This window comes from Salmo salar, chromosome ssa14 (genome assembly GCF_905237065.1).
Source record: "Salmo salar chromosome ssa14, Ssal_v3.1, whole genome shotgun sequence".
Lineage (NCBI taxonomy): Eukaryota > Metazoa > Chordata > Actinopteri > Salmoniformes > Salmonidae > Salmo > Salmo salar.
The window spans coordinates 11967415-12039503 of NC_059455.1; the positions used below are offsets into that span (position 1 = coordinate 11967415).

At 42.8% G+C, this 72089-nt stretch overlaps 1 protein-coding gene and 2 long non-coding RNA genes across 5 annotated transcripts; 1 reads left to right on the top strand and 2 right to left on the bottom strand.

Moving 5' to 3' along the window:
- Nucleotides 1-8958: 8958 nt before the first annotated feature.
- nsun4 (NOP2/Sun RNA methyltransferase 4) lies at nucleotides 8959-28780 on the bottom strand. Its single transcript, NM_001141126.1, has 6 exons — nucleotides 28660-28780; nucleotides 14915-15300; nucleotides 14595-14749; nucleotides 14290-14450; nucleotides 9588-9712; nucleotides 8959-9373 (listed from the first exon to the last, which is right to left on the bottom strand). The coding sequence occupies exons 1-6, from the start codon at nucleotides 28750-28752 to the stop codon at nucleotides 9097-9099; spliced, it is 1197 nt and encodes a 398-aa protein (NP_001134598.1). The 5' UTR covers nucleotides 28753-28780; the 3' UTR covers nucleotides 8959-9096.
- Nucleotides 28781-30372: 1592 nt separating this feature from the next.
- On the top strand, nucleotides 30373-39555 carry LOC106568972 (uncharacterized). Of its 3 annotated transcripts, none has more exons than XR_001320425.2 (3): nucleotides 30373-30430; nucleotides 30592-30760; nucleotides 36395-39555. It is a non-coding gene; the product is annotated as an uncharacterized lncRNA (long non-coding RNA). The 3 variants fall into 3 exon arrangements; XR_006758741.1 differs by lacking the exon at nucleotides 36395-39555 and adding an exon at nucleotides 35132-35332; XR_001320424.2 differs by lacking the exon at nucleotides 36395-39555 and adding an exon at nucleotides 30862-30973.
- Nucleotides 34945-36580, bottom strand: LOC123726654 (uncharacterized). The gene is made up of 3 exons (XR_006758742.1): nucleotides 36358-36580; nucleotides 35105-35151; nucleotides 34945-35008 (listed from the first exon to the last, which is right to left on the bottom strand). It is a non-coding gene; the product is annotated as an uncharacterized lncRNA (long non-coding RNA).
- Nucleotides 39556-72089: the final 32534 nt, after the last annotated feature.

Here is a 72089-nt window from a genome sequence, read left to right on the forward strand (position 1 = left end):
CAGCATGACAATGCCCCCGTGCACAAAGCAAGGTCCATACACAAATGGTTTATTGAGTTTGGTGTGGAAGAACTTGACTGGCCTGCACAGAGTCCTGACCTCTACCCCATCGAACATCTTTGGGATGAATTGGAACGCCAACTGCGAGCCAGGCCTAATCGCCCAACATAATGCTCGTGGCTGAATGGAAGCAAGACCCCACAGCAATGTTCCAACATCTAGTGGAAAGCCTTCCCAGGAGAGTGGAGGCTCTTTTTGTAATGGGTCCTAAGTGTAGCTGGTGTAGAGAGTCAGGCGCAGGACTGCAGATATGAGTAATCAAAGTACTTTTACTCAAAATGTTAAATATACAAAGACACGCACACCATGACAGACCAAAAATACAACAAACAATCACTCACAAAAAAACATGGGGGAACAGAGGGTTAAATAATGAACCAGTAATTGTGGGATTGAAGTCAGGTGTGTAAAACAAATACAAAACAAATGGAAAATGAAAAGTGGATCGGCGGTGGCGTCGACTGCTGCCCGAACAAGGAGAGAGACCGACTTGGGCGGAAGTCGTGACAGTACCCCCCCTTGACGCGAGGCTGGCACCGACCTCGGGGACGACCCGGAGGACGAGGCGCAGGGCGATCCAGATGGAGACGGGGGAAATCCCACAGCAACGAAGGGTCCAGGACGTCCTCCACAGGCACCCAGCATCTCTCCTCCGGACCGTACCCCTCCCAATCCACGAGGTACTGAAGGCCCCTCGCCCGACGCCTCGAGTCCAGGATAGCTAGAACAGCATACGCCGGGGCCCCCTCGATGTCCAGAGGGGGCGGAGGAACATCCCCGCACCTCAGCTTCCTGGAGTGGAAGCTTCCACCACCGGCCTGAGGAGAGAGACATGGAACGAGGGATTAATACGATAATCTGGGGGAAGCTGTAACCTGTAGCATACCTCGTTCAGTCTCCTCAGGACTTTAAATGGCCCCACAAACCGCAGGCCCAGCTTTCGGCAGGGCAGGCGGAGGGGCAGGTTTCGGGTCGAACACCGGGGCCTCGCCCGCTGCGAAGACCGGGGCCTCGCTGCGGTGGCGGTCAGCACCCTCTTTTTGCCGCCTCACGGCCCGTTGCAGGTGCACATGGGCGGCGTCCCAGGTCTCCTCCGAGCACTTGAACCATTCGTCCACCGCAGGAGCTTCGATCTAGCTCTGATGCCAGGGTGCCAGAACCGGCTGATACCCCAGTACGCACTGGAAAGGAGAGAGGTTAGTGGAGGAGTGGCGGAGTGAGTTTTGGGCCATCTCTGCCCAGGGGATGAACGCCGCTCACTCCCCCGGCCCGTCCTGGCAATATGACTGCAGAAACCTACCCACATCCTGTTTACTCTCTCCCCCTGCCCATTACTCTTGGGGTGAAAACCTGAGGTCAGGCTGACCGAGACCCCCAGACATTCCATGAACGCTCTCCAGACCCTGGACGTGAGCTGGGGACCTCGATCAGAAACTATGTCCTCAGGCACCCCATAGTACCAGAAGACATGAGTGAACAGGGCCTCCGCAGTCTGTAGGGCCGTAGGGAGACCGGGCAAAGGGAGGAGACAGCAAGACTTAGAAAACCGATCCACAACGACCAGGATCATGGTGTTGCCCTGTGAGTGAGGAATATCCGTCAGGAAGTCCACCGACAGGTGCGACCACGGCCGTTGTGGAACGGGTAGGGGTTGTAATTTCCGTCTGGGCAGGTGCCTGGGAGCCTTGCACTGGGCGCACACCGAGCAGGAGGAAACATAAACCCTCACGTCCTTTGCCAAGGTGGGCCAGCAGTACTTCCCACTAAGCCAACGCACCATCCGACCGATGCCAGGATGACCAGAGGAGGGTGACGTATGGGCCCAATAGATCAAATGGTCGCGGACAGCAGACGGAATGTACAGGCGCCCAGCTGGACACTGGGGGGAGTGGGCTTGTGCATAACACCCGCTCGATGTCCGCGTCCATCTCCCACACCCCCAGTGCCACCAGGCAAGAGGCCGGAAGTATGGGAGTTTGATCCATGGACCGCTCCTCTGTGTCATACATCCGGGACAGTGCGTCTGTCTTAGCGTTCTGGGAACCTGGTCTGTAGGATAGAGTGAAAACAAAACGGGTAAAGAACATAGCCCACCTTGCCTGGCAAGGGTTCAGTCTCCTCGCCACCCGGATGTACTCCAGATTGCGCTGGTCAGTCCAGATGAAAAAAGGGTGTTTAGCCCCCCTCAAGCCAATGTCTCCACGCCTTCAGAGCCTTGACAACAGCTTCCTGTCGCCCACATCATAGTTTCGCTCCGCCAAAGAGGGATCCGGATGAGCCAGCACGGGGGCTGAGGTAAACAGAGCCTTCAGGTGACCAAAAGCCCTGTCCGCCTCACCCGACCACTGCAGCCGCACCGTTCCCCCCTTCAGCAGTGAGGTAATGGGAGCTGCTACCTGACCAAAACCCCGGATAAACCTCCGGTAGTAGTTGGCAAACCCTAGAACCGCTGCACTTCCTTTACCGTGGTGGGAGTCAGCCAATTACGCACGGCTGAAATGCGGTCACTCTCCATCTCCACCCCGTACCTGGAAATGCGGTACCCTAGGAAGAAGACGGACTGTTGGAAGAACAGACATTTCTCAGCCTTGACGTACAGGTCATGCTCCAACAGTCGACCAAGCACCCTGCGCACCAGGGACACATGCTCGGTGCGTGTAGAGGAGTATATCAGAATTTCGTTGATATACACAACTACACCCTGCCCGTGCAGGGCCCGGAAAATCTCGTCAACAAAGGCCTGGAAGACTGATGGAGCATTCATCAACACGTACGGCATGACGAGGTACTCATAGTGGCCTGAGGTGGTACTAAATGCCGTCTTCCACTCGTCCCCCTCCCGGATATGCACCAGGTTATAAGCACTCCTGAGATCCAATTTTGTGAAGAAGCACGCCCCGTGCATTGACTCGATCACACTGGATGAAGAAACGCAGCGGGTAGGTATATCTCACTGTGATCTGATTGATCCCTCGATAGTCAATACACTGGCACAGACCCCCATCCTTCTTCACAAAAAAGAAACTTGAGGAGGCAGGTGAAGTGAAGTGCCGAATGTATCTCTGCCCCAGAGATTCAGAGACATATGTTAGGATAGCCTCCTAAGACAGAGGATACACGTGACTCCTGGGAATTGCTGCGTCTACCAGGAGATTTATTGCACAATCCCCCCATCGATGGGGTGGTAATTTAGTCGCACTCTTCTTACAGAAGGCGAGAGCCAAATCGGCATATTCTGAGGGGATGCGCACGGTGGAGACCTGGTCTGGACTTTCCACCGTAGTCGCACCGTTGGAAACCCCCACACACCCCCTGAGCACTCTCGTGACCACCCCTTGAGAGCCCTCTGTTGTCACAAAATAGTGGGTTTATGACAGGCCAACCAGGGTAGGCCCAGCACCACGGGAAACACAGGAGAATCAATAAGGAAGAGACTGATTCTCTCCTTGTGACCCTCCTGCACAACCATGCTTAGTGGAGCGGTGGCCTCCCTAATCAGCCCTGACCCTAATGGTCGACTATCTAGGGCGTGCACAGGGAAGGGTATATCCGCAGGAACAAGGGGAATCCCTAAACTATGAGCAAATGAATGGGCATATACAATTCCCAGCTGCGCCTGAATCTGCTAGCGCCTTATGCTGGGAATGCGGGGAAAACTCAGGAAATGAAATAAACACATACATGTGAGCAACAGGGGGCTCTGGGTGAGCCTGGTGCCGACTCACCTGGGGTGACACGATAGTGCCCTGCTTGCTGCCTCAACTCCCTGAGGAACCCCCCAGCACCGACCAGCAGTGTGCCCTCTGCGGCCACAGATGGTGCAGGAAATGGCCCCTCCTCCGGTCGCCCTAAGTGCAGCACCTCCCAGCTCCATGGGCGTCGGAGCGGAGGTGCTGGGGGATGGAACTGACATGTCCCGATCCAGACGTCCGCGGGCAGTCAGCAGGTTGTCCAGCCGGATGGACATGTCCACCAGCTGGTCCAATGTGAGGGTAGTGTCTCGGCAGGCCAGCTCCCGACGGACGTCTTCGCGCAGACTGCACCTGTAGTGATCGATCAGGACCCTGTTGTTCCATCCCGCGGTGGCGGCCAGGGTCCGGAAGTCCAAGGCGAAATCCTGCGCGCTCCTCGTCCCCTGCCTCAGGTGGAACAGACGTTCACCCGCCGCTCTACCTTCAGGCGGGTGGTCGAACACTGCCCGAAAGCGGCGGGTGAACTCTTTGTAATGATCCAACGCCGCATCTCCCTCACACCATACGGCGTTGGCCCACTCCAGGGCTTTGCCTGAGAGGCAGGAGACGAGGGCGGACACACGCTCACGCCCCGAAGGAGCCGGGTGGACGGTCGCCAGGTAGAGCTCCAGTTGTGTAGAAAACCCTGGCATTCGGCAGCCGTCCCATCATACTCCCTCGGGAGCGCGAGTCGAATCCTGCTGGGACCAGGGGAAAGAGGGGTGGACAGTGGGACCTGTTGTAGTGGGGCTGATGGAGGCACTGAAAAACCTCCCTCTCTCCAAACGATCCATAGTCTGCAGCACGCGATCCATGGCAGTGCCCAGACGTTGCAACATGGTCGCGTGCTGCTGAACGCGCTCCTCCACTGGAACAGGGAGGGCGTCTGCTCCTGCTGACTCCATTCTTCGGGTGAGTGATTCTGTAATGGGTCCTAGGTGTAGCTGGTGTAGAGAGTCAGGCACAGGACTGCAGATATGAGTAATCAAAGTACTTTTACTCAAAATGTCAAATATACAAAGTAACAAAGACACGCACACCATGACAGACCGAAAATACAACAAACAATCACTCACAAAAAAAGATGGGGGAACAGAGGGTTAAATAATGAACTGGTAATTGTGGGATTGAAATCAGGTGTGTAAAACAAAGACAAAACAAATGGAAAATGAAAAGTGGATCGGCGGTGGCTAGAAGGCCGGTGACGTCGACCGCCGCCCGAACAAGGAGAGGGACCGACTTCGGCGGAAGTCGTGACAGTTATAGCAGCAAAGGGGGACCAACTCTATATCAATGCCCATGATTTTGGAATGAGATGTTTGATGAGCTGGTGTCCACATACTTTTGGTCATGTAGTGTATCTCTATCAATTACCTCATACCTCTGCACATAGACATGGTAATGGTACCTCATGTATATAGCCAAGTTCTCGTTACTCATTGTGTATTTAATATTACTTTTATTATTAAGGGTTATTACTTTCCTATTATTTCTCTATTTTCTTTCTCTCTGCATTGTTGGTAAGGGCCCGTAAGTATGTCCACAAATGTTGTTTACAAAGCATGTGAAAAATAACATTTGATTTGTGTACTTACATATTTACCAAATAGCTACATATTGCTTTCTTTGCTACTCTATGAAATAATTTAAGCTGTTGATATCAAACCTGAAACATTTAAGGGCCGACAACGTCCAAGAGTAATGTAACTAATAGCCGATAGTGGGAATACTGTCGATGCAGCTGAACTTGCAGATTGCTGATTCTGCAGAAAAAAAGGATGTTTGTCAGAAACGTTATTTCGAGAAGAAAAATGCACCCTGGCTCTTTAATTTTTCTGACACGACCACGGCCTCAGCAGCGAGCCCTCCTGCACAAAATTCACAGTGTATTCAATCAGTGTCTTTTCTCTCCCGCCTCCATGGTTCTCTTAAAGGTTTTAACCATGCGGAGAATGAAAAGTGCGACCGTAAGAAACCCAGGCCCATTGAGGTGACAGGCTCTGCCAGAATATGATCCTAATCCTGTTTCCAGCATTCTTTTAGCCCGCTGGCATCGCAATTTAGCCACATATTCTCTGAGCTGTCAACCCAGGGAAATCCCTCTAATAGCACATTGCCCAGATACACATCAAAGTGCTCCTAGAAACCACCGGGAGCTTAGTGACACACACACACACACACACACACACAACTCTGATGTTCAACAGGCCTTCAAACATTGAAGCATTAAAAGTTTGAAGACTACCAATCCTTCTACTATTTGAATTTTTCAAGCATGACCATGCTCAGAATAAATGCATCGTCTTTCCACATGTTTGTTGAGGAGAAAGTTCCTGATAAAGAAAAGAGGGGGAGAGACAAGATCTAGAAACAGAGGACAAAGAGAAAGAGTGATGGCCAGAAGAAGACAACAGGTGGTTGAACTCTGCAGCCCAGGACACGCTTCTTTAGTTCCACTTGATCTCCCTTTCTATTCTTGCCCCCTTTTTATTTTTTTAAACACTCTCCCTGCAATCTCGTCCCAGGCTAATCCTTTTAGAGAGAGAAAACCCCCTTTTTTCTAGTGGCCTGGCCAAGGCCAATGGACGCAGTGCATCGCCTGTCCCTGAGATGCTATCAGTCAGGAACACTTGCACGTCACATAGTCCCAAAAGTATCACACACTACACAATCATTTTGATATTGCTCTGATTTTCCATCGAATCCTTGCATAGCCTACCGTAATGTACGAATTTGTATCGTCAGTTGACAGCTAACTTGACAGCTTTTTCGACGACATAAAAAGACAAGGTAGTGTTGGGAAGATACCTTATCTTGCCTCAAGAAGGTAAGTGTTGGGATAGTTTTGGCAATTTATCCAACATTTACCATAGAGCCTGAGAGAGATCTGTCAAGTCAGTTGATACCTAATAAAGCTTTTTGAAAGCCGTTGCAAAAAGTGGAATGACAAAGTAGTGCGAAGGGGAGGCCATGAGTAGTGTTTGAGCCCTGTGGCGTGTTGGTTTCCTGCTGGGCCCACTATTCACGGTGCATCTGGAACAAAGACCCCCACTGGTGAGATCCTCTCACTCACAGCGGACAGGGCTGGACGTCTGATCCTCGCCTGTGGTCCTAGACACCCAGCAGAAGCTTCTACATGAACACATAGATATGTGATCCTGCGACCAAGGCCTATCATAACCTTTTAGGGGGGGGGGGGGGTGCGTTTGCCCTGACGTCCATTCGGAGGGTTATATAAACTACATAGCTGAATAACGAGTCATCAGGCCTATATCCCAAAGGTTTCTGCTCCACTCTAAACCGCAATCGTTCACCCCAAACTGTTATTACATCGTGTGCTGATATCATACCACATCATATACTGTCTTCTGTGGACACAAAACTCCAACACTCATTCACTTATCTTGGTTTTACTCTAAATCTTCCCCTCGGTCTCTCTTACTCACTCCCCCTCTCTCATAAACAGAAACACACACAACCTCATGATATAGACCAGTGTTTCCCAACCCTGGTCCTCCAGTACCCCCAACAGTACACATTTACATTGTGGCCCTGGCCAAACACACCTCATTCAGCTCATTGAGGGCTTGATGATTAGTTGACAAGTTGAATCATGTGTGCTTGTCCAGGGCTACGATAAAAATGTGTACTGTTAGGGGGTACTGGAGTACCAGCGTTGGGAACCACTGATGTAGTCTACCTCTCCCGACACATAGGCCTACAGCAAAGGAACACCATTGGCTAATTCAATAATGAACGGCCCAGTAGAAAGAGAAGGGGGAGAAGAGAGGAGTAACTCATCCCTAATAGTCTTTCATCCCCTGAGTGTTAAAACATGTAAATTTATGTAAAAACCCATAGGAAACACATATTTACAATACGTTTAGGTAATCACAAGATGCGGGAGCGGCGTCCTGGGCCGCCGACGAAAGCAGTCAATACAGAAATAGTTTTTATGTCTCATTAATTCCCTTCGCATTCGCCGATACATCCTCTGTTACCGCGGTAATACAGTAATCACTCACAATCGGCCAGTGAAATTATCTGCACTCATCTGTGGAATAAAAAGGCGAAGGGGAAAAGGAGGTGAGAGATCCCATTTTGGCATCGCTCTTGCGTCCTTAATGTTCATCTGGCAGCCGCCGAGCAAACAGCCTCTCCTCTCCCTCGGTGGCGCCGCTCGCGAGCCGCTTAATGGCAGCAGGAAGTCGATGACACTCGGCGGCGCTCGCTCGTTAGCCGTGCGCACACCTCTTTCATGCTACATTGCACGGCCAACGCAACAACAGAGAAGGTCATCGGCGGTGTGATGTGAGGAGGTACAATACCTTTGCATTCATGTTAGATAATAAGAAAGACATTGCAGGCTGCATTTAAGGGACATCAAATAGGAAATTGAGAGAATTCAACCGTTGTAACTGGCCTAGAGATTCTCAGAGCCAATGATTATTTGAGTGTTCGTTACGAAAATGTTTAGAATCTGAATGAAAATGTTCATGATGGTATTAAATGTAATTTTTTTTAAAAGTTTAAACAATATGATAAAATGGTAAAGGTCACTATGGGACCACATCGAACAGACTTGAATTGGTTTATTGTTCTACCTCAGTGATTGGGCATAATGACCTAGAACAGGGCTCTCCAACCCTGTTCCTGTAGCGATACCGTCCTGTAGGTGTTCGGTCAAACCCTTACCTAGCACACCCGATTGTAATAATCAGCTGGTTGATAAAATGTATCAGGTTAGTTAAAACTGGGGTTGGAGAGAAAACCTACAGGATGGTAGCTCTCTGGGAACAGGGTTCGGAGCCCTGTGCTTCCGCAAAGGCATTGCTTGCTCTTTGAGGTTTAAGGCTGTGTTTCTTGTATAGCACTTTGTGACAACTGCTGATGTAAAAATGGCTTTATAAAATCTATTTGATTGCTCTAGAACCAAATAAGCTTTCTGCTTTTCACCCATTCTATAACAGTTGGACAGAGCAATATTTTGAGTGAAGGTTGAGTTTATCCTCATGGGTCCAGTAACTTCGACCCTTCTGTTTTCGATACAAAGAGAGCACCGACTTGTATAACTGTCTAATACTGACAACTAGAGGCCAAAAGCAGCACTGCATAAAAATGTTGAAGTCCACTGAAAATTGAATGTTGAAACAGTTATACATTTTTTAGTCCATTAATCAATGTATTTATTTGCGGTGCTTCACATTAATACATAAATACTAAGTCAGACGTTATGACCAATTAAATCAGGTTGCCCCTGAAGGGATAAATAAAGTTGTATTGAAGGGAATTAAATTCATCAGTTCTAGTTTAACCTCTGCAGCTTGCACATGTAGATGGGCCCAAAGTTAGCGGTGAGGTGAGGAAGGACCAGCTGTCCCAAGTGGGGGTCGGGGGCGAAGTGGAAGGTGTCCTTAAAGAGGCGTGTGATGGGTCGAAGGTCGACTACTTGCAGGCTGATGCCGTGTTCCTCCCGGGCCAGGTGCATGGCCCGCTCCACCACATACTCGTTCTGCAGCTGGGACAGGGAGCAGGTGGAGTAGAGCACCTGTCCACCTGGACGAACCGCCTCAATACCAGCACTGGTGGAAGAGGAACAGGGAGAGATATTAACTGAAATTATTATCAGATATCATATGATCAAAATAGGACCGCCAAGATACAAAACTACCATACATAGATGCAATGAATAGATACAATCAAAGATGCACAATAAACTAACTTCGGGAAAAAAAAGATTTATTTTATGTGATTTTATTGCTTTAACAGTAACATGATAAGTTACTGAACACTTACAGGAGGAGTTCTGTCTGCAGCTGGGGCAGCCTCTGTCTCTCCTTTGTCCTGGCCCTCTTGAAAATGTTGTTTTCATCCTCCATGGCAGAGTGTCTGTCTGTGGTGCAGGGAACATCAACAAGGACCTGGAGAGAAAACGGACATCAGTCTAACAAACCTTAGAACCCTGTAGAATTGGGATAAGCTAATAGCAGTAGGGCAATTCCATGGTAACGGAGACTCCGATTTTTCCTTAAACTCTTAAATGTCAGCTCCGAATTAAAATTCAACGTTCTCTGCAGAAAGAATGGGGTGTCAGCTATGACATGACACCTTGACTGGAACTACAGTAAGTGAAGTGGATCAACAACCAGTAACAGAATTGCGGTAACAGAATTTCATCATATGTCCCTGATCTGGTCTTCGGTGTCCCTGATCTGGTCTTCTGGTCTTCGGTGTGGCTCAGTTGGTAGAGCATGGTGTTTGCAACGCCAGCATGGTGTGTGCAACGCCAGAGTTGTGGGTTTGATTCCCACGGGGGGCCAGTACAACAAAAAAAAATGCATGAAATGTATGCATTCACTACTGTAAGTCGCTCTGGATAAGAGCGTCTGCTAAATGACTAAAATGTAAAAAAAATCTGTACTACACAGAAATACATAATTATGAATGTCATTCTCTTCATGGTGATGTATGCTAAATAGGTACACAAAAAGGCAGAAATATGCAATATCCTCCTTTGCATATATGGGTAATATTCAACACACTGGCTATTATTTTAATGAGGTCCACCGCAAACAAGACCACATTTGTTGGTCTGGACAAAATCTGAACCAATCATAGACGTCAATGTTTCACAAGTTTGGACATCAAAAGTACAGCACAGTAAAGTAGAGTTCAGTACATTATAGTGTACTCAACTCTAGTGTGCTCTACTGTGTACTTTACTGAACTCTACTGTACAGTACAGATGCGTACTGCATACCTGGGTTCAAATACTATTTCAAATATCTCGCATACATTCAAAGTATTGAGATATCTTGTATTCAGAAATCACAAATTTGAAGGGGTGTCCACATACTTGTGTACATATACACAGTACAAATCAAGTTTGGACACACCTCCTCATTCAATGTTTTTTATTTTGACTATTTTCTACATTGTAGAATAATAGTCAAAGACATCAAAACTATGAAATAACACATCTGGAATCATGTGGTATCCAAAAAAGTGTTAAATCTAAATATATTTTAGATTCTTCAAAGTAGCCACCCTTTGCCTTGATGACAGATTTGCACACTCTTGGCATTCTCTCAACCAGCTTAATGAGAAATGCTTGTCCAACAGTTTAAGGAGTTCCCACATATGCTGAGCACTTGTTGACTGCTATTCCTTCACTCTGCGGTCCAACTCATCCCAAACCATGTAAATTGGGCTGAGGTCGGGTGACAGAGGCCATCTGATGCAGCACTCCATCACTCTCCTTGGTCAATTATCCCTTACACAGTCTGGAGGTGTGTTGGGTCATTGTCCTGTTGAAAAACAAATGATAGTCCCACTAATTACAAACCAGATGGGATGACGTATCACTGCAGAATGCTGTGGAAGCCATGCTGGTTAAGTGTGCCTTGAATTCTAAATAAATCACTGACATTGTCACCAGCAAAGCACCCCCACACCATCACACCTTCTTCTCGGTGGGAACCACACATGCGGAGATAATCCATTCACCTACTCTGCGTCACAAAGACACGGCAGCTGGAACCAAAAATCTCAAATTTGGACTCATCAGACCAAAAGGACAGATTTCCACCGGCCCATTGCTCGTGTTTCTTGGCCCAAGCAAGTCTCTTCTTCTTATTGGTGTCCTTTAGTAGTGGTTTCTTTGCAGCAATTTGACCACGAAGGCCTGATTCACGCAGTCTCGTCTGAACAGTTGATGTTGAGATGTGTCTGTTACTTGAACTCTGTGAAGCATTTATATGGGCTGCAATCTGTTGTGCAATTAACTAATGAACTTATCCTCTGCAGCAGAGGTAACTCTTGGTCTTCCTGTCAATGGATCCACATTTTTGGGGTTGTAATTTATATGGAGCATTCTACCTCTCGCATTCATGGAGCTAAAGAAGACACTTTGAACCAAAGCCTCTTGCCGCTGAAACACTTTCTGATGTGTTGCTTTGATTCATAATTATAATTTTTTTGAACCAGGTATGTTTGTTTATTTAACTTGATCCCTTGGTTCTCGGGTGGCGTAGGATTGGGATGGGATGGGAGGGGGGTGCATGCATCATATCTGCTAGACCGTCTTACGGATGGCCTGTGTCTGGAGCAGGGCCAGGGTCTTGCCCCACTGGGGCAGCACAGACGTCCAACACAGAGTGTCCTTCCTGGACATCCAGGGTCATGCTTGCAGACAATTATTATACTAAATAAACATTTGATTAAAAAAAAAGGAAAAAAGATTGGGTCCACCCAATCTGAACCAATCTGAACCAACCATGGACGTCTATGTTTGAATCAAATTAAATAAAAAACACGTCTATGGACGTTGCAATCAAGGCCAGGGCGGACTGACCAAACTTCAACTACTTTTCAACGTCCAGTGCGCAGTGGGTGAAAATGCTGGTTACAGTAAATGGAAAGAGAGTGGGCTCATGCGTATGTGTGAGAGAGATTGTCCAGGCTATTTTCACACTTGCTTTGACCACCATATGAGAGAAAGAAAAGTTATGAGCTGAACATAACAGTATGCCAGTGGAAGGGAGGACTGTAGCAGGTTATCCAAGTGGTTTGCGACTACTTTCATTTCCCATTGTAGTCAATTCAATTGCAGTAATTCCATTAGTGATTTTTCAGAAAGTCTTTTAACAATGTGGTAACAGAATTGAGTTTTAATCACTTAATAAATCAAACCAAATTGATATCAGTAAAAACATGAACTAATTGGTAGGTCTAACTTTATGTGTTACTTCTGTGAACTTTCAATATCACTAGGGAGAGAAATTAGAAAATATCTTAAAGAATTTCATGGCACAGGGTAATGTTTCTTCAACTTACAAGGCAAATCATTTCTCCGAAACTACACTGAACAAAAATCTGTTAGTCACATAAAAAAATAAAAAAGTCAGTATCTGGTGTGACCACCATTTGCCTCATGCAGCGGGACATATCTCCTTCGCAAAAAGTTGATCAGGCTGTTGATTGTGGGCTGTGGAATGTTGTCCCACATCCCTTCAATGGCTGTGTGAAGTTACTGGATATTGGCGTGAACTGGAACACGCTGTCGTACACGTTGACCCAGAGCATCCCAAACATGCTCAATGGGTGACATGTCTGGCGAGTATGCAGGCCATGGAAGAACTGGGTCATTTTCAACTTCCAGGAATTGTGTACAGATCCTTGCGACATGGGGCCGTGCATTGTCATGCTGAAACATGAGGCGATGGCGGTGGATGAACGGCACGATAATGGGCCTCAGGATCTCGTCCACGGTATCTCTGTGCATTCAAATTGCCATAGATAAAATGCAATTGTATTTTCTTTGTCAGTAGCTTATGCCTGCCCATAGCATAAACCCATTGTGTTCACAACCTTGACATTAGCAAATCGCTCGCCCACACAACACCATACAAGCTGTCTGCCATCTGCCTGTCCAGTTGAAACTGGGATTCATCCATGAAGAGCACACTTCTCCAGCGTGCCAGTGGCCATCGAAGGTGAGCATTTGCACACTGATGTCGGCTACGACGCCGAACTGCAGTCAGGTCAAGACCATGGTGAGGACAACAAGCACCCAAATGAGCTTCCCTGAGACGGTATGACAGTTTCTGCAGAAATTCTTGGGTTGTGAAAACCCACAGTTTCATCAGCTGTCCGGGTGGCTGGCTTCAGACGATCCCGCTGGTGAAGAAGCCAGATGTGGAGGTCCTGGGCTGCTGTGGTGACACGTGGTCTGCGGTTGTGAGGCCGGTTGGACATACTGCAAAATTCTCTAAAACTACGGAGGAGGATTATGGTAGATAAATTAACAAAATTCTCTGGCAACAGCTCTGGTGGACATTCCTTCAGTCAGCATGCCAATTGCACTCTCCCTCAAAACTTGAGATGCACCTGTGCAATGATCACACCGTTTCATCAGCTTCTTGATATGCCACACCTGTCAGGTGGATGGATTATCTTGGCAAAGGAGAAATGCTCACTAACAGGGATGTAAACAAATTTGCGAAAAAAAGATGTAGAGAAATAAGCTTTTTGTGCATAGGTAAACATTTCCAGGATCTTTCATTTCAGCTCATTAAACATGGAACCAACACTTTACATGTTGCGTTTATATTTTTGTTCAGTGTAAATATAAGTGTTGATATTAGTTGGCAGGGGTCTTTACTCCAACATTACGGTGTTTTAATGTATTTCTAATACCTTTTAAGAACTTTTCTGGTAGATGTTTTCTAAGACCTCATTTCCATCTATTTGCCCAGAAATCAAAGCCTTAGATTATTCCTAATATTTAGGATAGAAAATAGTTTAAAATGTATATATATGACTTAATTTCACAAATATATACATCATAGTTCATGGGTCCTTTTACATGGAAAGGCCAAATAATGTATTACATTTCTTAATCTTTCATAAAACCAACAAATGTTGGTCAAATAATCTCAGTACTTACATTCTGAATTTTTTATAAAACCAAGTAATGTGAAATAATCTCAGTACTTACTCTGTCAAATGTGTCTCTTTCGATTTCTCCCCATTTCCTGCCGTCAAAGGAAGTAATGCGCATTCTTTCTTCTGTCAACAGCTCTTTCGGAACGTAGCTGTTGAGGACCCGCTGGAGGCGGTAGGTACGAGACACTGAGATGTCATTGACACACAGAAATCCTGAAAAACACATGTCATTACAAATAAATACCAGATCAATGCAAACTTAAAGAGAACTGTAAAAAAAAATAAAAGCTTTACCAGTCTGTGAATTAGATAGAACTTCAACAATGTGTATGCATCATATCTGCTAGACTGTCTTACGGATGGCCTGTGTCTGGAGCAGTGCCAGGGTCTTGCCCCCTGGGGCGGCACAGACGTCCAGCACAGAATGTCCTTCCTGGACATCCAGGGCCAGGGCAGGCAAAACGGATGCCGCATCCATGAGGTAGTACCCAAGCATCCCATACAAGTCGGGTCTAGGAGGAGAATGGGAATTTAAAAATCATACAACTTGGCATCTAATAATATTACATTATAGGAGACATGTAGCTACAGTAAATTGTGCTGATGAAACAGACTGAAGCCCAGATTTCATCCTTTTCCTCTCGCGTGTCTGTAAAAAGAAGCGGCGCAAATCTCACCTAGAAGGCTTGAATCTGGAGATGTCTCCCCCGGGGAAAACAAAGCACTTGATATTGGTGCGGAGGCGAGGAGGAGCCACATGTTGACTGACACCAACAGACTCGAGGGTTGAAGGGTTGTCGTGGAGAGGAAATCCAGGCGCCTGCAGTCTCTCCAGAGCTCCTACACCAACTGGTTGGCAGACAAAGTCCCTACATCCCTGGGACTGCAGGTCTGCGATGACCCCTTCTGTGGTGGCGAAATTGTTTACCAGGGCCCCGTACTTCTGCTCACAAAGCATGCTGACGCGGACAGAGGGCCACTGCTCTCCCAGCTGTAAGCTGTAGGTGGCATCAAAGTTCTGTAGGGCCAGGTTTGTGGCAGGGTACTTGGGCTGAGAGCCAGCCTGTTGAAAGAGGATTTGGAAGAATTTAGAAAAATCGGGCTTGCTTTGTGCCATTGACTACCAACCGGTGCACATTTTTATTCAATGGTGGTTGGCAACCAAAAAGGTTAAGTGCATCCTTCCTTTATCCATTCCTTGAAGTAATCATTGATTAGACATGATTGGACACATGATCACTAGGGCTCCTCCACCACATGGCTTTCACCGTCCACTCATTCCTAATTAGTGATAAGCCTACGAGGGAGGAAGCAAGGAGGGCCAAGCACTTCAGCACATTATTAGCTGGAAGCCATCTCATCATCAAGGATCTTAGCGAAGAGATCCTCCGGCTGTTAGCTCGTCTGCGAGAATAGGAAAACCTGCTTTCTCAGTTTTAAATGCCTCCTATAGGAAAGCTGAGTCGGGCAGTGTTGATCTGTCCCAATCAAACGGACAGACGTGAAGCTCAACTCTGCGGCCCATGGGAGACTGGACATTCGCAAGGCGTAGGAGATCATGAAGGCAGTCTGGGCACCCATCTATTCGAGAAGATCCAATCCAGCTATCAAACAGCTTTGCCCTGCCTGAGACAGACATACCAGCCCCAGGAGTCATCATGGATCCTGGGTGTATACCAATAGCCAGCGGCAGGATCCAGGTTCTGGCCAAATACTCCAATATTGACACTGGTCACTTACGTAGGTTTTAACAACCTTCATTTTAGGCGATCTGAGGTAGGACCAACATTTTTTTTAAAGACCCTCGCTAGCACAGGGAAGAGAATAATTTTCTCTGGCCCCCTCCCGTGCTACCAGAAGGGTTCAGAACGTTTCAGCCGGCTCTTTGTCCTAAACAAGTAACCAAAGAAACTTTGCAACGACAGGAGTCGTTGCAAATAGCAACAAGCTATTTTTTTTAAAAAGAGATGGGATTCACCCTAGCCGCAAGGGTTCCAGGACTATTTCCAGCAACATCGCAAACTATTTTAGACTGACTGGTAATTCTCCAGTTCTCCCTGTCAGAATAAGCAACAGAGGACTTGGAAACCACATCAACTCCTATAGAAATGGCACTATGGTTATTGTGAGTAACCTTATGTCCCTTTAACTCCGCCTTTAATTCTGATAGATTGGGCTCCTGAGTGGCGCAGTGGTCTAAGACACTGCATCTCAGTGCAAGAGGTGTCACTGCAGTACCTGGTTTGAATCCAGGCTGCATCACATCTGGCTGTGATTGGGAGTCCCATAGGGTGGCGCATAATTGGCCCAGGGTAGGCTGTAAAATTGTCTAGTTTTAGTAGATTCTCTTTCTTGTGAATGACTTCATTACTGAGTGCAAAGTTAATTGCACGTTTCTCATTGAAATGTGGTTGTCTTCAGACTGTGGTGCTGCTCTTATTGAAGCCTCCCCCTGGACTCCAGCTTTTCATAGGGCTCCTAAGTGGCGCAGCGGTCTAAGGCACTGCCTCTCAGTGCTAGAGGTGTCACTACAGACACCCTGGTTCGAATCCAGACTGTATCACAACTGGCCATGATTGGGAGTCCCATAGCGCGGCGCACAATTGGCCCAGCGTAGGCCGTCATTGTAAATAAGAATTTTTCTGAACTGACTTGCCTTGTTAAACCAAAAAAATCATACTCTATCAGAAAATGCTCTCAGCTCTAAGGACATTTAATTTGGCGACTTTGGGTCTTTTGAGCATCATGCTATACTGTTTAAATGTCAGCCACCAGCGGTGGACAAAACCCAGTATAGGCCACCAAAGCACTGCCGCACTTTTTTTTTACTGATCTATCTGAACTATTGTCTAATGTCCTTGAGAACTATGATAAAATCATTGTTGGGTGATTTTAATATTCATGTTGACAAAGTGACTGACTCCAAGGCCATTGAATTTCTGAATCTTTTGAGCTCTATAGACTTTATTCAACATGTTACTGGGTCCATCCATAACCGCAGCCATACTCTGCACCTGATTATTACCAAGGGGCTTTCTAATGACATATCCTCTATTGTTGATGTTGCTTTATCTGATCACCACTGAACATTTTTTACTACCTTGATGCCCATAGCACAGGGTAATCATGAACGCATTAAGAAACGCTACCTTACCTCTGAAGTTGCTACAGATTTGATTGAGTTTATGAACAATACTCCAAAACCTAGTATGCTTTCCTTGTGATGATTTAGTTAATAACTTGAATAGCAAATTAAAGACAACCATTGATTCCATAGCTCCAGTAAAGTTGAAAAAGGCCACATAAGAAAAAAGGGACCAACATTTCACATGTTGCGTTTTGTATTTTTGTTCAGTGTATGTATGTATGTATGTATGTATGTATGTATGTATGTATGTATGTATGCATGTATATTACCCCTTGGCAGCGCTATCAGAAAGCACAGCACTGATTTTCACTGCTACACAGACAACTTTACCTTTGTGTCACCAGAGGATTTTAGCTCCACGGAGAAATTATTAGACTGTATTAGTGATTTAAAATACTTGGATGGTTCAACTTCCTCAAGCTAAATTAAGACAAGACCGAGGTACGCATTGTTAGAACTAGTGACGCACCGATATGACATTTTAGGCCGATACTCAATATTTTCCTTGCCAAAAAAAAGAGAACGATACCGATAACCGATATTTACAATTTTAGCGGCCTTAAGCATTCTAGTACAGTTAAATATTTAACACGCACACACGCAGCGGTTTAAGGCACTGCATCTCAGTGCAAGAGGCGTCACTACAGTCCCTGGTTCGAATCCAGGCTGTATCACATCCGGCAGTGATTGGGAGTCCCATAGTGCAGCGCACAATTGGCCCAGCGCTGTCCGGGCCGTCATTGTAAATAAGAATTTGTTCTTAACTGACTTGTCTAGTTAAATAAAGGTTACACACACACACCAAAAAGTTATTTTGTTGGCATTTACATATGTCCCCATTACCAGTAAAACATACGGTAATCAAACCTATTTCTTTCACTTACTTGCTGTGCTGTTTGGTTGTTCATTTGTTCAGTCGTTTCATTCTCAACCAGGATTTCTATGGAACGCCGTTTGTGTCTTTGCGTGTCAAAAAAGATACACGTCAAATAACACTATTTGATGTGTCAAATAACATCTGTTTCTGTAGCTATAGTTAGCTATGTAGTTAGCTAGCTAGGTGTCATCATCTAAAATAACCCTAATTTATAAGACAGTTCTCATTTGATTAATGTCGGACCCATCTATGTGAAGCTAGCCACAATAAGGATTAGCCTTCAAAATAAAAGTATAGCATAATTCTACTATTTGTATTCATTTGCATTACTGTCAATGACACTTATTTTGAAGGCAAAGCGCAAATTCCACTATTGTGCCTAATTCTTACTGTGGGTAGCTTCAAAACACATAACCCGGTGCAGTCGATCCTCACTAGCCAGATGAAGCTAGCTGGCTGCTTATCACTTTAGCGTCGGGCAACAGGGTTAAGATGCTGACTACCTATTTATTTTCATGAACTGAAGTTCAATTTCAATAGGTGAACAACAAGTGGCAACCTAGCTAAAACACTCACAAAGATTCCTAAATCATTGCTAAGAATAATGAAAATGACTGCAGGTTCTACTGGTCATTGTTTTCAGGCTGGTTGTATTGGTGCTAGCTACAGTGTGGGAAAAAGGTATTTGAGCCCCTGCTGATTTTGGACGTTTGCCCACTGACAAAGAAATGAACAGTCTATAATTTTAATGGTAGGTTTATTTGAACAGTGAGAGACAGAATAACAACAAAAAATCCAGAAAAACACGTCAAAAATATTATAAATTGATTTGCATTTTAATGAGGGAAATAAGTATTTGACCCCCTATGCAAAACATGACTTAGTACTTGGTGGCAAAACCCTTGTTGGCAATCACAGAGGTCAGACGTTTCTTGTAGTTGGCCACCAGGTTTGCACACATCTCAGGAGGGATTTTGTCCCACTCCTCTTTGCAGATCTTCTCCAAGTCATTAAGGTTTCGAGGCTGACGTTTGGCAACTCGAACCTTCAGCTCCCTCCACAGATTTTCTATGGAAAACACCCCCAAAGCATAATGTTTCCACCTCCATGTTTGACGTGGGGATGGTGTTCTTGGGGTCATAGGCAGCATTCCTCCTCCTCCAAACACGGCGAGTTGAGTTGATGGCAAAGAGCTCCATTTTGGTCTCATCTGACCACAACACTTTCATCCAGTTGTCCTCTGAATCATTCAGATGTTCATTGGCAAACTTCAGACGGGCATGTATATGTGCTTTCTTGAGCAGGGGGACCTTGCGGGCGCTGCAGGATTTCAGTCCTTCACGGCGTAGTGTGTTACCAATTGTTTTCTTGGTGACTATGGTCCCAGCTGCCTTGAGATCATTGACAAGATCCTCCCGTGTAGTTCTGGGCTGATTCCTCACCGTTCTCATGATCACAGCAAATCCTATCTTTCATGGAGCACCTGGCCGAGGGAGATTGACAGTTCTTTTGTGTTTCTTCCATTTGCGAATAATCGCACCAACTGTTGTCACCTTCTCACCAAGCTGCATGGCGATGGTCTTGTAGCCCATTCCAGCCTTTTGTAGGTCTACAATCTTGTCCCTGACATCCTTGGAGAGCTCTTTGGTCTTCGCCATGGTGGAGAGTTTGGAATCTGATTGATTGATTGCTTCTGTGGACAGGTGTCTTTTATACAGGTAACAAACTGAGATTAGGAGCACTCCCTTTAAGAGTGTGCTCCTAATCTCAGCTCGTTACCTGTATAAAAGACACCTGGGAGCCAGAAATCTTTCTGATTGAGAGGGGGTCAAATACTTATTTCCCTCATTAAAATGCAAATCAATTTATAACATTTTTGACATGCATTTTTCTGGATTTTTGTTGTTGTTATTGTCTCTCACTGTTCAAATAAACCTACCATTAAAATTATAGACTGATCATTTCTTTGTCAGTGGGCAAATGTACAAAATTAGCAGGGGATCAAATACTTTTTTCCCTCACTGTAGTTACCAAGCTAAAGCTAGCTACCCCAGAAGTTGCGGTCGAACAAATTATGCTTTATTACCAACACGGTATTGTAAACACATCGTATGTGGCCCGTGTTTGCAGACTTTTTTGTACAGCTTTGACAGTGCTTTGACATGCAAAGACCCAAACGGCGTTTCATACTATGCATGTCGTGAAGCTAATAGCAGTGACACCAATACTGTGTAACTCCAGTAGGGCAACATCAAAAAAATTAGTACACTTTGTAGTGTGTATCGGTGCACAACCAGTCGGCGAAAGCCAACATCACCCACGACAGAGAACGGTTGATTGTCAAGGGCAATGAATTCCATTACCTTGGCTTTAATGGATTTTGCCTTTGAGTTGTCTCGCTGAAATTTTGCTACTCTTTCAAATGACTGCTTGATCCACACGGCAGACGTGGGCTAGTTTAAGAATGCTGTGTTGCACGTATAGTGCAAAATTTTACGTGGCGTCATTTACCTACGTTATATAGGTGTGCACGTCAGCTTTGACATCGGTTTTGCACATCGGCCGATACCGATGTTGGCATTTTTAGCTAATATCGGCCGACTCCGATATGTTCACCGACATATAGTGTATCCCTAGTTAGAACCAAAGCACAGAGAGAATCTGGCCGCACATTTTAATTTGCGGGCAATAAAGATAAAACATCAGGTTAAAAACCTGTGTTATTTTAGATCTGAACTCAACTTTAAACCACACATTAGGAATGTAAACAAAATATATTTTTACCCCCTGAGGAACATTGCCAAGGTGCAGCCATTTCTTTCTCAGGCTGATACAGAGAGACTCATCCATGCCTTTAATATAAGCATGCTTGACTACTGTAACGCTCTCCTGTCTGGTCTACCCAATAAAGCCATTGGTCAACTGCAAAACATACAGAATGCTGCAGCACAGGTACTGACCAAGACCAGATGGAGAGCACACATTACACCGGTTTTAAGGTCTCTGTACTAGCTGCCTGTGAGTTAAGATTCTTCTATTAGTTTTTAAATTAATCCACAATTGTGTACCCAAATGGGTCAATTCGATTCCAGTCTGAATCACAACCGGCTGTGATTGGCAGTACCATAGGGCGGCGCACAATAGGCCCAGCGTCGTCTGTGTTAGGGTTTGGCCGGGGTAGGCAGACATTGTAAATAAGAATTTGTTCTTAACTTCACTAGGGTAGGGGGCAGCATTCGGAATTTTGGATGAAAAGCGTGCCCAAATTAAACTGCCTGCTACTCAGGCCCAGAAGCTAGGATATGCATATATAGATTTGGATAGAAAACACTAAAGTTTCCAAAACTGTTAAAATAATGTCTGTGAGTATAACAGAACTGATATGGCAGGCAAAAACCTGAGGAAAATCCATCCAGGAAGTACTATTATTTTGAAAGGCTGTTTTTTCCATTGAAAGCCTATCCACCATACAAAGACTTAGGACCCAGTTCACGATCTCTATGGCTTCTTCTACATGTGGCCAGTCTTTAGGCATTGTTTCAGGCTTTTACTCTGGAAAATGAGGGAGATACAGCACTTTCAATGACTGGACAGTGGAAATTTCCAGACATGAGTCCAGCGCGTGATCGGGAGCTTTTGTCCGGTTGAAATATTATTGATTATTTATGACAAAAACAACCTGAGGATTGATTTTAAACATCGTTTGACATGTTTCTACGAACTTTTATTGTACTTTGACTTTTCGTCTGGATGTTGAGAGCGTGCTTTGTGACTTTGGATTACTGAACTAAACGCACCAACAAAACAGATGTTTTTGGACATAAAGAGGGACATTATCGAACAAAACAAACATTTATTGTGTAACATGGAGTCCTGGGAGTGCCACCAGGTGAAAATCAAAGTTAAGTGATTAATTTAGTCGCTATTTCTGACTTTTGTGAGTCCTCCTTGGCTGGAAAATGTCTGTATGGTGTTTTGTGGCTAGGCGCTGTCCTAACATAATCGCATTGTGTGCTTTCGCCGTAAAGCCTTTTTGAAATCTGACACAGCGGCTGGATTAACAAGACGTTTATCTTTAATCCTATGTATAACCCTTGTATCTTTCATCAATGTTTATGATGAGTATTTCTGTAATTTGATTTGGCTCTCTGCAATTTCACCAGATGTTATTTGAGACAATGCATTACTGAACATAACGCTCCAATTTAAACTGAGGTTTTTGGACATAAAAAGGGACTTTATTGAACAAAACAAACATTTATTGTGTAACATGGAGTCCTGGGAGTGCCACCAGATGAAGATCAAAGGTTAGTGATTCATTTAATTGCTATTTCTGACTTTTGTGAGTCCTCTCCTTGGCTGGAAAATGTCTGTATGGTTTCTTGTGGCTAGGCGCTGTCCTAACATAATCGCATGGTGTGCTTTCGCCGTAAAGCCTTTTTGAAAATCGGACACTGTGGTTGGATTAACAAGAAGTTTCTTTAAAATGGTGTATAATACTTGTATGTTTGAGGAATTTTAATTATGGGATTTCTGTTGTTTTAATTTGGCGCCCTGCAATTTCACTGGCTGTTGTCGAGGTGGGACGCTAGCGTCCCAATGATACCAGAGAGGTTAACTGACTTTCCTAGTTAAATAAAGGTTAAATAAATAAATAAAAAGGCTAGGACCAAGAGACATAGAGAGGCAGGCTTTAGTTATGCCTGCCAGAGAACCTGAGGGGGCCACAAGTGTGGATATATTTAAAGGAGATCTTAAAACATCTTTTTAGCTTTGCTTTCCTTAGTGTTTTTTAGTCAATCCATTTTTGTTCTTTTGTTTTTAACCCACTTATGTTTGTGCTTTAATTTTCATTGTTTTCCCCCCCCAGTGAAGCACATTGTGTTACATTCCATGTCTGAAATGTGCTGTAGAAATAAAGCTTGGTTTGATGAACTGGAAACTAACATTTCCAAGATACTTTTTACTGAATCAAGAACGAAGAAAGTATGGCCAAGAACAGGTTAGTTCAAATCTATGTCGGTGGTTTGTATGGGGCTTTCCTGTAACGCCCAGTAATAAATATTTGGTTATATCACATTGTAAGTAGAGGTCGACCGATTATAATTTTTCAACGCCGATACCGATTATTGGGGGGGGGGGGGCACAAAAGCCGATACTGATTAATCGGCCGATTTTTTTGGCATTTATTTATTCATTTGTAATAATGACAATTACAACAATACTGAATGAACACTTATTTTAACTTAATATAATACATCAATAAAATCAATTTAGCCTCAAATAAATAATGAAGCATGTTCAATTTGATTTAAATAATGCAAAAACAAAGTGTTGGAGAAGAAAGTAAAAGTGCAATATGTGCCATGTAAAAAAGCTAACGTTTAAGTTCCTTGCTCAGAACATATGAAAGCTGGTGGTTCCTTTTAATATGAGTCTTCAATATTCCCAGGTAAGATGTTTTAGGTTGTAGTTATTATAGGAATTATAGGACTATTTCTCTCTATACGATTTGTATTTCATATACCTTTGACTATTGGATGTTCTTATAGGCACTTTAGTATTGCCAGTGTAACAGTATAGCTTCCGTCCCTCTCCTCGCTCCTACCTGGGCTCGAACCAGGAACACATCGACAACAGCCACCCTCGAAGCAGCGTTAACCATGTAGAGGAAGGGAAAAAACTACTCCAAGTCTCAGAGCGAGTGACGTTTTAAATGCTATTAGCGCGCACCCGGCTAACTAGCTAGCCATTTATCATCGGTTACACCAGCCTCATCTTGGGAGTTGATAGGCTTGAAGTCATAAACTGCGCAATGCATTGCGAAGGGCTGCTGGCAAAACGCACGAAAGTGCTATTTTGAATGAATGCTTACGAGGCTGCTGCTGCCTACCATTGCTCAGTCAGACTGCTCTATCAAATCATAGACTTAATTATAACATAATAACACACAGAAACACGAGCCTTAAGTCATTAATATGGTCGAATCCGGAAACTCTGATCTCGAAAACAAAACGTTATTCCTGTTACATTGCACAACCTTCAGTGTTTGTCATAATTACGTAAAATTCGGACAAATTACCCAAAGTGTTGCATATACCCTGACTGCGTGCAATGAACGCAAAATGACAATTCCACCTGGTTAATATTGCCTGCTAACCTGTATTTCATTTAGCTAAATATGCAGGTTTAAAAATATATACTTCTGTGTATTGATTTTAAGAAAGGCATTGATGTTTATGGTTAGGTACAGTCGTGCAACGATTGTGCTTTTTTCGCAAATGCGCTTTTGTTAAATCATCCCCGTTTGGCGAAGTCGGCTGTCTTTGTTAGGGAGAAATAGTCTTCACAGTTCGTAATGAGCCAGGCAGCCCAAACTGCTGCATATACCCTGACTCTGTTGCAAGAGAAGTGACACATTTTCCCTAGTTAAATGAAATTCATGTTAGCAGGCAATATTAACTAAATATGCAGGTTTAAAAATATATACTTGTGTATTGATTTTAAGAAAGGCATTTTGATGTTTATGGTTTGAGCAACGTGTACCTAAGCGATTATATGCAACGCAGGACAGGCTAGATAAACTAGTAATATCATCAACCATGTGTAGTTAACTAGTGATTATGATTGATTGATTGTTTTTTATAAGATAAGTTTAATGCTAGCTAGCAACTTACCTTGGCTTCTTACTGCATTCGCGTAACCACGTGGAGTGTAATGTATAGCAGGTGGTTAGAGCGTTGGACTAGTTAACCGTAAGGTTGTAAGATTGAATCCCCGAGCTGACAAGGTAAAAATCTGTCTTTCTGCCCCTGAACAAGGCAGTTAACCCACCGTTCCAAGGCCGTCATTGAAAATAAGAATGTGTTCTTAACTGACTTGCCTAGTTAAATTAAGGTTAAAAAAATAAAATAATAATAATTACAAAAAATTAAAAATTAAAAAAATAATAAAACAATTTACAAAAAAAATAAAAAATCGTCTTCCAAAAATACCGATTTCCGATTGTTATGAAAACTTGAAATCGGCCCTAATTAATCGGCCATTCCGATTAATCGGTCGACCTCTAATTGTAAGCCAGATAATCTGTAGCTAAAGTCCTGCATGTGCGCAAGCAATCGAAGCTGAAGAGGCTTACTGGGGTCTTCAGGAATTAGCACTCCCCTACACATAGGTGCAGTCATTTGTGAGATGAAGAAATGCACCTGCTGCAGCAGACCTACATTTTGAGAAGTTTAATAATAGCTAGGTATCTTTGTCGTTTTCATCTCAATTTCACCTGAATATCTTCAGTTACTGCTTACTGTTGCCGGTCAAGCGTTTGCTAGCCACTAACCCATTCAAACACCAACTACCACTAGCACCTATTGACGATAGTATCTTCTGGTCGGGGGAGTTTTGTTAACCTGTTGGGGATAGGGGGCAGTATTTGCACGGCCGGATAAAAACGTACCCGATTTAATCTGGTTACTACTCCTGCCCAGTAACTAGAATATGCATATAATTGTTTGATTTGGATAGAAAACACCCTAAAGTTTCTAAAACTGTTTAAATGGTGTCTGTGAGTATAACAGAACTCATTTGGCAGGCCAAAACCTGAGAAGATTCCAAACAGGAAGCGCTCTCTCTATTTCTTGGCCTTCTTGATCATCTCTATCCAAAACAGGGGATCTCTGGCATAACGTGACATTTTCTAACGCTCCCATAGGCTCTCAGAAGGCGCCAGAACGTTGAATGGTGACTTTGCAGGCCATGGCTGAAAAACAGTAGCGCATTTGGATAGTGGTCGATCTGAGAACAATGAGACTGGGGCGCGTGCACGAGCCGACACCATGTTTTAATTTTTTTGTCTTTGAACGAAAACAGGGTTTCCCGGTCGGAATATTATCGCTTTTTTACGAGAAATCGCATAAAAATTGATTTTAAACAGCGTTTGACATGCTTCGAAGTACGGTAATGGAATATTTAGACATTTTTTTGTCACGAAACACGTCGGGCGCGTCCCCCTTCGGATAGTGTCTTTAACGCACGAACAAAACGCCGCTATTTGGATATAACTATGGATTATTTGGAACCAAACCAACATTTGTTATTGAAGTAGAAGTCCTGGGAGTGCATTCTGACGAAGAACAGCAAAGGTAATCCAATTTTTCTAATAGTAAATCTGAGTTTGGTGAGTACCACACTTGGTGGGTGTCAAAATAGCTAGCGATGGCCGGGCTATCTACTCAGAATATTTCAAAATGTGCTTTCACCGAAAAGCTATTTTAAAATCGGACACCGCGATTGCATAAAGGAGTTCTGTATCTATAATTCTTAAAATAATTGTTATGTTTTTTGTGAACGTTTATCGTGAGTAATTTAGTAAATTCACCGGAAGTGTTCGGTGGGAATGCTAGTCACATGCTAATGTAAAAAGCTGGCTTTTGATATAAATATGAACTTTATTGAACAAAACATGCATGTATTGTATAACAATGTCCTAGGAGTGTCATCTGATGAAGATCAAAGGTTAGTGCTGCATTTAGCTGTGGTTTGGGTTTATGTGACATTATATGCTAGCTTGAAAAATGGGTGTCTGATTATTTCTGGCTGGGTACTCTGCTGACATAATCTAATGTTTTGCTTTCGTTGTAAAGCCTTTTTGAAATCGGACAGTGTGGTTAGATTAACGAGAGTCTTGTCTTTAAAATGGTGTAAAATAGTCATATGTTTGAGAAATTGAAGTAATAGCATTTCTAAGGTATTTGAATATCGCGCCACGGGATTCCACTGGCTGTTGAGTAGGTGGGACGCAAGCGTCCCACTGGCCCAGAGAGGTTAAGAGCCCCCACGCTCACTCTGAACGTTAAAATGCATCGCTTGCGGTAGGGTTAAGAAATGTATCTTTCATATCAGCAAGGAATGATTAAAAAACAAAACAAAGGATAAATAAATTAGTACACACTTTTTATAGTGTAAGTGTTCCCACACCGTCATATCTCCATGTTACAGCGCTTGTTTGCGTATGACAGACGGAAGACATAGGTTACGGTCCAAACACTTAAAAAGACACACCCTATCCCCTCAAATTCACTTCTGATGACGTATCATGACGTCTGACTAGTATACACTTCCAGGGCAAGGGAGGAAGGAATGATTTTTAAAATTGACCACCCTTAGCTGGAAATCTGTCACTCGTTCAGGGTGTGTCTTAAGTGTTTGGACCGCAACTATAGTCGTCAGCCACTTGCCTAAATATCAGACTGTTACCATGGTTACTCCATGGCATTGAGTCTGAATGAAGTCGCTTTAAAAATAAATAAAAGTTTCTACAAGCCAGAATGTTGAGTAAAATGATTTGAGGTTACTTTACAGGTTCTACATGCTGTGGGTCCTTTTGGCGGTAGGTGGAGATAAGGTATCCACAGAAAAGTGCTGTTTACCTAACATTTTGAGCACCAGTAGGTTCTGTCAGTTATATTTTCAATCTCGGCTCATTGAACAATATGTAAACTAATGTAACTGAAGTAGACAACCAAGTCACTTTCTCGCAATTAGCTGGAAGTGTTTGCCTTTTGGTCTGTGGTTCAGTTACGCCATATTGTGCAAGTGTTTGTCACGTGTAAATTGCAACAGAATTGAAAATAAATAAACAGAAGTACAAATCGATATATAACGTTCGACTAGTGTACTGAAAGTCAGGTTAATAACACTACTTGGTGGATAGTCTCAATATTCGAGCCCAGAAGGACAACCAACACAGACAACCGGTAGAGCGAGTTTAAATGTAATTAGGTCAACATTCTGGCATGTAAGGAACAGTTACACAATTTTGCACACAAATGTCTTGGTCTGTTTTTTACTTTTTCAATATCCTTTGTGTTGTAGTCACGACAGACAATTATATATAGTTAAGCGCTTTACTATGCATGTTGTCAACCAGCACATGAATAAGGTAAATAACAATTGGTTTCTGTTTCCTGTGTAACATCAATATTGTTACATATACATCATTTAACTGTGCATTACTGCCTGATTAATCAGACTAGGCAGCCACTTGGGCTAATTATCCATTTAAGCGTGCTCTGAACACATGCGTAAGTCCATAACGGTGGAGGAAGTGTAGTTCCACAACTGGAGGCTCGTTGATCTGTGCAAAACTGCAACAGTACACATCTTTTCATTTGAAATAATTTTTAGCGGACATGAAAGATATGGGGCATATCAGCAAGTTTAGCAAGCGATAATTAATGTTTCCACAAAGAGTCGGAAATGAAGTTCATACGCAGCCAACCTTGGCCTGGTCGAAGCTAAAACGCTGATAAGTGTTTTCGAGCGCTAGCTAACCGCCAACTTTAGTCAACGACTGGTTGTAGATCGTTCCAATTATTGTTAGCTAACTACGTCGTACGTACCCATTTGGCTTTCACGCGATTCCGTCGGGGTGTCAGGCACCGTAAATCTTTAATTTTTCGAAGCAATATTCTCGTATCCATGAGCGCCGCCATGTTGGTGTACGACACCCTTTCCAGTCCGGCTTTCCATCTGACAGAAAAGGTTCCTCCTAAGGGACACACTCTTCACACCACTTCGATACAAAGTGCTTTTCGTAGCAGATTTGGAATGCATTTTCGCAAACCCTAAATCAAACCTTTTTGCTAACCTCAACTGCAGTCACATAACCTGCTACGTGAATTATCCTAACCTGCTATTAAAGTAACTTCGGTATCGAAAAGGTGTTTCCCCATCAGATGGGACGATCCCATACTAATCCTATGGAGATTGTTGGAGGACTGCCATCTGGAGAAAATAGATGCATTCGTCCGGTGAACTTTATAGCTACGTTATTTCCTGCGTGTGACCTAACAGCGCCTCCAGATTCAAATCTTGTTAACAAGGTCATTTTCCTTCAACCAGTGTCGTCTAAAATCATGGTTTTCCAAAACAAAATGATAATGTATGGGGAGCCTGATGAGGTGTTGTACAATATCAATCTTCATATTGCAATGTTTATCTGCTAATGCTAGCAATGTGTCAAGTTTGAAATTAGCATTACGCAACACATTAGCAAAATAGTGAGCCAGAGAATGCCAGATGTTGATGACAAAATGTGCCACGAAGGACTGCCGTGCCACCTTCCTGTTCAAGTGAGCACAGCACAGCGTGAGTCCAAAAATGTATTAAATGCTACTGCATAAAGGATGTAATATGCCAGGGAGATGCGTATACTGTAGCTAAGAAAGTAATAGTAAATGTATGTTGTGTAGTAAGCTGTGCCTCACCCTAATAACGTGGTCCCTTTTTTCCCTCATAATTTAGCCTATTGTTCTGACTTGGTGGTGCACGTGTAGCCTATAGCTGACTATTGTAAGAGCTTTCATTGTCTGCTTATATGCCCCCTTTTCTTATCCTATGGTTCTGACTTGGTGTACAGGGAGTATACTGTAATAACGGTCCATGTTCCGAATTCAGTCCTGTATATTTCAAATGTGCTGAACAAATAGTTATATTGACTACATCCGTACTAGCTCGCTCATTAATGTCTTAATCGAAATAATGGATTGCCTCTTATCCGCTCGTTGTCCCTTTATGCCATAGTTTGTACATCTCAATTGTCAATAGAAACCACATTTGTGCAAGTCAGTCATATCAGCTATGTTTTTTTTAAAAGGCAGTAAATGAGGCTGAATGAACTGTTTCGCTGCCAGACGAGGCTCTGCTGATGACCAGGTGTAGCAGTGGGTGTTAGGACTCTGCTGTTGGGACAGCTTTATGTATGCCCTAACAGTTTGTGTGCACCGTTTGTCACCGGTATAATCCAATTAATGTGTTGTGTAGTCGCTTTGATGGCATGCATAACATTTGAGGGGAGTTTGCCCCACCAAGATTTACATGCTAAAATCACCACTGCACCTAGGTATGAAACATGGAATGAAAACTAGCTTTAGATATAGATTATTTGAAAAAATAAAGTTGCTTAACTATCGTCTGATCATCATTATCAAAAAAGAGTAGCTAATTTCTATTCAACTCATAACCTAATAAAGTTTACAATAGATACGTTTTGTCTCTGATTTCCCAATCTCATATTGACTTCCTATGTATCGAGTCAACTTTGTCACATTTTTACAGGTAAGGTGTATGTTGCACCCGACTAACATTGTCACTGAACAGGAGGAAGACATGGTAAGACTGCTGAATATATATTTCCATATGTACCTTTTTTATTAATATTTTAATATGAATTCCATTTTTTTTCAAGAACTGTTCATGTTCATTTTTAGACATAACTCTCACATGTTTGTTAAACATTGAGAAGTAGTGTTTTGGATGCTGGTTGTCTGCAGCAGTTTGTCCCTCCCAGGATCCCTGAGACACAATACGGACAAAATGTGAGGCATCGGACCACTGCGCCCACACAAGGAAGAGGCTGGAGGCTTGTGCAACCCGAGTGGGCTCACGATCACACACTGAGGAGGAATGCACAGAGGAACTTCCTACATGCACGGGACCACTGTAAGTGTGTTCATGAGGCATAACCTGTGTGCGCACACTATTGCATGCAGAATATATGTAAAGCGAATGTGATAGCTTTTTTTTCTTTTATTTATCTACAGTGCATTCAGACCCCTTGACTCATACCCCATAATAACAAAGCAAAAACAGGCTTTGCGAAATGTTAGTAAGTATTAAAAAGGAAAAACTGATATCATATTTACATTTATACACTTTACTCAGTACTTTGTTGAAGCACCTTTGGCAGTGATTACAGCATCAAGTCTTCTTGGGTATGACGCTACAAGCTTGGCGCACCTGAATTTGGGGAGTTTCTCCCATTCTTCTCTGCAGATCCTCTCAAGCTCTGTCAGGTCGGATGGGGAGCGTCGCTGCATAGCTATTTTCAGGTCTCTCCAGCTCTGGCTGGGCCACTCAAGGACATTCAGAGACTTGTCCTGAAGCCACTCCTGCGTAGTCTTGGCTGTGTGCTTAGGGTCATTGTTCTGTTGGAAGGTGAACCTTCGCCCCAGTCTGAGGTCCTGAGCTCTCTAGAGCAAGTTTTCATCAAGGATCGCGCTGTACTTTGCTCCGTTTATCTTTCCTTCATTCCGGACTAGTCTCCCGGTCCCTGCCGCTGAAAAACATCTCCACAGCATGATGCTGCCACCACCATGCTTCACCGAAGGGACGGTGCCAGGTTTCCTCCAGATGTGACACTTGGCATTCAGGCCAAGAAGTTCAACCCTGGTTTCATCAGACCAGAGAATCTTGTTTCTCATTGTCTGAGAGTCCTTTAGATGCCTTTTGGCAAACTCCAAGTGGGTTGTCGTGTGCCTTTTACTGAGGAGTGGGTTCCGTCAGGCCACTCTACTATAAAGGCCTGATTGGTGGAGTGCTGCAGAGATGGTTGTCCTTCTGGAAGGTTCTCCCATCTCCAGAGGAACTATGGAGCTCTGTCAGAGTGACCAGAGTGACCTGTTTCAAGGCCTACCTTCAAACTCTATGCCTCTTTGCTTGACATTATGGGAAAATCAAAAGAAATCAGCAAAGACCTCAGAGAAAAAAATTGTAGACCTCCACAAGTCTGGTTCATCCTTGGGAGCAATTTCCAAACGCCTGAAGGTACCATGTTCATCTGTACAAACAATGGTACGCAAGTATAAACACCATGGGACCATGCAGCCGTCATACCGCTCAGGAAGGAGACGAGTTCTGTCTCCTGGAGATGAATTTACTTTGGTGCGAAACGTGCAAATCAATCCCAGAACAGCGAAGGACCTTGTGAAGATGCTGGAGGAAACGGGTACAAAAGTAACTACATCCACAGTAAAACGAGTCCTATATCGACGTAACCTGAAAGGCCGCTCAGCAAGGAAGAAGCCACTGCTCCAAAACCACCATAAAAAAGCCAGACTACGGTTTGCAACTGCACATAGGGACAAAGATCGTACTTGATGGAGAATTGTCCTCTGGTCTGATGAAATAGAACTGTTTGGTCATTTGGCCATCATTATGTTTGGAGGAAAAAGGGGGAGGCTTGCAAGCCGAAGAACACCCTCCCAACCGTGAAGCACGGGGGTGGCAGAATCATGTTGTGGGGGTGCTTTGCTGTAGGAAGGACTGGTGCATTTCACAAAATAGATGGGATCATGAGGAAGGAAAATGATGTGGATATATTGAAGCAACATCTCAAGACATCAGTCAGGAAGTTAAAGCTTGGTCGCAAATGGGTCTTCCAAGTGGACAATGACCCCAAGCATACTTCCAAAGTTGTGGCAAAATGGATTAAGGACAACAAAGTCAAGGTATTGGAGTGGCCATCACAAAGCCCTGACCTCAATCATATAGAAAACTTGTGGGCAGAACTGAAAAAGCATGTGGGAGCAAGGAGGCCTACCAACCTGACTCAGTTACACCAGCTCTGTCAGGAGAAATGGGCCAAAATTCACCCAACTTATTGTGAAAGGCTACCCAAAACGTTTGACCCCAAGTTAAACAATTTAAAGGCAATGAAACCAAATACTAATAGTGTATGTAAACTTCTGACCCACTGGGAATGTGATGAAAGAAATAAAAGCTGAAATAAATCATTCTCTTTACTATTATTCTGACATTTACACTTTCTTAAAATAAAGTGGTGATCCTAACTAACCTAAGACAGGGAATATTTACTAGGATTAAATGTCAGGAATTGTGAAAAACTGAGTTTTTACATGCATGTAGTAGACTGTATATGGCTGACCTGCTGCTTGTATTGATGGGTGAAAACGTCTCTGATATCTTTGTAGCCAGGGAATGAAGACTGGCCAGGTGACTAACCACTTTGCAGTTGGACTGTGTTAAAATTCTAAGTGCTGTAGACCCTGTGACCCTCTACTTCTTCCAGTCTTTGCATTACAGTTCAGACCATGTAACTAGTTTATGGATGTTGAGCCAGAGAACATATAGGCTATTCAGTACTTGCTTTGACTCCAGGAGACCCTTACATGAATGATTAGCCTCAGTTGGTTATTACACTAAGTACTGTAGCCGACAAGGAGCCCCAAAGTCATAGGATTGTATCCATTTTCCATATACCCAACGAATGGACACTTAGGAGCTGCCACATCTTGGAAAATAGAAAAAGGTTTGTTAATTGGTGTAACATACAGTCAAAAGACACACCTACTCATTCCAAGGTTGTTTTTTTTTTTTTAAATAATTTTCTACATTGTTGAATAGTATTGAAGACATCAAAACTATGAAATAACATGTAGTAAACCACTCAAAATATATTTTATTCTCCTTTGCCTTGACGACAGCTTTGTACACTCTTGGCATTCTCTTAACCAGCTTCATGAGGAATGCTAGTAAATAATAAAAAAAAGTGTTAAACAAATCTAGATATATTTTATTCTCCTTTGCCTTGATGACGGCTTTGCACACTCTTGGCATTCTCTCCACCAGCTTCATGAGTTCCCACATATGCTGAGCACTTGTTGGCTGCTTTTCCTTCACTCTGCTGTCTAACTCATTCCAAACCATGTCAATTGGGTTGAGGTCGGGTGATTGTGGAGGCCATGTCATCTGATGCAGCACTCCATCACTCTCCTTGGTCAAATAGCACTTACACACCCTGGAGGCGTGTTTTGAGTAATTGTCCTGTTGAAAAACAAATGATAGTCCCACTAAGTGCAAACCAGATGGGATGGAGTATCGCTGCAGAATGCTGTGGTTGCCATGCTGGTTATGTGTGCCCTGAATTCTAAATAAATCACTGACAGTGTCACCAGCAAAGCACCATCACACTTCCTCCTCCATCCTTCACGGTGGGAACACACATGCGGAGATCATCCGTTCACCTACGCTGTATCTCACAAAGACATGGTGTTGTAACCAAAAATCTCAAATTTGAACTCATCAGACCAAAGGACAGATTTACACCGATCTAATGTCCATTGCTCATATTTGTTGGCCCAAGCAAGTCTCTTCTTATTGATGTCCGTTAGTAGTGGTTTCTTTGCAGCAATTCAACCATGAAGGCCTGATTCGTGCAGTCTCCTCTGAACAGTTCATGTTGTGATGTGTCTTTTACCAAATAGGGCTTTCTTCTATATACCACCCCTACCTTGTCACAACACAACTGATTGGCTCAAACACATTAACAAGGAAAGAAATTCCACAAATGAGCTTTTAACAAGAAACACCTGTTAATTTAAATGAATTCCAGGTCATTTCATGAAGCTGGTTGAGAGAATGCCAAGAGTGTGCAAAGCTTACATCAAGGCAAAGGGTGGCTACTTTGAAGAATCTCAAATATAAAATATATTTTGATTTGTTTATTTCTTTTTTGGTTACTACATGATTCCATGTGTGTTATTTCATAGTTTTGATGTCTTCACTATTTTTCTACAATGTAGAAAATAGTAAAAAAAAAAAAAAAATGGAATGAGTACGTGTGTCCAAACATTTGACTGGTACTGTACTTTCAACTATATGCTTCTAAAACTGCCAAAGTCAATTCGTATTGGTTTATGACCTTACAATATAGGCCAAATATTAAGCAAAACCTTGAATTGAAAGTGGTAGAAATGGCCAATATGCTGTCAAGAGTGGGTAATAAGTAATTTTGATACTGTACACCAAGTAGTTCAACTTTATTTGCTTAATCATTTCAGAAGTTCACATATGGTCAAAGTCATAATAAACAAAACAGTAATAGTCACAGAAACAGTCGTTGGCAGTGCAGGTCCTTGATGTATACGGTTGTAAAAATAGAGACCATCACTTGAAAGACATAAAACCATAAACAAATAATGTTAAAATCAAGTGGTGTGGATATCAACATAATCATGTCTGTGGTGTTGAGGATTTTCTCCTTACCAATAGTTCTCCTGGTTATTTTTGCAGACAAACTTATCCATCGAAGCCTGCAGAGAGAAAGAGATCTGAGCCTTTTGCTTTGGACACAGAGTAGTGGAAGCTTGGACATGACACACATCATTAATGCCGGACCTGACCAACCCTCAACGGGGTGATTAAACTAGGCTGGATCTATGAACATCAATGAACCTTTTCTAACACAGGGTGGCAGTACACAGTAGGATAACAGTAAAGGTAAAAAAATACACAAAGCCAAAAAATACACAAAGGAAGATGTAAGAAACTACTTGGACACTTCCTGTTGCTTCAAAGGTTTGTATATTGAACAAATATATAAACACAACATGCAACAATTTAAACTATTTTACTGAGTTACAGTTCATATATGGAAATCAGTCAATTGAAATAAATCCATTAGGCCCTAATCTATGGATTTCACATGACTGGGCAGGGGCGCAGCCATGGGTGGGCCTGGGAGGGCATAGTCCCACCCACTGGGGAGCCAAGCCCAGTCAATCAGAATGAGTTTTTCCCCACAAAAGGGCTTTATTACAGACAAAAATACTCCTCAGTTTCATCAGCTGTCCGGGTGTCTGGTCTCAGACGATCCCGCATAATGAAGAAGCCAGATGTGGAGGTCCTGGGCTAGCATGGTTACACGTGGTCTGCGGTTGTGAAGCCGGTTGGATGTATTGCCAAATTCTCTAAAATTACGTTGGAGGTGGCTTCTGGTAGGGAAATTAACATTAAATTATCTGCCAACAGCTCTAGTGGACATTCATGCAGTCAGCATGCCAATTGCATGCTCCCCCAAACTTGAGACATCTGTGGCATTGTGTTGTTTGACAAAAACTGCACATTTTAGAGTGACCTTTTATTGTCCACAGCACAAGGTGCAGCTGTGTAACGATCATGCTATTTAATCAGCTTCTTGATATGCCACACCTGTCAGGTGGATGGATTATCTTGGCAAAGAATAAATGCTCACTAACAGGGATGTAAACAAATTTGTGCACAGAATTGGAGAGATAAGCTTTTTGTGCGTATGGAACATTTCTGGGATCTTTTATTTCAGCCCATTAAATATGGGACCAACACTTTACATGTTGCGTTAATATTTTTGTTCAGTATAGTTTGACCATGTAGCCAAGTCTTAACGCATTCTGGTTCCTCGTTGTGTTTTTTTCTGTATGAAATGTTCACAGACCAATGTGTTTAATGGAAATGTTATACACACAGCCAGAAACGCTCACCTGTAGCAGTAATCACTCTTTCCTCCGCTTCCTGTAGAAGAACAGCATGTCGGGGTCGGCTCGGACCACATGGGGATCAAAGTCCATGACCCTTAGGTCCTCCAGGCTCCTGGCTTGAGACAGAACCAGGTAGGCCTGGCCGCTCTCGAAGACCCTCGCCAGGGAGATCTCCACACAGTCCGAGCGTCTTGCCCTGACAAAACACACGCACAGAGTGGGTACGATACATGCCCGAAATACAGAGACGCATAAATATACCCTGAGAATGTGGTGGAAAACTGTCATACAGAGAGGAAGACCTATTTGATACACGTGATATGAGTCAGCCTGAAGTGTTGTGAAAACCAGCTTTGTTTGGATAGCTGCAGAGAGGATGAGTCACATGAGTAGGGAATCGAGATATATCGCTTAGAGCTACACATCTTCATTGCGAATATAGGCTGTAATTATCACAAGGTTATGATCTTGCGACATCACTCTGCATCTGTTTCAACACCGCCCTCGGAGTCGAGGGGAGGGAAAGCAAACATGGATGACACTGATGGTGACCAATGAACTCAATTACCCAGAGGGCTTGGCTCATCTGTCTAGCCAATCATACGGACACATTTCAGAGCAATGAGAGCCAGTTCTTGTGGCAAGAGGGGAGCTGCAGAGTCGGTGGTGGGCTGACTAATAACATACAGGGTCAAACACAGCTGATATGTAACCGGCGCTGTCTGGTGGTTTACTGGCAAGACGTGGGGTGAATGAGAATTGCTAATGAGAATCGCTAAATGGACATCCATCTTCTGAGGCTAGCAGGATTTAATTTCATCCAGAAGTATGTCACCTTTCCTCTCCCCTTAATAACTCTGCCTTGAGTGGATATATAAAAGCAATATGGTGATTAGCAAGGCTAGCTGGACTTTCAGAGATATTGCCTTTACCAACATAGTAACATTAGTTTGGCAGGGGCGATTCATCACAGCCAAAGGGAGACGATAGAGTTTTCGAAATGTGATCAAAGGTATGACTCATCCACAGCCCTAGGTCCGTCACCGTTGAGAGAGAGAGTGCACGTCTCTGTTTGAATGTTTTTATAATGCATCCTTCCTTTCTCCCTTTGAGTTATCAAGGATCCAACACAATTGTACGTATCAAAGCAGGGGGTACACTGCATAGCTTGAACCAAATCAGTCGTATCAGATCACTCATTACCTCAAGGAAGTGCAGGGAAGGATGCATTTTATTTTGATTTGAATAAATGGCCCATGTGTGAAATTCCCACCATAGACCCAGTCGGTATTAAATCTATTATTTCACTGGCTGAAAGTCCACTACGACTGCTCGAGTCCCGTTGACCAGGCCCCTTTGGACGTCCGGGTTCTTTGTTAGCATGACCTGGGGATACAAAGCAGCCAAGTCAGTGAGCCTACAATGGAACATTTTTATTTATTTGACAATTATTAAATCAAGCTAGCACAACAGTTTAGAGATGCATTCACTCTTATGTAGTTGTGATCACTAAAGGAGTAGTCTCCATGCAGTGACCTGAGTGCCCACTTTGAGCTGCAATAGCCTGCTGACTGGACTCTTGGTCTTCACCAGCACACAATCGCTGTCCACTGACTCAAACAACTGCCTCAAACAACACACTGACCCTGGGAACGAATGGAGGACCCATTTAAACTTAACAAATATTTTCTCATCTCTGTAAAGTAGTATAATGACAGCAAACGGCTACAAACAACAGCTACATTTTCTTGGGGAGACACAAACAAACAGACTAAGAACATGTTCAGTCGGTTACCCCACAGAGGAGCACATTTAGATTCTGTTTTGAGCAATAGAGCAGATTCTTTCATTTTTTTAACACCTGATGTTTTTTTTAGGTGGCAACCCTACTTTCAATTATCATCTCAGCATTCTCAATTTGAAGTCATGACCCCAAAAAACCAGCATGTCACACAGAGATTGAACTCATTGTGGCTGGTGACAAAGGCTCACCACAGGTTGTCCCCAGTATCAAGGGTAGCATAAGGCTCACACACAGGGCAGCAAAAACAAAACAATTCCTTTCATTGGTTCTTGCCAACTTAATCATGGGGTATGTTTGCTCGAGGTTGCAATTCATTGGTGAATTTTTGTTTATTTTCTACAAGCTGTGTGTAGGGTGTCTAACAAAGGGAATGACAACAGGAAGTCAAGTGGGTTGGAACATGACTTCCTGGAATGGCCTGCTTATTGGGTTAGCACCCCAAAGCACATTTGTAACTGAGACCCTCAAGGTCCTATGGTTGTCAGGAAGTCAACAACATCAGTCAACAAATGACTCAAGCCTGTGACACACAGTACTGGCCAATCGTCACCTGCCTCAAGGCACTGATTTGTCTCGTACAAAAACTTAAGAACTGTGGGGGATAACAGTCACAACAATGATTAAGACTAAAGAAAAAATGCCAAACCTGGCAGCTGATGGAGCTTCTTGTCATTAGTCAGCTCCACGTCGACCTTGTGAGTGCACAGCCTGGTTACCAGGATACCGTCCAGCTCGATCTTGTGATAGACGCTCTCCATCAGCATGGCAGTGACCTCCTCTGTGACTCTGTGGCATTTAATGATGGACATTGACAATGCCATTACTTTTAATAAATACGTAGCTTATTACATGATTACGATTGCATTCCAACAGATAGAAAAGTCAATTTTCTAATTGGCTCAGAAACTCCACTTGGTACTGTAGAACTGGCATTTTATCATGAAAGACCATGGATATCAGTTGTTGCACAGTGGTGCATTTCAACTGTCTATAAAGTGGCTTCCTCTCTTTCTTAGTCGCCTTTTGTAAAATAACTGGATAGGTGACAGCTTCTCTTTCACCCAACCCTCATTTCATTAAGAGAACAAGCATTAGAGAGGAAGCCGCTTTAGACTATTGAGATGCACTCATTGAATAGGCCCAGAACATCCATTCCAAAATGGCTGCCACTGCTCAGCGAACCTGCCCACTCTCACTGCCTGCAGGAGGGAGATGAAGGACTGGTCCGTCTGCCTACGCACCTCAATCAGTTCCATGTTCAGCTGGATACACTTCCGCCAGATTCTAGAATAGATGTCAAGGAGAGGTCACCATTTTACTATTATTAATGTATGAGGCTTTTATCGTCATCTTGCCCTCTAAATACACCTCTGCTGTCTTCAACGAGGATCTCAGCGATCACTGCCTCATTGCCTGTGCGCGTAATGGGGTCTGCGGTCAAACGACCACCCCTCATAACTGTCAAACGTTCCATAAAACACTTCAGCGAGCAGGCCTTTCTAATCGACCTGGCCCGGCTATCCTTGAAGGATATTGACCTCATCCCATCAGTAGAAGATGCCTGGTTGCTCTTTAAAAGTGCTTTCCTCACCATCTTAAATAAGCATGCCCCATTCAAAAAATCTAGAACTAAGAACAGATATAGCCCTTGGTTCACCTCAGACTTGACTGCCCTTGACTAGCATCCTGTGGCGTTCTGCATTAGCATCGAATAGCCCCCACGATATGCAACTTTTCAGGGAAGTCAGGAACCAATATACTCAGTCAGTTAGGAAAGCTAACGCTAGCTTTTTCAACAGAAATGTGCATCCTATAGCACTAATTACAAAAAGTTTTGGGACACTGTAAAATCCATGGAGAATAAGAGCACCTCCTTCCAGCTGCCCACTGCAGGATAGGAAACACTGTCACCACCGATAAATTTACGATAATCAATCATTTCAATAAGCATTTTTCTACTGCTGGCCATGCTCTCTAACTGGCTACCCCTACCTCGGCCAACATCTCAGCACCCCCTGCAGCAGCTCGCCCCCCCCCCTCCTCCTCCTTCACCCAAATCCAGACAGTTGATGTTCTGAAAGAGCTGCAAAATCTGGATCCCTACCAATCAGCTGGGCTAGACAATCTGGACCCTCTCTTTCTAAAATTATCTGCCAAATTTGTTGCAACCCCTATTACTAGCCTATTCAACCTCTCTTTCATATCGTCTGAGATCCCCAAAGATTGGAAAGCTGCCGCGGTCATCCCCCTCTTCAAAGGGGGAGACACTCTAGACCCAAACTGACGATAAATCGATAAAAGACAGTACTGTGCAGCCGTCTTCATCGACCTGGCCAAGGCTTTCTGCTCTGTCAATCACCGTATTCTTATCGGCAGACTCAATAGCCTTGGCTTCTCAAATGACTGCCTCGCCTGGTTCACCAACTACTTCTCAGAGTTCAGTGTGTCAAATCAGAGGGCCTGTTGTCCAGACCTCTGGCAGTCTCTATGGGGGTGCCACAGGGTTCAATTCTCGGGCCGACTCTTCTCTCTGTATATATCAGTGATGTCGCTCTTGCTGCTGGTGACTCTCTGATCCACCTCTACGCAGACTACACCATTCTGTATACACCTGGCCCTTCTTTGGACACTGCTAACAAACCTCCAAACGAGCTTCAATGCCATACAGCACTCCTTCAGTGGCCTCCACCTGCTTTTAAATGCTAGTAAAACTAAGTGGACATCTACAAATACCTAGGTGTCTGGTTAGACTGTAAACTCTCCTTCCAGACTCACATTAAGCATCTCCAATCCAAAATTAAATCTAGAATCGGCTTCCTATTTCGCAACAAAGCCTCCTTCACTCATACTGCCAAACATACACTCGTAAAACTGACTATCCTAATGATCCTTGACTTTGGCGATGTCATTTACAAAATAGCCTCCGACACTCTACTCAGCAAACTGGATGTAGTCTATCACAGTGCCATCTGTTTTGTCACCAAATCCCCATATACTACCCACCACTGCGACCTGTATGCTCTCGTGGCTGGACCTCACTACATACTCGTCGCCAAACCCACTGGCTCCAGGTCATCTATAAGTCTTTGAGAGGTAAAGCCCCACTTTATCTCACCTCACTGGTCACCATAGCAACACCCACCCGTAGCACGCGCTCCAGCAGGTTTATTTCACTGGTCCTCCCCAAAGCCAACACTTCCTTTGGCCGCCTTTCCTTCCAGTTCTCTGCTGCCAATGACTGGAACGAATTGCAAAAATCAATGAAGCTGGAGTCTTATATCTCCCTCTCTAACTTGAAGCATCAGCTGTCAGAGCAGCTTACCGATCACTGTACCTGTACACAGCCAATCTGTAAATAGCACACGCAACTACCTCATCCCAATATTGTTACTTATCCTCTTGCTCTTTTGCACCCCGGTAGCTCTACTTGCACATCATCATCTGCACATCTATCACTCCAGTGTTAATGCTAAATTGTAATTATTTCACCTCTATGGCCTATTTATTGCCTTATCTCCCTACTTTTCTACATTTGCACACATTGTACATAGATTTTTCTATTGTGTTATTGACTGTACGTTTGTTTATGTGTAACTCTGTGTTGTTGTTTTTGTCGCACTGCTTTGCTTTATCTTGGCCAGGTCGCAGTTGTAAATGAGAACTTGTTCTGAACTGGTCTACCTGGTTAAATAAAGGTGAAAATAAATAAATTAAATGAATTAAATATATCAGTTATCATCTCAGATTGTGACTCGAAATATAAATGACACGTAACTCAAAGGTTTAGCACCATTCTGTCATTGATATTATTAATGCATAACTTATCCACATGTAAGCAAGCTTAGTTAGGATGTTAGGATTTTAGTCAAATACACCCACCAAGTAGCAGATGCAAACATGGCTAGACTGAGACTTACTGTAATGGCAAATGCTGATGGTGGGAGTCAGTGTAACATAGTACCATTATCACCAGGCAATCTGATCTGGAAGCAGAAGCTGGCCTTGTTCTTTCCCTTGGAGATTGGGGGCAGCTGGAGGAAGTCCCCACACACTATTAGCTGGATGCCTCTAAACAGCTCTGTGGACCTCCACAGAAAATGGATGACCTGACCAGAGAGTTCCAGGACCTGAAGAACAGCTTTCAGTTCTCCCAGGGTCAGCTCGATGAGTTGAAACAGGAGAATGGCAAGATGACAGCGATTTAGGGACGGCAGGTAGCCTAGTGGTTAGAGCGTTGGGCCAGTTGCCGAAAGGTTGCTAGATCGAATCCCCGAGCTGACAAGGTAAACATCTGTTGTTTTGCCCCTAAAACAAGGCAGTTAACCCACTGTTCCTAGGCCGTCATTGTAAATAAGAATTTGTTCTTAACTGACTTGCCTAGTTAAATTAAGAAAAATTCAGGGAAGACATCAGTTCTGTGAGTGAATCTATGATAACAATGGCGGATAAATCACAAGCGACAATCAATGAGGAATAACATAGTTGTGGACAGAATTGCAGAATCACCACATGAGACCTGGATGGAGTCTGAGGACAAAGTGAGGGAAATGATCTCTGAGAAATTTAAGATAGACCACAGGAAGATTGAGGTGGAGCGTGCTCACAGTACTAGAACGCCCAGTTGACAGGCCCAGGCCGATAGTGGTCAAGTTCCTGAGGTTCAAGAACAAGGTAGCTGTTCTGGAAAAAGCTAATAACTTGAGAGGAGTGTATATCTTCCCCAACTAGGACTATCCTGAAGCTGTGTGCCAGAAGAGGAAAGAACTTATCCCAGACATGAAAGCTGCCAGAGCACGTGAGGACATTGCTTACATCTGCTATGACAGGCTCATTGTCCACCCTCCCTCCCAGAAGCCTGGAAAGAATGAGAGGGGCAGTGGTGGAAAAAGTATCCAGTTGTCATACATGAGTAAAAGTGAAAGCCAGCCAATAAAATACTACTTGAGTAAAAGTCAAAAAAAAAAAAAACATTTTATTGGTCACATACACATGCTTACAAGATGTTAATGCGAGTGTAGCGAAATGCTTGTGCTTCTAGTTCCAACAGTGCAGTAATATCGAACAATTCCCAACAACTACCTAATACACACACATCTAACAAGTTATCTAACAATTCCACCAACAACTATCCTAATACACACAAATCTAAAGGGGTGAATGAGAATATGTACATACTGTATAGTATATTGATGAGCGATGGCTGAGCGGCATAGGCAAGGTGCAGTAGGTGGTATAAAATACAGTATATACATGTGATATGAGTAATGTAAGATATGTAAACATTATTAAAGTGGCATTGTTTAAAGTGACTAGTGATCCATTTATTAAAGTGTCCAGTGAATGGGTCTCAATGTAGGCAGCAGCATCTCTGAGTTAGTGATTGCTGTTTAGCAGTCTGATGACCTTGAGATAGAAGCTGTTTCTCAATCTCACGGACCCAGCTTTGATGCACCTGGAAGTGGCTCGGGTGGTTGTTGTCCTTGATGTTCTTTTTGGCCTTCCTGTGACATCGGGTGCTGTAGGTGTCATGGAGGGCAGGTAGTTTGCCCGCGGTGATGCGTTGTGCAGACCGCACCACCCTCTGGAGAGCCTTGCGGTTGAGGGCGGTGCAGTTGCCGTACCAGGCTGTGATACAGCCCGACAGGATGCTCTCGATTGTGCATCTGTAAAAGTTTGTGAGTGTTTTAGGTGCCATGGCAAATTTCTACAGCCTCCTGAGGTTGAAGAGGCGCTGTTGCGCCTTCTTCATTACACTGTCTGTGTGGTTGGACCATTTCAGTTTATCATTGATGTGTATGCTGAGGAACTTTAAGCTTTCAACCTTCTCCACTGTGGTCCCGTCGATGTGGATAGGGGGGTGCTCCCTCTGCTGTTTCCTGAAGTCCACGATCGTCTCCTTTGTTTTGTTGACGTTGAGTGAGCGGTTATTTTCCTGGCACCACACTTCCAGAGCCCTCACCTCCTCCCTGTACTCTGTCTCGTCATTGTTGGTAATCAAGCCTACTACTGTTGTGTCGTCTGCAAACTTGACGATTGAGTTGGAGGCGTGCTTGGCCACGCAGTCATGGGTGAACAGGGAGTACAGGATGGGGATGAGCACGCACCCTTGTGGGGATCCTAGTGTTGAGGATCAGCAAAGTGGAGGTGTTGTTTCCTATCTTCACCACCTGGGGGCGGCCCGTCAGGAAGTCCAGGACCCAGGGCCTTGAGCTTAATGATGAGTTTGGAGGGTACTATGGTGTCGAATGCTGAGCTATAGTCAGTAAACAGTATTCTTACATCTGTATTCCTCTTGTCCAGATGGGATAGGGCAGTGTGATGGCGATTGCATCTGTGAATCTATTGGGGCGGTAAGCAAATGGAGGTGGGTCTAGGGTGACGGGTAAGGTGGAGGTGATATGATCCTTGACTAGTTTCTCAAAGAACTTCATGATGACGGAAGTGAGTGCTACAGGGTGATAGTCATTTAGTTCAGTTACCTTTGCTTTCTTGGGTACAGGAACAATGGTGGCCATCTTGAAGCATGTGGGGACAGCAGACTGGGATAGGGAGAGATTGAATATGTCGGTAAACACACCGGTCAGCTGTTCTGCGCATGCTCTGAGGACGCGGCTAGGAATGCCGTCTTGGCCGGCAGCGTTGCGAGGGTTAACACGCTTAAATGTCTTACTTACATCAGCCACGGAGAAGGAGAGCCTACAGTCATTGGTAGCGGGCCGCGTCGTTGGCACTGTGTTATCCTCAAAGCGGGCGAAGAAGGTGTTTAGCTTGTCTGGCAGCAAGATGTCGGTGTCCGCGACGTGACTGGTTTTCCTTTTGTAGTCCGTGATTGTCTGTAGACCCTGCCACATACGTCTCGTGTCTGAGCCGTTGAATTGTGACTCCACTTTGTCTCTATGTTGATGTTTTGCCAGTTTGAATACCTTGCGGAGGGAATGACTACTCTTGTTTGTATTCTGCCATATTCCCAGTCACCTTGCCATGGTTAAATGCGGTGGTTCGCGCTTTCAGTTTTGCGCGAATGCTGCCATCTATCCACGGTTTCTGGTTAGGGTAGGTTTAAATAGTCACAGTGGGTACAACATCTTCTATACACTTTCTGATAAACTCAGTCACAGTGTCAGTATATACGTCGATATTATTCTCTGAATCTACCCGGAACATATCCCAGTCCGCGTGATCAAAACAATCTTGAAGCGTGGATTCCGATTGGTCAGACCAGCGTTGAATAGTCCTTAGCACGGTTACTTCCTGTTTGAGTTTCTGACTATAGGAAGGGAGGAGCAAAATGGAGTCGTGGTCAGATTTGCCGAAAGGAGGGCGGGGGAGGGCCTTGTAAGCATCCTGGAAGTTGAAGTAGCAGTGGTCGAGTGCTTTAGCAGTGCGAGTACTACAGTCTATGTGTTGATAGAACTCCGGCAGCCTTTTTCTCATATTTGCTTTGTAAAATCTCCCGCTACTATAAATGTGGCCTCAGGATATGTGGTTTCCAGTTTGCATAACGTTCAGTGAAGTTCTTTGAGGGCCGTCGTGGTATCGGCTTGAGGGGGGATATACACTGCCGTGACTATAACCAAAGAAAATTACCTTGGGAGATAATAGGGTCGGCATTTGATTGTGAGGTATTCTAGGTTGGGCAAACAAAAGGACTTGAGTTCCTGTATGTTATCACAATTACACCATGAATCGTTAATCATGAAACATACATCCCTGCCCTTCTTCCCAGAGAGGTATTTATTCCTGTCTCCGCAATGAACTGAGAACCCACCTGGTTGGACCGACAGACAGTATATCCCGAGAGAACCATGTTTCTGTGAAACAGAGTATGTTACAATCCCTGATGTCTCTCTGGAAAGAAGCCCTCATCTTGTGCTCGTCAACTTTATAATCCAGAGATTGAACATTAGCGAGTAATATAATCCGAAGCGGTGGGTGGTGTGCGCGCCTCTCTTAAATCGGACTGGAGACCAGTCCGAGTACCTCTCCTTCATCGGCGTTGTTTTGGGTCGGCCTCTGGAATCAGTTCAATTGCCCTGGTGGGTGTGAACAAAAGGTCCGCTTCGGGAAAGTCATATTCCTGGTCGTAATGCTGGTAGTGCTGGTGAGTTACCGCCACTCTGATGTCCAATAGTTCTTCCCGGCTGTATCTAATAACACAAACATTTTTGGGGGCTAATAATGTAAGAAATAATACATAAGAAAACAAAATACTGCAAAGTTTCCTAAGAGCTAGAAGCAAGGCAGACCTCTCTGTTGGCGCCATAAGCCGCCTCCAATGTCGTTTTAGAGAATTTGTCAATACGTTCAACCGGACTCACATCCGCAGATCACATTTATGGCGTTGTGTTGTTTTGGCGAGCGGTTTGCTGATGTCAACGATGTGAACAGAGTGCCCCATGGTGGTGGTGGGGTTATGGTATGGGAACCCCACCGCCACCATGGGGTACTCTGTTCACATCGTTGACATCAGCAAACCGCTCACCCACACAACGCCATAAATGTGAGTCCGGTTGAATGTACTGACAAATATATATATATACACACTGAACAAAAATATAAACAAAAATATAAACGCAACATGCAACAATTTCAAATATTTATATATATATAGTACAATCTGTGTCGCTTCATTGGCCTGGACTATTGTTTGTTTGAATTCAAGACCAGATTGTTCTCAGTTGGTCAGTGTCAGAGTAGGCTCTCATTTCGGTAATTTGTGTGGTATTAAAAAATATTCAGCTAATGTCTTCTTTCATCATGTAAATGACGTAGAATTGAATGAAATTCAAAAACATTTTTAAAATAAAATTCTGAGTCTGCTAACGAATGTTCCCCGTATGTGGAAATCCTTAAAATGCCACTGCTCAACTGTAGCCCATGCCACATCACAAACGTTGTTATGGCTTTATTATAAAGGGTATTTTTCTTTCTTTTCATTGAATTGCATATAAAAAAAAGAAAGCCCCAAGGCCTATGATTTATTAATCCGGCCCTGGGGGTTTTAATACTTTATGGACCAGGAACTGCCACTGAGTGTTTTCCTATGAGTCAAGACTGGCTCTTGAAATTGAAATTAAATAAATGCCAGCTAAATAGTTGATAGACTGGCTGGCTAGCAGCATCCAACAGACTGGGGGTAGAGAAACACTGGTGCATAACATTTATTAATTTATTAACAGCCCAGCACCGATACAGTACATGCCAAAAATATTCCAACTGCCAACAACACATGGATAAGGTAACATTTCAGTTTATTGGATTTCTGGGATGAATTGTGTCATGCTTTCAGAAATATATTTGCTCATTAAGTAACACCGATAGATATTAATATGTAGGTTAACAGTCTGTCATGAAAGATATAGTAATATATATAGCCTAATACAGGGTTTTTATTTATGTTTACTATTTTCTACATTGTAGAATAATAGTGAAGACATCAAAACTATGACATATGACACATATGGAATCGTGTAGTAACCAAAAAAAGTGTTAACCTCTTGGGGCTAGGTGGGACGCTAGCGTGCCACCCGTGGTGCACTCCATCAACAGCAGGTGCATTTCAAGAGCGGCAAATTTGAATCCAAATAAATGTCAAAATTCAAATTTTTCAAAAATACAACTATGTTACACCATTTGAAAGATAAACATCTCCTTAATCTAACCACGTTTTACGATTTCAAAAAGGTTTTACGGCGAAAGCATAAATTTAGAGTATGTTAGGACAGTACATTTACAAGAGTTGTGTGTAATGTTTTGTCAAGTCAAAGACAGGGTCACCAAAACCATAAAACCAGCTAAAATGATGCACTAACCTTTTACAATCTCCATCAGATGACACTCCTAGGACATTATGTTAGACAATGCATGCATATTTAGTTCTATCAAGTTCATATTTATATACAAAAACAGCGTTTTACTATGGCATTGATGTTGAGGAAATCGTTTCCCTCCAATAACCGGCAGTCAAGTCAGCGTCAGAAATTAAATAATTAAAATTAGAAAACATTGGTAAAATATTATATTGTCATTTAAAGAATTATAGATTTACATCTCTTGAACGCAATCAACTTGCCAGATTTAAAAATAACCTTACTGGGAAATCACACTTTGCAATAATCTGAGCACTGCGCCCAGAAAAATACGCGTTGCGATACAGACTAGACGTCATGTTGGGGAGATCTAAAATCGAAAATACTATGTAAATAATCCATTACCTTTGATTCTCTTCATCAGATGTCACTTCCAGGTATCACAGGTCCATAACGAATGTAGTTTTGTTCAAAAAAGCTCATCATTTATGTCCAAAAATCTCCGTCTCATTAGCACATGATGTAAGCCAGCCGGACTTCTCGTCATGAACGAGGGGAAAAAATATATTTCCGTTCGTTCAAACATGTCAAACGTTGTATAGCATAAATCATTAGGGCCTTTTTTAACCAGAACATGAATAATATTCAAGGTGGACGAATGCATACTCTTTTATAACGTATTGGAACGAGGGTACCCAACATGAACTAGCGCGCCAGGTGTCTAATGGGACATCACCGTTCCATGGCTCTTGTTCGGTCAGATCTCCCTCCAGAAGACTCAAAACACTTTGTAAAGGCTGGTGACATCTAGTGGAAGCAATAGGAAGTGCCAAAATATTCCTAAACCCCTGTGTTTTTCAATGGGATAGGTTTAAAGTCAATACAACACATCAGGTATCCACTTCCTGTCAGAAAATGTCTCAGGGTTTTGCCTGCCAAATGAGTTCTGTTATACTCACAGACACCATTCAAACAGTTTTGGAAACTTTAGAGTGTTTTCTATCCATATATAATAAGTATATGCATATTCTAGTTACTGGGTAGGATTAGTAACCAGATTAAATCGGGTACATTTTTTTTATCCAGACGTGCAAATGCTGCCCCCTAGACCCAACAGGTTAATTAACCTGTTGGGGATAGGGGGCAGTATTTGCACGGCCGGATAAAAAACGTACCCGATTTAATCTGGTTACTACTCCTGCCCAGTAACTAGAATATGCATATAATTATTGGCTTTGGATAGAAAACACCCTAAAGTTTCTAAAACTGTTTGAATGGTGTCTGTGAGTATAACAGAACTCATATGGCAGGCAAAAACCTGAGAAGATTCTGTACAGGAAGTGCCCTCTCTGACCATTCCTTGGGCTTCTTGGCTCTGTTTATTGAAAACGTAGGATCTTTGCTGTAACGTGACACTTCCTACGGCTCTCTCAGAACCCGGGAAAAAGCTGAATGATGTAATTCCAGCCCCAGGCTGAAAAACTTTAGTGCCTTTGCTAAGTGGTCTATCAGAGGACCATCAGACTGAGGCTCGTGCACGAGGGGATCCCATGTTTTTATTTTCTCTCTCTTTGAACGTAAACATGCTTTCCCGGTCGGAATATTATCGCTTTTTTACGAGAAAAATGGCATAAAAATTGATTTTAAACAGTGGTTGACATGCTTCGAAGTACGGTAATGGAATATTTAGAAATGTTTTGTCACGAAACGCGTCGTGCGCGTCACCCTTCTTTACCCTTTTGGATAGTGTCTTGAACGCACGAACAAAACGCCGCTATTTGGATATAACTATGGATTATTTTGAACCAAACCAACATTTGTTATTGAAGTAGAAGTCCTGGGAGTGCATTCTGACGAAGAACAGCAAAGGTAATAACATTTATCTTATAGTAAATCTGACTTTGGTGAGGGCTAAACTTGTTGGGTGTCTAAATAGCTAGCCCTGTGATGCCGGGCTATCTACTTAGAATATTGCAAAATGTGCTTTCACCGAAAAGCTATTTTAAAATCGGACATAGCGAGTGCATAGAGGAGTTCTGTATCTATAATTCTTAAAATAATTGTTATGTTTTTTGTGAACGTTTATCGTGAGTAATTTAGTAAATTCACCGGAAGTTTGCGGGGGGTATGCTAGTTCTGAACGTCACATGCTAATGTAAAAAGCTGTTTTTTGATATAAATATGAACTTGATTGAACAAAACATGCATGTATTGTATAACATAATGTCCTAAGATTGTCATCTGATGAAGATCATCAAAGGTTAGTGCTGCATTTAGCTGTGATTTGGGTTTATGTGACATTATATGCTAGCTTGAAAAATGGGTGTCTGATTATTTCTGGCTGGGTACTCTGCTGACATAATCTAATGTTTTGCTTTTTGTTGTAAAGCCTTTTTGAAATCGGACAGTGTGGTTAGATTAACCTCTTACATTTAGACGTTCCGCTAGCGGAACACCTGCTCCAATATCCAATGATAGGCGTGGCGCGAATTACAAATTCCTCAAAAATACAAAAACTTCAATTTTTCAAACATATGACTATTTCACAGCATTTTAAAGATAAGACTCTCCTTTATCTAACCACACTGTCCGATTTCAAAAAGGCTTTACAACGAAAGCAAAACATTAGATTATGTCAGCAGAGTACCAAGCCAGAAATAATCAGACACCCATTTTTCAAGCTAGCAAATAATGTCACAAAAACCCAGAAGACAGCTAAATGCAGCACTAACCTTTGATGATCTTCATCAGATGACAACCCTAGGACATTATGTTATACAATACATGCATGTTTTGTTCAATCAAGTTCATATGTGTTTTCTATCCATATGTAATAAGTATATGCATATTCTAGTTACTGGGTAGGAGTGGTAACCAGATTAAATTGGGTACGTTTTTTATCCAGCCGTGAAAATACTGCCCCCTAGCCATAACAGGTTAACGAGAGTCTCGTCTTTAAAATGGTGTAAAATAGTCATATGTTTGAGAAATTGAAGTAATAGCATTTCTAAGGTATTTGAATAACGCGCCACGGGATTCCACTGGCTGTTACGTAGGTGGGACGAAATCGTCCCACTGGCCCTAGAGAAGTTAAACAAATCAAAATATATTTTAGATTTTAGATGCTTCAAAGGAGCCTCGCGTTGCCATGATGACAGTTTTGCACACTCTTGGCATTCTCTCAAACAGCTTCATGAGGTAGCCACCTGGAATGCATTTCAATTAACAGGTGTGCATTGTTAAAAATTCATTTGTGGAATTTCTTTCCTTCTTAATGCGTTTGAGCCAATTAGTTGTGTTGTGACAAGGTTGGGGTGGTATACAGAAGATAGCCCTATTTGGTAAAAGACCAAGTCCATATTATGACAAGAACAGCTCAAATAAGCAAAGAGAAATGACAGTCCATCATTACTTTAAGACATGAAGGTAAGTCAATGCATAACATTTCAAGAACTTTGAAAGTTTCTTTAAGTGCAGTCGCAAAAACCATCAAGCGTGTCATGAAAATTCTAATCAATAATGAGGAGATACAAGGTCAATCACCAATCAGGATATTACTTTATTCAAAACGTATTAATAACATTGATTAATTATTGCAATAATGAAGCTGGTCGACGAATCACTCCTAGATGATTCGTTGAGAGCCCCACGAGCGGCTTTGAGTCACAGCATTTTATAACAAAGTACATCCTCCTAAATGTTCATGGCGAACAGCAGATGTATGGAATGGATTACAAGGTGAGACTTGATATATGAGACTGACTTATTGTACAGAGTTAGCCCCCTAAGATCCCATCCTTGGTACTTTACAGTACAGAAACACCAACTCATTCAATGGCATAAATCAATTGTAAAGTCCTGAGGGGAGTGAGCCTCTGGGTCATACACTATCCCAGGATAGGTGCAACATCAGAGATGACGTACAATGGTTCCAGACACTAACCCACACATCTTTTCTCAGACCTTATCTCCCCCAAGTGCAAAGGAGGGAGTGACTGGCGCACAGACATTGTGGAAACAAGTAATTGGTTCCCCATTAACTTCTATGGGCTACGTGGGACGCTAGAGTCCCACCTGCGGGACACAGCCAGTGAAATATCAGGGCGGCAAATTCAAAAACAACAAAATGTCATAATTCAACTTTCTCAAACATACAACTATTTTACACCATTTTAAAGATACACTTCTCCTTGATGTAACCACATTGTCCGATTTCAAAAAGGCTTTACAGCGAAAGCAAAACATTAGATTATGTTAGGAGAGTACATAGACAAAACTAATCACACAGCCATTTTCCAAGCAAGGACATGTGTCAATAAAACCCAAAACACAGCTAAATGAAGCACTAACCTTTGACGATCTTCATCAGATGACACTCCTAGGACATTATGTTACACAATACATGTATATTTTGTTCGATAAAGTTCATATTTATATCCAAAAACAGCATTTTACATTGGCGCGTGATGTTCAGAAAATGTATTCCCACCAAAACGTCCGGTGAATGTGCACATAAGTTTACAAAAATAATCATCATAAACATTGACAAAATATATAACAATTATTTAAAGAATTATAGATGGACTACTCCTGGATGCAACCGCTGTGTCAGATTTTAAAATAGCTTTACAGAGAAAGCACATTTTTCAATATTCTGAGTACATAGTTCAGCCATCACAGGCTAGCTATTCAGACACCCGCCAAGTTCGGGGCAAACTAAACTCAGAATTAGTATTAGAAATATTCTCTTACCTTTGCTGATCTTTGTCAGAATGCACTCCCAGGACTGCTACTTCCACAAGAAATGTTGTTTTTGTTCGAAATAATCCATATTTATGTACAAATACCTCCGTTTTGTTCGTGCGTACAGATCACTTATCCAAAGGCATAACGCGCGAGCGCTAAACCAGAGACGAAAAGTCAAAATGTTCCATTACCGTACTTAGAAGCATGTCAAACGCTGTTTAAAATCAATCTTTATGGTATTTTTTACGTAAAATTGCGATAATATTCCATCCGGACAATAGCATGTTCATTCAAGAAGAAAAAGAAGGAACGGCGCGCTGGCGTAACGGCGCGCTGGCGTGACCGCGCATATCCAATCCCTTTGTGGCCAGGCAGACCACTCAGTAACTGAGCACCTATTATCTGCCCAGTGACAAGAGAATGCTCAAACCACTTTCTGAAGGCTGTTGACAGCCAATGGAAGCCTTAGGAAGTGCAACGTCCCCCACAGACACTGTAGTTTCGATAGAGAATCAAAAGAAGAACTACAATTCTCAGACTTTCCACTTCCTGCTTGGATTTTTCTCAGGTTTTTGCCTGCCATATGAGTTCTGTTATATTCACAGACACCATTCAAACAGTTTTAGAAACTTCAGAGTGTTTTCTAATAATATGCATATTCTAGTTTCTGGGCCAGAGTAGTAACCTGTTTAAATTGGGTAAGTTTTTCATCCGGCCGTGAAAATACTGCCCCCTAGCCCAGACAGGTTAATCGTGAAAATAAGGGAGAGGCGCACACTCTAGGAGCTCAGATGCAAAAATGCAATATCCAACGTTTCGACAGCCAAGCTGTCTTCATGTGTGCGGCTCTCCCTTATTTTCAAGTTTTCTACTCCGCTAGCCAGCACCTCGCCTTAATAGGTGTGCGTTTCTTTTTCTTCTAGATTCCCCATTAATCATTGCATCCCTTCACATGGTTTAAAATAGGTAAAGACACATTCACATATGAAGACAATGTTCCCTCCGGTAATCTTCCCTTTCAGATATTTTGCATAGCACCAGGGACATGTGATAGACAAGCCTGACTTCTCCCCTCTCTGGGGCCCAGGTGACTGAGGCCCATATGAGGGAGGAAGTGCAACTGCGAACACCAGAGTCCGAAGGGATACGTTCTAATAACAAGAGTTCAACAGTTCAATCCTATAAGCATATAATGCAGTCAAGACATTCGAATTATGTATCTTACCGAGCTGATTCTGATTCTTCCGCCACAAACGTTATGATGAAACTGGCACTCGTGAGGTCCGTCACAGGAAAGGAAGACCCAGAGTTACCTCTGCTGCAGAAGATAAGTTCATTAGATTTGCCAGCCTCAGAAATTGCAGCCCAAATAAATGCTTATGCTTCACAGAGTTCAAGTAACAGACACATCTCAACATCAACTGCTCAGAGGAGACTGCGTGAATCAGGCCTTCATGGTCGAATTGCTGCAAAGACACCACTACTAAAGGACACCAATAAGAAGAAGAAAATTGCATGGGCTAAGAAACATGAACAATGGACATTAGACAGGTGGAAATCTGTCCTTTGGTCTGATGAGTCCAAATTTTAGATTTTTGGTTCCAACCGCCATGTCTTTGTGAGACACAGAATAGGTGAACGGATGATCTCTGCATGTGTGGTTCCCACCGTCAAACATGGAGGAGGAGGTGTGATGGTATGGGGGTGCTTTGCTGGTGACACTGTCTGTGATTTATTTAGAATTCAAGGCACACTTAACCAGCATGGCTACCATAGCATTATGCAGCAACACGCTATCCCATCTGGTTTGCACTTAGTGGGACTATCATTTGTTTTTCAACAGGACAATGACCCAACACACCTCCAGGCTGTGTAAGGGATATTTGACCAAGAAGGAGAGTGATGGAGTGCTGCATCAGATGACCTGGCCACCACAATCACCTGTCTTCAACCCTATTTAGATGGTTTGGGATAGGTTGGACCGCAGAGTTAAGGAAAAGCAGCCAACAAGTGCTCAGCATATGTGAGAACTCCATCAAGACTGTTGGAAAAGTATTCCAGGTGAAGCTGGTTGAGAGAATGCCAAGAGTGTGCAAAACTGTCATCAAGGCAAAGGGTGGCTACTTTGAAGAATCTACAATAAAAAATATATTTTGATTTGTTTAACACTTTTTTGGTTACTACATGATTCCATATGTGTTATTTCATAGTTTTGATGTCTTCACTATTATTCTAAAATGTAAACATAAAGAAAAACCCCTTGAATGAGTAAGTATGTCCAAACTTTGACTGGTACTGTACATTATATGTACAACCATTGTTCCTGTACCCAAGAAAGCAAAGGTAACTGAACTAAATGACTATCACCCTGTAGCATTCACTTCTGTCATCATGGAGTGCTTTGAGAGACTAGTCAAGGATCATATCACCTCTATCTTACCTGTCACCCTAGACCCACTTCCATTTGCTTACCGCCCCAATAGATCCACAGACGATGCAATCACCATCACACTGCACACTGCCTATCCCATCTGGACAAGAGGAATACAGATGTAAGAATGCTATTCATTGACTATAGCTCAGCATTCAACACCATAGTGCCTTCCATGCTCATCATTATGTTTGAGGCCCTGGGTCTGAACCCCGCCCTGTACAACTAGGTCATGGACTTCCTGACGGGCGCCCCCAGGTGGTGAAGTTAAGAAACAGCACCTCCACTTCGCTGACCCTTAACACTGGGGCCCCAAAAGGGTGCATGCTAAGCCCCCTCCTATACTCCATATTCACCCATGACTGCGTGGCCATGCATGCCTCCAACTCAATCATCAAGTATGCAGACGACACAACAGTAGTAGACTTGATTACCAACAATGACGAGACAGCGTACAGGGAGGAGGTGAGGGCTCTGGGAGTGTGGTGCCAGGAAAATAACCTCTCACTCACCGTCAACAAAACAAAGGAGATGATCGTGGACTTAAGGAAACAGCAGAGGAAGCACCCCCTATCCACATCGACGGGACAGCATTGGAGAATGTGGAAAGGTTTAAGTTCCTCGGCGTACATATCACTGAAAAACTGAAATGGTCCACTCACACAGACAATGTGGTGAAGAAGGCGCAACAGCACCTCTTCAACCTCAGGAGGCTGTAGAAATGTGGCTTGACACTTTAAACCCTCACAAACTTGTACAGATGCACAATTGAGAGTATCCTGTCGGGCTGTATCACCGGCTGGTACGGCAACTGCACCGCCTGCAAACGCAAGGCTCTCCAGAGGGTGGTGCGGTCTTCACAACGCCTCAACGGGGGCAAACTTCCTGCCCTCCCTCCAGTACTCACGTACAGTGGGGGGGAAAAGTATTTGATCCCCTGCTGATTTTGTACGTTTGCCCACTTACAAAGAAATGATCAGTCTATAATTTTAATAGTAGGTTTATTTGAACAGTGAGAGACAGAATAACAACAACAAAATCCAGAAAAACGCATGTCAAAAATTTTATAAAATGATTTGCATTTTAATGAGGGAAATAAGTATTTGACCCCTCTGCAAAACATGACTTAGTACTTGGAGGCAAAACCCTTGTTGGCAATCACAGAGGTCAGACGTTTCTTGTAGTTGGCCACCAGGTTTGCACACATCTCAGGAGGGATTTTGTCCCACTCCTCTTTGCAGATCTTCTCCAAGTCATTAAGGTTTCGAGGCTGACGTTTGGCAACTCGAACCTTCAACTCCTTCCACAGATTTTCTATGGGATTAAGGTCGGGAGACTGGCTAGGCCACTCCAGGACCTTAATGTGCTTCTTCTTGAGCCACTCCTTTGTTGCCTTGGCCGTGTGTTTTGGGTCATTGTCATGCTGGAATACCCATCCACGACCCATTTTCAATGCCCTGGCTGAGGGAAGGAGGTTCTCACCCAAGATTTGACAGTACATGGCCCCGTCCATCGTCCCTTTGATGCGGTGAAGTTGTCCTGTCCCCTTAGCAGAAAAACACCCCCAAAGCATAATGTTTCCACCTCCATGTTTGACGATGGAGATGGTGTTCTTGGGGTCATAGGCAGCATTCCTCCTCCTCCAAACACGGCAAGTTGAGTTGATGTCAAAGAGCTCCATTTTGGTCTAATCTGACCACAACACTTTCACCAGTTGTCCTCTGAGTCATTCAGATGTTCATTGGCAAACTTCAGACGGGCATGTATATGTATTCTTGAGCAGGGGGACCTTGCGGGCGCTGCAGGATTTCAGTCCTTCACGGCGTAGTGTGTTACCAATTGTTTTCTTGGTGACTATGGTCCCAGCTGCCTTGAGATCATTGACAAGATCCTCCCATGTAGTTCTGGGCTGATTACGCACCGTTCTCATGATCATTGCAACTCCACGAGGTGAGATCTTGCATGGAGCCCCAGGCCGAGAGATATTGACAGTTCTTTTGTGTTTCTTCCATTTGCGAATAATCGCAACAAATGTTGTCACCTTCTCACCAAGCTGCTTGGCGATGGTCTTGTAGCCCATTCCAGCCTTGTGTAGGTCTACAATCTTGTCCCTGACATCCTTGGAGAGCTCTTTGGTCTTGGTCATGGTGGAGAGTTTGGAATCTGATTGATTGATTGCTTCTGTGGACAGGTGTCTTTTATACAGGTAACAAGCTGTGGTTAGGAGCACTCCCTTTAAGAGTGTGCGCCTAATCTCAGCTCGTTACCTGTATAAAAAACACCTGGGAGCCAGAAATCTTTCTGATTGAGAGGGGGTCAAATACTTATTTCCCCCATTAAAATGCAAATCAATTTATAACATTTTTGACATGCGTTTTTCTGGATAGTTATGTTGTTATTCTGTCTCTCACTGTTCAAATAAACCTACCATTAAAATGATAGACTGGTCCTTTCTTTGTCAGTGGGCAAACGTACAAAATCAGCATGGGATCAAATAATTTTTTCCCCACTGTAGAGCACCCGATGTTACAGGAAGACCAAAAAGATTATCAAGGACAACAACCACCCGAGCCACTGCCTGTTCAACCCACTATCATCCAGAAGGTGAGGTCAGCACAGGTGCATCAAAGCTGGGACTGAGAGTCTGAAAAACAGCTTCTATCTCGAGGCCATCAGACTGTTAAATAGCCTTCACTAGCACATTAGAGGCTGCTGCCTATATACATAGTCTTGAAATCACTGGCCACTTTAATAAATGGAACTCTAGTCACTTTAATAATGTTTACATATCTTGCATTACTCATCTCATATTTATATACTGTATTCTATTCTACTGTATCTTAGTCTATGCAGCTCTGACATTGTCCGTCCATATATTTATATATTCTTAAGTCATCATTCCTTTACTTCGATTTTTGTGTGTATTGGGTATATGTTGTGAAATTGTTAGATATTACTTGTTGGATATTGCTGCACTGTCGGAGCTAGAAACACAAGCATTTCACTACAACCACAATAACATCTGCGTAACACATGTATGTGACCAATAACATTTGATTTGATTTGACTATACTCATCAGGAGACAGGCAGAGCCTACACGACACTGTAAAAAATGTCAGCACAGAAGCCAGTAAATTACAGTACATTCACAGGACCTTTTACTTGTGCAGTGATCGTGCTGTTTAATCAGCTTCTTGATATGCCACATTTGTCAGGTGGATGGATTATCTTGCCAAAGGAGAAATGTTCACTAACAGGGATGTAAAGAAATTTGTGCACAAAATTTGAGAGTAATAACCTTTTTGTGCGTATGGAACATTTCTGGGAGATTTTACTTTCTCTCATGAAACATCGGACCAACACTATGTTGCGTTTATATTTTTGTCCAGTATATTACAGCATACCAATGAATATTTGGTGTTTTACATCACTTGCAAATGCCTTAAAAAAAGGCTTCTAAACTGTCTTACTACAGGGCAAAACAGATCAATAGGACATAGCGGAACACTGAACCATTAAAGGTTTGATTACACTGATCTCTTCCCATTAAAATGTTACAAACCTACAACCACACTTCAGTTAAATTGGTACAGCCCTCTTATTAACGGGTGCAACAAATTTTGCCTCTTACAAGGCATACCTCAAAATATGTTAAGTACAAACAGAACACGCACCTTCACCCTCACTCACCACACTCATTACTGACGCCACACACACACCCTGACACCTACGCTACTGCTATAATGATTATTGATTTGATTTATTACTACCATTACGCTGCTGTTCATTGATTATTGATTGACATAACCATTAGTATCTCTCTATTTATCCTGCTACTGGTCACTATGACTCCTGTTTACATGTATACATTACCATTAGTACAATACCATAGGTATTTATATATTCCCCCCTCCCCAATTAGAGTAAACTAATGTACAACAACACTTAGGCTTCTACTTCCAGCATATACATACTATATGCAGTGCATTCGGAAAGTATTCACATCCACTGACTTTTTCCACATTTTGTTACGATACAGCCTTATTCTAAAATGGATTACATACAAACAAATAAACATCAATCTACACACAATACCCCATAATGACAAAGTGAAAACAGGTTTTTAGACATTTTTGCTAATGTATTAAAAATAAAAAACAGAAAAATCTTATTTACATAAGTATTCAGACCCTTTACTATGAGAGTCAAAATTGAGCTCAGGTGCATCCTGTTTCCATTGATCATCCTTGAGATGTTGCTGCAAATTGATTGGAGTCCACCTGTGGTAAATTCAATTGATTGGACATGATTTGGAAAGGCACACACCTGTTTATATAAGGTCCCACAGTTGACAGTTCATGTCAGAGCGAAAACCAAGCCATGTGGTCGAAGGAATTGTCTGTAGAGCGCCGAGACAGGATTGTATTGAGGAACAGATCTGGTGAAGGGTACCAAAAAATGTCTGCAGCTTTGAAGGTCTGCAAGAACAAAGTGGCCTCCATCATTCTTTAATGGAAGAAGTTTGGAACCACCAAGACTCTTCCTAGAGATGTCCGTCTGGCCAAACTGAGCAATCGGGAGAAGGAGACTTGGTCAGGTAGGTGACCAAGAACCCGATGGTCACTCTGACAGAACTCTAGAGTTCCTCTGTGAAGATGGTAGAAACTTCCAGATGGACAACAATCTCTGAAGCACTCCACCAATCAGGCCTTTATGGTAGAGTGGCCAGACGGAAGCCACTCCTCTGTAAAAGGCACATGACAGCGTGCTTGGAGTTTGCCAAAAGGCACCTACAGACTCTCAGACCATGAGAAACAAGATTCTCTGGTCTGATGAAACCAAGACTGAACTCTGGCCTGAATGCCAAGTGTCACGTGTGGAGGAAACCTGGCACCATCCCTACGGTGAAGCGTGGTGGTGGTGGCGGCATCATGCTGAGGGGATGTTTTTCAGTGGCAGGGACTGGGAGACTAGTCAGGATCGAGGGAAAGATAAATGGAGCAAATGGTATAGCGAGATCCTTGATGAAAACCTGCTCAGGACCTCAGACTGCGGTGAAGGTTCACCATCCAAAAGGACAATGTCCCTAAGCACACAGCCAAGACAATGCAGGAGTGGCTTCGGGACGAGTCTCTAAATGTCCTTCTCTGAATTTTGCTTCAACAAAGTACTGAGTAAAGGGTCTGAATACTTGTGTTCATTTTAATACATTTGCAAACATTTCTAAAAAAATACGTTTTTGCTTTGTCATTATGGGGTACTGTGTTTAGATTGATGAGGAAAAAATGTATTATATCAATTTTAGAATAAGGCTGTAACTTAACAAATTGTGGAAAAAGTCAAGGGGTCTGAATACTTTCCGAATGCACTGTACATTTTACAGACACAATAGTTATCTTTTTGTTTTTAGTCCCATCCTTCAGTTCCACTCAAGCCCTCCCATCTATCTCTGAACACCATTCAGTTTTGATTTCTATTTCCAATACATTATTCAACTATGACTGCATTGTTGGGAAAGAGCTCTCGAGGTAAGAGTTTCATTGTACTGTTTTACACCTGGTGTATCCTGTGCACGTGGCCAATACGCTTTAAAACTTGACACATGATCGTTCATTATTTTTATTGTAAATAAGATGTGATTACATCTGCATTATAAAACCATTAATAAGCAAGAAGCGCTGTTGCTACCATAGCCAATATCGTCTTTGTCACGGCTGTCTGAAGAATGGGACCAAAGTGCAGCGTGTGTATCGTTCCACATTTTATTTTCACTGTGAAACTATGCAAGATATACAAATAAACATATGAACAAAAACAACAAACCGTGATGAAGAGGTGCAACATACACTAACTCAAAAACAATCTCTCAGAAACCCAGGTGGGAAAAACAACTACTTAAGTATGATCTCCAATTAGAGACAAAGATGACCAGCTGCCTCTAATTGGAGATCATCCCAAAAAACAACAAAATAGAAATACAAAAACTAGAACATAACAACATAGAAAATCTAAACTAGACAAAACCTCCTGTCACGCCCTGACCTACTCTACCATAGAAAATAACAACTTTCTATGGTCAGGACGTGACAGTCTTGTTAACCAAACGCCTGGCTTTACCTATTAATAAAGCAGGCTATCTGTCTACCTCTCCTCTCTCTGCTTTAATGCACTCCTCCTTTACAGCAGAACTCATCTAACCCTTTCCCCTGTTCAGGGATGGTGTCCTTTCTTACAAAAATAATAATACAAAAAATAAGCAGTGATGTCAAATGTCATTGGCTTTAGCAGGAGCTTTTGGAGCAGTAACTTCTGGCACGCTGCAGTCCTTTTCTGTATCAATAAACCATTTCCCAGTGACAGTCAAAAGAAATCTCTATCTCCTGGTGTGGAGGTGGTGGAGCTGTTAATAATACAAATAATCTGACAGTGACACGTACAGATTATCCCTTCATTTGTTTCATAACGCAGATGTAATCACATGCCAATCTTATTTCCATCCAAAATAATGAGATTATCTGTCTAGTTTTAAAGTGTATTGGCCATTTGTACAGGATACACCAGGTGTAAATCAGTACAATGAAATTCGTACCCCGAGAGCTCTTTCCCAACAATGCAGTATCAATAATATTAATATAGATAATAACAGAAAAATTAATAAAATAATAAATAATAATACAGGTCAATGCCTTATTCAATGTGTAGGGGTACTGGAGTGGTTTGGGTAGGTTTAAACATATCAAGGGACTGGTAGTAGGAATCTATAAATACTTATGGTATTATACTTATGGTAATACAGTGCATTCTGAAAGTATTGAGACCCCTTGACTTTTCCACATTTTGTTACGTTACAGCCTTATTCTAAAATTGATTAAATATATTTTTTTTCTTCTAATCAATCTACGCACAATACCCCATAATGACAAAGCAAAAATCAAATTTCAAATCAAATTTATTTTTATATAGCCCTTCGTACATCAGCTGATATTCTCAAAGTGCTGTACAGAAACCCAGCCTAAAACCCCAAACAGCAAGCAAAGCATGTGAAAGAAGCACGGTGGCTAGGAAAAACTCCCTAGGAAAAACTCCCTAGAAAGGCCAAAAACCTAGGAAGAAACCTAGAGAGGAACCAGGCTATGAGGGGTGGCCAGTCCTCTTCTGGCTGTGCAGGGTGGATATTATAACAGAACATGGTCAAAATGTTAAAATGTTCATAAATGACCAGCATGGTCAAATAATAATAATCATAGTAGTTGTCGAGGGTGCAACAAGCATGTCCGGTGAACAGGTCAGGGTTCCATAGCCGCAGGCAGAACAGTTGAAACTGGAGCAGCAGCACGGCCAGGTGGACTGGGGACAGCAAGGAGTCATCATACCAGGTAGTCCTGAGGCATGGTCCTAGGGCTCAGGTCCTCCGAGAGAAAGACAGAAAGAGAGAAAGAGAGAATTAGAGAGAGCATATTTAAATACACACAGGACACCGGATAAGACAAGAGAAATACTCCAGATGTAACAGACTGACCCTAGCCCCCCGACACATAAACTACTGCAGCATAAATACTGGAGGCTGAGACAGGAGGGATCAGAAGACACTGTGGCCCCATCCGATGATACCCCGGACAGGGCCAAACAGGCAGGATATAACCCCACCCACTTTGCCAAAGCACAGCCCCCACACCACTAGAGGGATGTCTCCAACCACCAACTTACCGTCCTAAGACAAGGCCGAGTATAGCCCACAACGATCTCCGCCATGGCACAACCCAAGGGGGGGGCGCCAACCCAGACAGGAAGACCACGTCAGTGACTCAACCCACTCAAGTGACGCACCCCTCCCATGGACGGCATGGAAGAACACCAGTAGGCCAGTGACTCAGCCCCTGTAAAAGGGTTAGAGGCAGAGAATCCCAGTGGAAAGAGGGGATTTGGCAAGGCAGAGACAGCAAGGGCGGTTCGTTGCTCCAGCCTTTCCGTTCACCTTCACACTCCTGGGCCAGACTATACTTAATCATAGGACCTACTGAAGAGATAAGTCTTCAGTAAAGACTTAAAGGTTGAGACTGAGTCTGCGTCTCTCACATTGGTAGGCAGACCATTCCATAAAAATGGAGCTCTATAGGAGAAAGCCCTACCTCCAGCCGTTTGCTTAGAAATTCTAGGGACAATTAGGAGGCCTGCGTCTTGTGACCGTAGCGTACGTGTAGGTATGTACGGCAGGACCAAATTGGAAAGATAGGTAGGAGCAAGCCCATGTAATGCTTTGTAGGTTAGCAGTAAAACCTTGAAATCAGCCCTTGCCTTAACAGGAAGCCAGTGTAGGGAGGCTAGCACTGGAGTAATATGATCAAATTTTTTGGTTCTAGTCAGGATTCTAGCAGCCGTATTTAGCACTAACTGAAGTTTATTTAGTGCTTTATCCGGGTAGCCGGAAAGTAGAGCATTGCAGTAGTCCAGCCTAGAAGTAACAAAAGCATGGATTAATTTTTCTGCGTCATTTTTGGACAGAAAATTTCTGATTTTTGCAATGTTACGTAGATGGAAAAAAGCTGTCCTTGAAACAGTCTTGATATGTTCTTCAAAAGAGAGATCAGGGTCCAGAGTAACGCCGAGGTCCTTCACAGTTTTATTTGAGACGACTGTACAACCATCCAGATTAATTGTCAGATTCAACAGAAGATCTCTTTGTTTCTTGGGACCTAGAACAAGCATCTCTGTTTTGTCCGAGTTTAAAAGTAGAACGTTTGCAGCCATCCACTTCTTTATGTCTGAAACACAGGCTTCTAGCGAGAGCAATTTTGGGGCTTCACCATGTTTCATTGAAATGTACAGCTGTGTGTCGTCCGCATAGCAGTGAAATTTAACATTATGTTTTCGAATGACATCCCCAAGAGGTAAAATATATAGTGAAAACAATAGTGGTCCTAAAACGGAACCTTGAGGAACACCGAAATTTACAATTGATTTGTCAGAGGACAAACCATTCACAGAGACAAACTGATATCTTTCCGACAGATAAGATCTAAACCAGGCCAGAACTTGTCCATGTAGACCAATTTGGGTTTCCAATCTCTCCAAAAGAATGTGGTGATCGATGGTATCAAAAGCGGCACTAAGATCTAGGAGCACGAGGACAGATGCAGAGCCTCGGTCTGACGTCATTAAAAGGTCATTTACCACCTTCACAAGTGCAGTCTCAGTGCTATGATGGGGTCTAAAACCAGACTGAAGCGTTTCGTATACATTGTTTGTCTTCAGGAAGGCAGTGAGTTGCTGTGCAACAGCTTTTTCTAAAATTTTTGAGAGGAATGGAAGATTCGATATAGGCCGATAGTTTTTTATAATTTCTGGATCAAGATTCGGCTTTTTCAAGAGAGGCTTTATTACTGCCACTTTTAGTGAGCTTGGTACACATCCGGTGGATAGAGAGCCGTTTATTATGTTCAACATAGGAGGGCCAAGCACAGGAAGCAGCTCTTTCAATAGTTTAGTTGGAATAGGGTCCAGTATGCAGCTTGAGGGTTTGGAGGCCATGATTATTTTCATCATTGCGTCAAGAGATATAGTACTAAAACACTTTAGTATCTCCCTTGATCCTAGGTCCTGGCAGAGTTGTGCAGACTCAGGACAATGGAGCTTTGGAGGAATACCCAGATTTAAAGAGGAGTCTGTAATTTGCTTTCTAATGATCATGATCTTTTCCTCAAAGAAGTTCATAAATGTATTACTGCTGAAGTGAAAGCCATCCTCCATTTGCGAAGGCTGCTTTTTAGTTAGCTTTGCGACAGTATCAAAAAGAAATTTCGGATTGTTCTTATTTTCCTCAATTAAGTTGGAAAAATAGGATGATCGAGCAGCAGTAAGGGCTCTTCGATACTGCACGGTACTGTCTTTCCAAGCTAGTCGGAAGACTTCCAGTTTGGTGTGGCGCCATTTCCGTTCCAATTTTCTGGAAGCTTGCTTCAGAGCTCGTGTATTTTCTGTATACCAGGGAGCTAGTTTCTTATGACAGATGTTTTTAGTTTTTAGGGGTGCAACTGCATCTAGGGTATTGCGCAAGGTTAAATTGAGTTCCTCGGTTAGGTGGTTAACTGATTTTTGTCCTCTGACGTCCTTGGGTAGGCAGAGGCAGTCTGGAAGGGCATCAAGGAATCTTTGGGTTGTCTGAGAATTTATAGCACGACTTTTAATGCTCCTTGGTTGGGGTCTGAGCAGATTATTTGTTGCAATTGCAAACGTAATAAAATGGTGGTCCGATAGTCCAGGATTATGAGGAAAAACATTTAGATCCACAACATTTATTCCATGGGACAAAACTAGGTCCAGAGTATGACTGTGGCAGTGAGTAGGTCCAGTGACATGTTGGACAAAACCCACTGAGTCGATGATGGCTCCGAAAGCCTTTTGGAATGGGTCTGTGGACTTTTCCATGTGAATGTTAAAGTCACCAAAAATTAGAATATTATCTGCTATGACTACAAGATCCGATAGGAATTCAGGGAACTCAGTGAGGAACACTGCATATGGCCCAGGAGGCCTATAAACAGAGGTTTTAAAAAACTCAAGAATCACATTTACGTAAGTATTCAGACCCTTTACTCAGTACTTTGTTGAAGCACCTTTGGCAGCGATTACAGTCTCGAGTCTTCTTGGGTATGACGATACAAGCTTGGCACACCTGTATTTGGGGAGTTTCTCCCATTCTTCTCTGCAGATCCTCTCAAGTCCTGTCAGGTTAGATGGGGAGCGTCGCTGCACAGCTATTTTCAGGTCTCTCCAGAGATGTTTGATCTGGTTCAAGTCCAGGCTCTGGCTCGGAAACTCAAGGACATTCAGGGACTTGTCCCGAAGCCACTCCTGCGTTGTCTTGGCTGTGTGCTTAGGGTCATTGTCCTATTGGAAGGTGAACCTTCGCCCCAGTCTGAACATCCCCTCAGCATGATACTGCCACCACCATGCTTCACCAATTGAGCACATCTGGGACATCATGTCTCGCTCCATCCACCAACGCCACGTTGCACCACAGACTGTCCAGGAGTTGGCGGATGCTTTAGTCCAGGTCTGGGAGGAGATCCCTCAGGAGACCATCCGCCACCTCATCAGGAGCATGCCCAGGCGTTGTAGGGAGGTCATACGTGGATGTCACACACACTACTGAGCCTCATTTTGACTTGTTTTAAGGACATTACACCAAAGTTGGATCAGCCTGTAGTGTGGTTTTTCACTTTAATTTTGAGTGTGACTCCAAATCCAGACCTCCATGGGTTAATAAATTGGATTTCCATAGATTATTTTTGTGTGATTTTGTTGTCAGCACATTCAACTATGTAAAGAAAAAAGTATTTAATAAGATTATTTCTTTCATTCAGATCTAGGATGTGTTGTTTAAGTGTTCCCTTTATTTTTTTGAGCAGTATATATATATATATTTTTTATATATATATTTTTTCAACAAAAAATCATGTGTAATTCCTAGTGATGGAGAAATGAAGTTTCCTGAAGCATTGAACATTTCCAGCCAATTGTGTCGAAAAAAGGTTCATTATTCAAGGCTTTGATCAACACAGTGTACAATAGTGGCACCTGCTGGTCAAAAGAATATAGAACAGCCAAATGATTGTAGCGCATCCGCAGCGTAGCATTTGTGTCTTATACCAAACCAATAAGATGGTTGTTTGACGAAATGAAGCTTCAGATGTCATTAATCACATGCTTCCGATAAAGCGATAAAAGCATCAGCACACCGCTTTCGAAATAAACTGCTTAGCGATTTCGACAAATGCCCCAGAGCTCCAGTATTAAACGTAACATCACTAGTAATTCCTATCAGAATCCAGCCTTTTAGGATAGCCAACAGTTGGAATGTTTTTGTCAGCCTCAATCTGCATTCATAACGACTGTCAGGATTAGGTAAATTGATAAGAAGATTACCTAAACCATTTAAACTGGAACAACCATTGAAGTAACGGGTGCAATAAATCTAACCAACTGATTTAGAATATTTTAGAAAAATGTAATATGTATCTTTGTGTAAGCATTAATCAATCAATCAATGCAAAAATACAGATTTTACAAACACATCAACCTGCAGTAGAGCATTCTGGGAAATATGATAATGATGGGTGTGGTTTTGATGGGATTGTTTTACTTTCCAAAGTTTAAAATTATAACTCTGGTGAGTGTTAATTTCACTCTTACACTAGAAATGTTACACTGAAAAATCAACACTGGAAAATATGCTGTGCAGTTTGTCAATAATCTCTGGGCAATTTGTTTGTTCCTTTAATTGTTCTCACTAGTGGCAGACAGAAGCAAATGTCATTAAGATTATAAGATACGTTTTCAGACACCTTGATTCAATGAACATTGACTGTGTCTACGCAGACAGACAGACAGACAGACAGACAGACAGACAGACAGGAGCTGTTAATGTAGTAAGAAGATTCCACAAGACACATACGCATGCACACACACACAACATGTTTTCCTATTCTTGTGGGGACTTAAAATGTATTTCCATTCAAAATCATATTTTCCCTAATCCTTAAGAGAACTCCTAACCCCTAATCACTTAACCTAACCCTAATTGTAACCCTAACCCTTTGTCCTCGTGGGGACGTGGGAAATTATCCGCTGTAGTTACAAGCAGGTGTTGGACTTGGAACCAAAATTATTATCCATTCATTTTGTTGTGAACAGAACCATGGTTGATATCATTCCTTTCGGTTCATTTTTAAACCTCTGAAATTGATTTTAAAAAATTACATTTAGTGCAACATTAAATTATTTAACCAATGGATAGAGCAGCTTGCTTTTGAGCAGGCAAGCCATGTACATGCATTGGACGGACAAGTGTAGTGTAGAGTGCAAAATGCGACTAAAAGTTTGTAGGTGAGGAGAGCGCTGGGCATAAAACGCTGAGCAGCTTGTTGTTATGACATTAATTATCTGAATTCCGACACACACAAACTGGCTAATATTTTCTGCTGGTAGGCAGACACTGGAATAAGTTTCTGAGTGACAGAGTGAGGGCTTTGCAAAGGCTCTTTGTTGCATTTGTTCCACCCCAGGAAGAGTAGCTGCTGCTTTTGCAACAGCTAATGGGGATCATAATAAAATACCAAATACCAATTGTCACATGTTATCATATTAACGTCACATGATTATCACATGAGATCACTGACTGGTAAACTTGACCCCGCCCTTATAAATCAAAATCAAATATTAGACGGAGGCCATTTCTAGTTATTCACTTAGCCTACCAAAGAGATGAGAAGAGTTTTTCCCGCTTTTTATGGAAGCCCAAAGGAGTCATACCTAACCCCAGTGGCTTTCCATAGGCCCCCTACACACATCACGGCGAACTCTGTCCATTATGCTGACACAGTGCTGACACAGCGCATTTGAACTGAAACTGAGAGGGCACTAGTTTGAACAAGTTTTAGCCCCATCGTGGAGCCGGGTACTTTGGGAGCAGAGCCCGGAGGCTATCTTAGGCACAGTTGTAATTAGCTGTTTTACTGTGGGAGTGTCGGAGTATGCAGGGGCGGCACTTTCCTGTCATCTGTGTTCATTAAAGTCCTACTCCAGTCTCCCTTTCACCTCATTTATCACCTGATTTACTTAACTGACTTGCCTAGTTAAATAAAAAATAAAAATGACTAAAACAGTCTTCCTCACCTCAAGTTCAAGTGTCAGTTGGAGCACCGGTGCACACTGCCTTCATACCATAGGCCTGCAGTATAATGGGCTAATAGCCACACCAAACCTCAACTTTACTAGGGTAATATCAAACGTAAGTCAAGCCATTATTAATAGGGAAAATACAAGCAGGATATTATATCCCGACAAACAGAACATCACAGTTGGAACTTCATTCGGCCCAAGGAAATGGCTCAACAGAATGAAACAAAACACTTCTGAACTGGTTTAAACCTTCACAAAAGTTTTGAACAGGCTATATTGCAGCAATTACCAAGAAAGGCTAGTGCCTACCGTACCCAACAAATGCCAGCAATAGGCTAATGATATTTATTTTAGAAAAGTTCTAGTTATAACCTATCTTAAAGGTCATGAACAGTCAAAAGTATGATGACCAAAGTATAACAAATGACTGTTGCTTCTACATTGATCATAAAGTTACTGGTATCCTCCTCTATGTCAAACACTTGGATCATTATTAAGGGGACAAAGTGACATCGCCTTAACTATAATTTTAATACACCACTGGTAACAGGATATTCTCTTACCTAATTTGTTCCAGGGGCTCCGTACTACTTTGGCTGACCCTGTAAAAACAACACATTTCACTGCAGCTATCAGGTGTATGTGACAATAAAACATAAAGAATTTGAAAGCATAGGGTGCCATTCCAGACCCAGCCAGAGCTTTTACATGCCTGTACCTTGTCACAGGAAAGGCCATAAAGACAGTTAGGGCCCTGATTAAAAGATGCACTCCAGGTATTTTTGAACTTTTCCTGTTGAAAAACACTATCCCAAGTATAAATACAGTAGCAAAATAGGTATACAAACGTCAAGGGGAAGGCCATTCAAGGAGTTGGTTTGATGTTCTGATGTGATGTCATTGACCTCCCCCTTGCTTGCAGGAACAATAGAGGACAAAAAAGGGAAAGCCCCCCCCCCACTTGTACCATGTCATGTCATACCTGTCCACCTATTGAGATGTGCCATTTGTTAACCTGTCTGGGCTCACCCAGGGAAGTTAAGAACTATAGATACAGAACTCCTTTATGCAATCGTGGTGTCAGATTTTAAAATAGCTTTTCGGCGAAAGCACATTTTGCAATATTCTAAGTACATAGCCCGGCCATCACGGCTAGCTATTTTGACACCCACCAAGTTTGGGGCTCACCAAACTCAGAATTACTATTAGAAAAATTGGATTACCTTTGCTGTTCTTCGTCAGAATGCACTCCCAGGACTTCTACTTTAACAACAAATGTTGTTTTGGTTCCAAATAATCCATAGTAATATTCAAATAGCTCCGTTTTGTTCGTGCGTTCAGGTCACTATCCGAAGGGTGACGCGCGAGCACATTTCGTGCCAAAAATATCCAAATATTCCATTACCGTACTTCGAAGCATGTCAAACGCTGTTTAAAATCAATTTTTATGCTATTTTTCTCGTAAAATGGCAATAATATTCCAACCGGGCGACGTTGTATTCATTCAAAGGCTGAAAGAAAAAAATTGAGAATTCTCGTGAACGCGCCTCTCAGTCTCACTGTCCCCAGGCTGACCACTCACAAATTCTCCTGCTGTTCTTCGCCCAGAGACAGCAGACACCCCATTCCACTTTCTGGCGCCTTCTGAGAGCCAATGGAAGCCTTAGAAAATGTCACGTTACAGCAGAGATGCTGTATTTTCGATAGAGATGCAACAGAAGGACAACAAATTATCAGACAGGGCACTTCCTGTATGGAATCTTCTCAGGTTTTGGCCTGCCATATGAGTTCTGTTATACTCACAGACACCATTCAAACAGTTTTAGAAACTTTCGAGTGTTTTCTATCCAAATCTACTAATTATATGCACATTCTCATTTCTGGGCAAGAGTAGTAACCACTTTAAATCGGGTACGTTTTTTTTCTGGCCGTGCAAATACTGCCCCCTAGCCCCAACAGGTTAAGAACAAATTCTTATTTACAATGACAGTGGGTTAACTGCCTTGTTCAGGGGCAGAACGACAGATTTTTACCTTGTCAGCTCAGGGATTCAATCCAGCAACCTTTGGTTACTGTACCAACACTCTAACCACTAGGCTACCTGCATACCAGAGCATACCAGAGATACAGTGTCTTCAAAAAGTATTCACACCCCTTGCCTTTTCCACATTTTGTTATGTTACAGCCTGAATTTAAAAGGGATTATGTTGAGCATTTGTGTCACTGGCCGACACACAATACCCCATAATGTCAAAGTGGAATTATGTTTTTCAAAAGTTATACAAATTAATAAAAAATGAAAAGCTGAAATGTCTTGAGCTAATAAGTATTCAACCCCTTTCTTATGGCAAGCCGAAATAATTTCAGGAGTAAAAATGTGCTTAACAAGTCACATAATAAGTTGCATGGACTCACTGTGTGAAATTATGTGTTTAACATGATTTTTGAATGACTACCCCATCTCTGTACCCCACACATACAATTATCTGTAAGGTCCCTCAGTCGAACAGTGAATTTCGAACACAGATTCAACCACAAATACCAGGGAGGTTTTCACAAAAAGATCACTTTGAGCATGGTGAAGTTAATAATTACACTTTGGATGGTGTATCAATACACCCAGTCAATACAAAGATACAAGCGTCCTTCCTAACTCAGTTACCAGAGAGGAAGGAAAGCACTCAGGGATTTCATCATGAGGCCAATGGTGACTTTTAAAACAGTTACAGAGTTTAATAGCTGTGATAGGAAAAAAACTGAGGATGGATTAACAACATTGTAGTTACTCCACAATGTTAACTTAATTGACAGAGTGAAAAGAAGGAAGCCCATACAGAATAAAAATATTCCAAAACATGCATCCTGTTTGCAACTGTCAAGTCCTGACCAGTAAAAGGGTTATTTGTTATTATAGTTTGATCAGGACGTGGCAGGGGGTATTTGTTTTATATGGTTTGGGGTGTGTGTGTATATGTAGAGGGGTGTTTGATTTATGTATTCCGGGGTTTTGGTCATTGTTCTATGTTTGTATATTTCTATGTCTGTACTAGGGTGTTTAGATCTGTGTTTAGGTAATTGGGATTGGGGCCTTCAATTGGAGGCAGCTGTCTAGCGTTGCCTCTGATTGAAGGTCCTATAATTAGGGATGTGTTTGTCATGGGAATTGTGGGAGGTTGTTTTTTGTACTGCTGTGTGAGCCTACAAGACTGTTCGTTTGTTTATTAGTCGTGTTCACAATAAAGGTTAAGATGAGCACTCAACCCG

Bases quoted from the DNA above. Each gene is read 5' to 3' on its own strand.
- nsun4 (NM_001141126.1), bottom strand. From the start codon at position 28,752: ATGGCGGCGCTCATGGATACGAGAATATTGCTTCGAAAAATTAAAGAT. The intron at 15,301-28,659 runs GTACGTACGACG...CTCTTTCAACAG, and splicing joins ATCGCGTGAAAGCCAAATGG to GCTGGCTCTCAGCCCAAGTA. The intron at 14,750-14,914 runs GTGAGATTTGCG...TTCTCCTCCTAG, and splicing joins TCCAGATTCAAGCCTTCTAG to ACCCGACTTGTATGGGATGC.